We start from the raw sequence: 62241 nt of genomic DNA on the forward strand, positions 1-62241 counted from the left end.
TAAACAGAGAGTGGAATCACAAACAAGCAAGTTCTTTTTTTTTTTTTTGGCTTAGATTTGGGGTTTTAAGCGGACCCTCCCAGAGCCCATCCACTCGCTCTGGCTTGTAACTCTCTCTCTCCGCTCCTGGACAACAGAGCCCTTTTATATAATGTCAAAGCCCCGCCCACCAGATCATACCATTCTCTGCCAGGGATACAATATGTCCTTCACAGTAAACTCTCCCATGAACACTATTACTGACTCCCACTCTCAATACACATCACTTCTGTCTGACCACCTCTACCACGCACCGCAACTGTGTCCCCTGTTCCCATCACCCACGGTACGTTACAGAAAACTTTGCCACCAAATGGACCCAGCGATGCTGACCACCCTCGCCACCCAGGGGGCCGTGCTCGGGGAGCATGAGCTGACACTCCGGCGGATTGTGACCGCCCTGGACCAGCTGCTTGAGCACCTACCCAAACAGCAGCCTGCTCCCCCGGTGATGACTGATCCAGCTCCTGCTGCTGCCCCTGCAGCTCCTGTCCAGCCAATGCAGCTGGCTGTCCCAGGGAAATACAACTGCTCCCCCGACCACTGCAAGGGCTTTGTACTACAGTGCCAGCTGTACTTCGCCCACCTGCCCACATCCTTCCCCACCAAGGCGGCTCGGATCGCCTTCATAGTAACCCTCACTGTGTTCCGTTGAGGACTGGACCAGGACCTGCAAGCTGAGCTTGCCTGCCAAGACGAGGCTCTCACGCTGGAGCAACTCATCAAGCTGGCAGTCAGGCTGAACAACTTGATGAAGACGAGGGGAGCCCGGTCCACTCCTGCTGTGTCTTGTCCGCCTGCCAGAATCTGCCCTTCACCCAGCCCCGTGTGTGATACGCAGCCCATGCCGCTGGGCAGAACACGCCTTTCCCCCAATGAGAGACAGAGAAGATTACAGCAGTGCCTCTGCCTCTACTGCGGTCAGTCGTGGCACTTCCGGGTTGCATGTCCGACTCGTCCTGGCTCCTCCGTCACTTCCTCTGCCGACCCTGTGAGCATCACCCTGTGCCCGCTCGTCATTCTGGCTCAGTGCCATGTTCGAGCTCGGATCCAGCTCGGCGATAAACACGTATTAATTTCTGCACTGCTGGACTCTGGTTCTGCAGGGAATTTCATAAACAGGGCGACAGTGATGAAACACCACATCCATCTCTCACTGTGTGTGCCCCCTCTCCATGTCCGGGCTGTCAACAACCAGCCCATTGGTTCCGGTCCGGTGTCTCAAAAGATGAGTCCCATCACCATGTCCATCGGTCTGCTTCATTTAGAAACCCTGCCTTTTCTCGTCATTGACTCTCCGGGAGCGGACATCATTCTCGGCCTCCCTTGGCTTATTCATCACAAACCGGTCATCTCCTTGATGGATAGGGACATACTATCCTGGGGGCAGAGCTATTTCTCCCAGTGCCTGTCTCACCCCTGTAGGGCAACACACGTAGAGAGTCCCCTTCTATCCGCTCCGACACAGACCTCCTTTTGGGCACCTCTCCTCCCAGAAGGCGTATTTACCCTCTCTCTCTCCCGGAGACACAGGCCATGGAGGAGTACATCAAGGAGGCTCTGGACCTGGGAATCATCCGTCCATCCACGTCACCTGCCGCTACCAGCTTCTTTTTCGTTTCCAAGAAGGATGGCAGTCTTCGGCCCTGCATTGACTACATTGGCTCAATGCAGTAACCATGAAGTACCGGTACCCGCAGCCCTTAGTGCCGGCCGCCCTTGAGCAACTGAGAGGAGCCCACTACTTCACCAAGCTGGACCTGCGCAGCGCCTATAACCTTATCTGGATTCGATAGGGGGTTGAATGGAAGACGGCGTCCATTACACACTCCATAAGGAGTACCTCGTCATGCCATTCGGTCTCACTAATGCCCCTTCTGTTTTCCAGGTGTTCATAAATGAGGCACTGAGATCATTCCTGCATTGGTTTGTCATCGTGTATATCAATGACATCCTGATCTACTGCTCCTCCCTCTCCGAGCACATTTCCCAGGTGCGCCAGGTGCTCCAGTGTCTGCTGTGCAACGGGCTCTACATCAAGGCGGAGAAGTGCGAGTTCTACTGCCAGCATGTGGGCTTCCTCGGCTACGTCATCGATGCCCACGGCATGCACATGGACCAGGAGAAAGTGAGCGGTGTCACCGACTGGCCGCAGCCCCGCACTGTGAAGGAGCTGCAGCGCTTCCTGGGCTTTGCCAATTTGTATAGGCGGTTTTTCCACCATTGCAGCACTGTTGCCTCTCCACTGACCTCTCTGTTAAAGGGATCACCCCAGACTTTCACCTGGACAGACTCCGCCACTGCCACATTTGCCTGCCTGAAGACCCTGTTCATGACAGCCCCCATCCTCAGGCACCCAGACCCTTCTCTGCCATTCATCGTGGAGGTAGATGTAGTCTGGAGTGGGGGCTGTGCTCTCTCAGTGCCATGGACAGCCACCGAAGCTTCAACCCTGTGCTTTCTTCTCCCACAAGCTGTCACCGGTGGAGTGCAATTATGACATTGGCAACTATGAGCTCCTCACCGTGAAGCTGGCTTTCGAGGAGTGGAGACACTGGCTGGAGGGCGCCACGCATCCCTTCCTGGTTCTGACTGACCACTGGAACCTGGAGTACATCACTGGGCGTTCTTCTTCACCTAGTTCTACTTCACGCACACCTACAGCCCGGGATCAAAGAATGTCTAGGCAGAGTGCCTCTCTCACAAGTTCGACTCCTCTCCTGCCCTGCAGTCCGCAGAATCCATCCTGTCTCCCTCCTGCATTCTGGCTCCCATTCAGTGGAACATCTGGGACCAGATCCAGCACGGACTCGACTCCTATCCAGCTCCTTCCGCCTGTCCAGCAAGCCGGACCTACATTCCGTTAGCAGTGCGCCCAACTGCTGTGCTGGATCCAGGCCACTCCTGCCTCTGGTCACCCAGGTGTCAGCCACATTGTTGCCTTGGTTCTAGGGAAATTCTGGTGGCCTGGTTTAGTGCGTGATGTCACCAGGTTCGTTGGTGCCTGCTCCACCTGCGCGCAGTCCAAATCCTCCAGACACCTCCCCAACGGTCTGCTCCAGCCGCTTCCTGTACCTCACCGTCCCTGTTCCCAGATTGCCGTGAATTTCATCATGGATCTCCCCAAATCCCAGGGCTGCACCGCTATCCTGGTGGCCATTGACCAGTTCTCCTAGGGTTGCCGGCTCATTCCTCTGAAGGGAGTCCCCACTGCACTAGGGACGGCGGAGATGCTGTTTAACCAGTAGCACAGATCCTTACGCTTGCCCATTTTTCCTGCTTCTAACACATCAACTTTGAGGACAAAATGTTCACTTGCTGCCTAATATATCCCACCCACTGACAGGTGCCATGATAACGTGTCACAGTCTCCCCTGCTCCTACCTTAGTTCACCACCAGAGGTCTCCCTCTCCCGAATACTAATCTAGTGCTTCTCCTTTCCTCTATCCAGCACAACCAGTTTCTCCACATTCATTCCTTCCAGGTGTACCTGTTCTGTCTTCCTCTTTTACCATTGGCTAATCACTCCTTCACCTAGTTCAAACCCTCTCCCCTACATAGTATTTAAACCCCTCTGTTTCCCAGCATAATCGCGAAGTCTTGCATTCTCTCCTGGATCAATTCTGAGCATTGTTTCTTGATTGCCTTACCGTGTATATTGAAATCTTGCTTCCCTGTTTACCCCTTTTTGGATCTCCCCACTAGCCTGTTCGCTAGATCGATTGACCTGGATTGTCCCTATTTACTCTCTATCGTTTGCCCTTATCGGATTATCTGCTTCAACTCTAAGCCTGCACTTGGATCCTTTCCTTTGGTCCTTGAGGACATTACATAATGAGATTATCAGTGTTATTCACTTCACCTGTCAGTGGTCATAATGTTATGGCTGATCGGTGTATATATATATATATGAATATAAGTTAAAAGCATCGGTGCACTGCAGTGTCTTCACTCCCATGAGGTGCTGGCCCAAATAAGGCAAAAATAGATAATACAAATTGATTTTATAGCCGCACTCTCACTTATTAGGTATTTAGACAGGACTCTTGTATTACAAAAGTTTCATTTTATTGAATAAGAACACCTTTCGACACTACAGTATCTTCATCTGGGCTATAAATACCTAATAAGTGAGAGTGTGGCTACGAAATCAAATTTTCATTATGTATATAATTATAAAATTTGATGTTGTCCTTATGCATGCCATCTTCAAAACTTTTGTTTTATATAAAGTGTAAACATGGGCATGATTTTGGGAGCTCTCATATATTTCTCATATACAATTGTACTGTTTATATTATAAAGTGAATAATAAAGTTAATATGTAAATTAAAATCACAATAATTATGCATATTATTTATTAATACTGTATCTTTTATAAACAGCTGTCATTAAAGTAAAGCTGTTGTGATGTTCACACACGCATTGTTTTTTTAATGTGTTTGTCTTTTAATGTACAGTGATACAGTAATGGATATTGCTGTAGCTCACTAATTAACTTCTCGTCATCCACGCTGTTTGTCATGGGGCGCATGCGTATACGGTGCGTGTTTCTTCGTGGGTTGGCGTCACTTCTGATTGGTCAGAGAGTTTCCCGTTGCGGCGCAGTGATGTAAAGCAGCCCGTTTATATCTCAGCAGGCTGATTGCTTAAAGCAATGTGGGGCTCCTACTGAAACACAGGCAGTGCAGTGTGAAGCACCAGCACACTTTATATTCCCGTCTGAGCAGGACGAGCGAGAAGGATGCGACTCTTATCATTGTATGAACCTGTTCATTAGGGAGAGTGGAGCTGACCTCTGTCCGGCCCGGCGGCAGGATGAACTCGCAAGGGGCATCAGACACGACTGAGGGGCACAACTACTCTCGGTCGATGATAACACAGGATGTCCAATAATCGATAGTACAATTACACACAAATGCTTATTTTAGGCCAATGCGGGGCACCTGCACAACAATACAGTCACTGCCCCGCTTCCCAACATGGACACTTCATAACCGGCTCGAAGAAACACGTTATGACAACACTACAGCGACATGCACAATACCCACCGATCTACTACAACACAAAACAGCTGCTATTACCGAAATAACACTTCCCCAACACCATGCATTTCCAATCGCGGAACAGTACTGCCCACTGCACTGCACGACTTACCGGCGCCCTGCCGCTCGGACGCAGTACGCATGCGCGGGGCGGTCCCGTGTCTTCTGTTTCTCCCGGGACTCAGACTCGCCGGCCCGCAGTGATGCTGTGTGATGATGCTGATGCTGTTGAACTGCTCGTCTTGCACACACATTATTAACCTTACATACATTTGTTTCATGCAGGTGCACGGTGAAACTGTGTGTGTGTGTGTGTGTGTGTGTGTGTGTGTGTGTGGGGGGGGGGGGGGTATACTACTTTGAAAGCAAACCTAAATGGTCAAATTAGCCCCGCCTTTCTACTGTATGAAGACCAATTAGTAAAGTGTGTGTGAGTGACGTGTGAATGGTGCTATGGCATTGCAGAATGAAGCATATAGCCGGTTTAATATTCATATTAATGACCTACTAGAAGTGAGTAAAAGTAATGAGTCGTCTGTGGGAAATGTAGTGTTGTAAAAAGTACATTATTTTGTTCATAAGTGTAGTGGAGTAAAAGTAAAAGTAGCCACAAATAATACGTTCTTACAAGTACAGGAACGAAGAATTTATACTTCATTACTTTACACCCCTGGGTGGAAGAGACAATGTTCTCCAGTCAATAGAGAACACAGTGTGATTACCCAGCTTTTAAACTGACACTGTCAAAATGTTTTGAGCTTTGATTTTCAGACTAACTGGAGGAATGTAGACCATGACGCGCAAAGTGGCAGACAACAAGGTCAGATTGCTGATAAAGTGTTTTCAACAGCAGGGGGAAGGGAGGGGATTTATAAAAATAAGACCATTTATAACAACTGAAAAGTATAATTCTGTCTTATGTAGAGAATCTTATTTTCTGTGAATATACTTGCATATATGCGTGTATATATGCACATATTTATATAGGGAACAGAAGTGGCTTAACACTAAAGAATGGAGACAACTTGGTTTACATTGCACAGCCTGCTCTTCAAGTCCAGTCTTGTTTGCAAGAAGCATTTTTGCTAAAGCATCTAATTTCACACTGGCTAGATGAAAAGCTATGAAGAACACTGTCTCTATGGAACACAATCAAAGAAACCTCAAATACCTTGTCTGAGGTATAGCAAGCGGGGTTATATGAGGAAATGACTCCTAACATTTTAGAAGTAAAGAATCAGCTCTCCATGTATTATTATAACTTTGGTTGAGAACAGCTTTCACTTTGTAAATTACAAACTTGTACTCTATCCCATTTTGTTTGATAAGTAGTGGAAAGTGCCTTCTGTCAATCAATGAAAACACTTTTGCTGTCTACAGGTAGGCCAAAGATTTGATTTGGTCTCGCCCATGGTTTCTCAAATGCACACGAGAAAACGTTTCAATCTTACACAGTGCACATCCAGGCAGACTGTGGAGACATGTCTTATACAAATTCCCCCCAAGGTTTTTTAAAAGCTATTTAATCAGGACATATGGAATTGTTTAAAAGTTGATAAAGGGCTATATTTTCCTGCGCATACCATTACTACACTTTGCTAAAGCATTACTTTAAAACTACACATAAACATTGAAATAGTAGAGTCTTTGTATGGTAGTTAGGAATAGGAAGGTGAAAACATGAATCAGATTACCACTTAAGTAAACATAGCAAGATCAGTATGTAATAAAGATAACTGTATATAAACAGTTTTATATTCCATTGTACTGAAAACATATGTATATTCTTTTCTGATTTTTAGTGTGACTGAGAATAAAACCTCTGTCTGTACAGATATCTCAGTCACTTATCTACTAAATATTCCAGTTTGTTACAAAAGTTATTTTGCAAATGGTTAATCAATGTAAACGACCACCCTTGTGCCAGAATCTGCCACATAAAAGAGTAAACCTGTGCTTAGTAATCAGATCTAATGTCGACTGAGGACTTCGGAATAGGCGACAGAAAACAGAAACAAGATCTTGAAATCAATTCACTGATAAGCACGTCAAAGTATCTAGGACGAGAGTAATGCGATCCAGCCATGCTGTCCTTTCTGAAATGTGTACTGTGCTGACTTTCCACAGACTTTCCCCATGAAGTAAATTCAAAGGGAACTTTTAAGAATGTGCCTGTTGATGTTCTTGGATCACAGAGGTCTGTGGTCTTATGGGCAATGCTTAATATTAATTCATGTATTTGTTCATGAATCTGCTGTTGTCTTTTGCAACACAGCCTATTGATGTCTAACTGTTTATTTAAATAGTGTAGTGAAATTGGATGCCCCTTTAAGAAAATATCCTTATTAGAAAATGTTAAGGAGACTGTACAGGCCACACAACTAACATTTCTTAATACCAGTTTAACCGTAAGTGGGGTATTTCTCCACTTCTGGAGAATGAACGATGCAAAAATGTTTGTTGATCAGTCTGTCCAATAAAAGCTGAAGGTTCAGGTTGATAAGCAGATATAGATATAGACTGTAAATATAAACATTCCTGTAAAATTTAATTTGACAAATGTAATACAACTGATCATTTATCTATAATCTTGTTTAATATCCATTTGTATTACATTCAATTTTTGTATTCCAGAGGAGTTCCACCTCTGTTATGAACTTTTTATGATTTATTTAGAGGTAACTAAATCTCAGAATTTGTGAATTTTACAAAGGGCGCCCATCCACTCAGACAGGTCAATTTTATTGATCTAAAAAGCAATTTTATGTATGTGTATAAACATATGTGAGCGTGTGTGTGAATTACTTACCATTGTTTGATATAAGAGGGCAGGAGTGGCAAGGGCACTCACTACAGTCAGAAACTATTAGAGCAAAGACAAACTTTCTCCCTCATTTCAAATCAGTTATATGTTTCTTCAGTGTTTTGATTCCTTAGAGCCCAAGTAACTGAGTTAGTATTTAATGAATCACGTTTTCTCATAACCAATATCACTCAGACACAAAGGAAGCTCATATTCTCTGCATCTTTCCAATACTTCTCATACAACTTGTATATGATCCATCATGTTATATCCACTTCTGAATCCTGCCTTTTCTTGTTCTCTTGGTTGGGCGAAGTCGTGCGTCTTGAAGGCGATGTTTTTAGATCTTTGTAAATACTTCGAGCAAGATGGAAGTAGACTAATGAGCCTATAGTTCTTCAGCTTCTCTTTGTCTTGTGAAGGAGAATGACAGTTGTGTTCCACCATCTATTTTTAGTTTAATCTTGAGACACTTTATAAAAACAAAAATCTGCCAGATTCTTCTCCATTTCTTCTCCAGCCAGGTCAATCTGAATTGATATGTGTTTGTGAGCTGTGATATAGGTGCTGTCAAATTCGGTGATGTGGTTCTTCAGATGTTTTAACATACTTGCATTTTATTGAGCAATAATTACAAATACAACCAAAAAAAAAAAAAACAGAACAGTCACTACCTCAGTGTTAATGATTTCTTATCTAAACAGTCACTGACTCTCCCACCTACGAAGCTTAACGTCACTGTTTAAAAATAATAATTTGTGTGCATTTACTGGTGAACAGGATGTTTCACTCCACCCAGTAATGAAAGCATCGCAAGTGAGTCTTATCGCATCAGTAAAGGGATGCTGTGTGATGACGTGTACAACATGCCCCGCCCCTTTAAGTACTTAAAGCAACTTCACTACACTTTGCAAACTGCAAGAGAAATCCGCAATGTGTGTATAAGAGAGGGAGTAAAGAGAACAGGTTGCTTGAAACTTTGCCATTTCTTTTGACCTTGTTTTGAAAGTCTTTGCCTGCGCCTGTGGAGCCAAGTTACATATCCCCAGAATGGATGTTATCAGGGGGAACTTTTTCACGATTCTGCACACAATCCTATGTAAGTACATCTGAGGAGTTTGTGTGGTTGTTTAAGTAATAACGTGGTTATAAAGACAGATCTTTGGTTGATATGCCTGTTGCATTGGCGAAGCATGTGTCTGTCTCTCTACATACGAAACGCTAGCGGTGAAGGTATTTCATGTATGTTCTTGCTCAGGTACTGAACGCAAGTCTGCGCTTGAATTGTGTTGTTTGTGCCGGTTGGTGTAAGGTCTGACCCTCACAATGTTTGGAAAAAGTGTGTGTGTATTGATCTGAAGTGCGAAGCTATAGTTTGTAGATAGTAATATATGTTTGCTGTCAATCCGTACATGTATATTGAAATACAAAACTTCTAGATGCATCCATGTGAAACTTGTTTGAACTTGCAGAACTAAGCTCGTTACATTATTACTGGTATTTGGTTAATGCTGAAGAAGAATGGACAAATAAATAAGCTTATGAGAGCTAATTGTTTTTAATCTGCGACATAAAAATGTAATCAACTATTATCCCTGCAGTTTTAAAATTGAACCAGGGGGTTGATTACTTATTTTATTTTGCTGCCACAGTATTGCATGACATATATACATACATACATGCATTATAGTTGTATATATATTTAATGCTGTAAAAATAAATAAATAGGAAAGACATGCAATTGATAGATGAGGCGGTGTCCCATATCAAGAACACCTTTTCAGCCTTGCTCTCCAGGTCTTTCTTGGCATCACTTCTGTTGGTGGGAATGTACCTTGTTACATCCATCTAGTATTCAACACATGATGATCACGCTGAAGGTGAAGTAGAAGATAATGGCAAAGCTAATGTTGATGATGAAAATGATTATTCCCACAGACTAACCGAATGTGTGTATTGAGATGGAACCGCATATTCTCCTTCCCCCCACCAAATGTCAGTGACTCTTAACAAACTTAAAACATGCCCACAACGTTAAGCTTTATGTCTTCTTGCTGGCTAAGTCCTGTGGCGATAGCAGTTTCCTGTCCATATGTTTCCTGTGTAACCTAGACCATTCCAAAAAAGATCCTATCTTAAGAACATAAGAACATAAGAAAGTTTACAAACGAGAGGAGGCCATTCGACCCATCGTGCTCATTTGGTGTCCATTAACAAATAAGTGATCCAAGGATACTATCCAGTCTATTTTTCTTGAATTTAGGGTAACCTGACTAAATACAACTGACTCAGCTGTTCCATGCATGCTGAAACTAACACGATTAAGAGGTGCAGGTATGAGAAACAGATATTTGATTCATAAAATACACAAATGGTATAAGATATGACAGCCGACCCTGATGTAAACACTTCCACCCTGATGCTTCTCTTTTTAATAGTGAGTTTGATAATTATAGAGGTAAAGGATAACTTGCGATGGAAATTTGCAGCACATACTAAATAACAAGGTTGAAAACATGACACCTTCATTTTAATAGCTATTTAGCACACCTCTCTTCTGGCAGAAGTGTGTGCATGAAATCATACCTTAACAATCTTGTCTGGATTTGTTCTCACTCCCTGAAAATATTTATGTGTAGTTTCAAATACCAAATTATTGTGTAACTGATGCGAATAAAACTGGCCTATAAAATATGTGGGTTTTGGTCTCGATTCATACTCATTACAGAATACACAATAATCTATTTGTGGTTCAAAAGTTACAGACACTGCATTGCTCAGGCTGTCAATATGAAGGTCCTGTGAACATTAGTGGTAGGCTACACTATTATAGCGACAACATAGACATGTTAATGAACAATTGTTCTAAAACCTTTGCTTGCATTTCATCTGTATTATATTTGGAGCACTTTATTTGAAGATTATTTATTTTATAGTATGCATGTTGTTGCTGAATCTTTAAATCAAGTGTAAATGTAAGTGTACATTAATGATGGGCATTTTCTTAGAATCTTTTGCTTTGCCTTACAACAAATTACCCATTTAGCAGATCACACAAAGACCTTGACTAGAGGTGTGCCCAAACTGCAGCTATAGCCATACATTTATTTACGCATGGCTTTTGTTTCCCTGTATTCCCATTAAATGTTGTTTGAATCAGAATTTCAACAAATAAGCTGTGAGCATATACTTTTCAACAGGAAGTATTGTTTCTGTAGTTGGGGGCAGTTTGGAATATAAACTAGCTTTATTGATTTATTAAGTAAGCGATATGTATGTGTGAAATTGCAAATCACCAAGGCAAAGTGCAGGGTACTACCAATTACAGAGGCACAAGTTAACAAGGAGTTGCAAAAGTAACAATAGTCTTACTGTTTCTACAGCTGATTAGCCATACCTTAGTAATTTGGCACAAGACTGAATTGTCTCAGGAAAGGTATAACTTCATGCAATTTTCAACAAAGGTTTATAAACTTCAAACAATAACGTAAATAAATAGATCAGGCGACAGAACCTTGATCAGACTGCAACAATATAACACTTAAAAAGTCATTGGAAATGATTTAATTATTAAACATATATTAGATTATTTAGTTAAATAGTCCTATTAACCGATATACATTCCATACAGCTAGAGTGAGAACTGCAGTTTATAATTTGTGCGACGGCCTCACACTGACAACAATCGAGCTGTGGTTCCTTTTCACCACACACACACAAAAAAGTAATTGACTGGTCAACACCAAAGTCACATGCAACTGCAAACTAAAATGGCCAAATAAAGATATAGTCTAGCACGGATTGTGAAGGTGGTTTTTGCAGCTTAACATCTACAAAGCAGCCAGCAGAGTGGAACTGCATTGTGACGGAGAATTGACAGGAGCCAGCGGGGAAGGCTTCTCTCTCCCAATGGATGTTGTCATATTCATTCACTTCATGTAAAGGTCTTCTTTGTTAGTCGCTGTGCCAACCCCTTGTGGAATCCAGGTCTCTATGGAAACGATGTGGAAACTCACTGACTAGGCATGAGTCAGGTTTTAATCAGAGGGGCCTGGCAGCAGCATGCTCACAGATGTTTTACAGTGCATCCAGCAGATTAACAGTGGGATGAGTCGAAACAACCAGATATCCTTTTTGGAAAGAAGTCACTGACATGAAGATGGAGGGGGAAATACTTAAACAGGGCGATGCACAATGGGAAAGACAAGAAATGTCAAAAAACCTAAAAACAATTGTAGATGGAAAGCCATGTTCTTTGCAAGACATAAACATAATTGTAAACGGTATGCAAAATTATGCAGGGAAGCATGCTGCTTTTCAGAAGGAGAGGATTACATTAACTCATTCTACACAAGGACATGGATACAAATATCAATGTGCATGTAGCACTCTTTGATTGCTAAAAGGCATTCGATTCTGACCGCTAATTGAAAGATTGAAAATGAGGTCATCATTTTTGTCATTTTTGTTAATCACTGTAATGCCCTCAGATCACGCTGAGGCTCTCAGATCATAGCATTCTGACAACGTAACCCTTCATTGTAGGGAAACATTGTAACAGCCATCTCTTCTTAACTGTCCTTTGTAGCCATTAATTCCAGTTTATTTGGTTGGTGTTCTAGAGTTTTCAGAAGTGTGAAAACACTACACTGGTAAGATAACTTTTCTCACCATTTATTTGTACATGTCTGTTTTGCACCATTTCATCTTCTGTGATTAGTATATTCTACACACATGTATTACTTATCCAATTTGAAGCCAGCATTGCACTTCTCCTATGGGATTATATTGTTCCTCGATTACTTGAAAGTGAAAGAGAAAAGTAAAGAACAGAAACTTTGAGAGGTTAATGATAAGTTCCCACCCTGATTTGCAAAGGTCAAAGGTCAGTGGCAAAGCAGCAAATCATTGTCCAAGGGAACTATTACAGCCTGTGCTCTGACCTAATTGTCCAAAGGTCACACACTGCTCACCAGTAGACTACTTCCATATACCTCCTTATTTTCCCTATTGCAGCCTTACAGACAATTTGCACAGGGAGAGAATCATCCCTGTTATGTCTCGATGACCTGCTAAGTAATTGAACAGTTGTCAGTGTGTTTTTTCACAATGACCCCTGAAGCTAACAAACATGATCAAACACAGTAGACTTTACATATTCCCTGAGCTGACATGATGCCAGTTTGATTCCAGATGGAGTGATTCCCCTTGCCTCCGTGGCACTCTTGTCTTGTGACAGCAGATTAACGCAGTTCATGTTTGAAGCACACTCCCTTAACACTCGACAAGATGGGCTAATGTTCCTACCGGGTTACTCTTTTCCCTTCAGCCATGTGTTTTGTATATGTACCACCCATACACAGGAATAAACACACAAACACAACAGTGCTAAATTATTGGCATTGTCCTAAAAGAAGTTATCAGATCAGACCTTGTTTATTTCCTTCAAACACTCCGCAGGATGGAAGTTGAGACAAACACCTGGGTACACATTCTCCAGCCCATGCTCAGGAAGTAAAGGAACAAGCAGACATGCAGCCTGGAATACAATACATTGCATTTAATGGCTGTCCTAAGGTTCACTGCAATACTGCGATGTGAGCCTGATTTTGTCTTTAGCTGTTGTGCGATTGATCTGCTATTCGTTTTTGTTTTTTCAGGTGTAAGTAATTGTGTGACTAAAGTACTTGAAATGACAAGTTTGGATCCGTATGTGGGTGCATTTATGGCCATACAGCAACTGCAACTCAACCGAGTGCTGATGCAAAAGGTGCCTTTTTCTTTGTGTTTAAGACTCACAATGATGTCTCGTCTCTCAGACAGAGAAGGCCGCAGTAGTGAAAAACATCTGCCATCAAGCGGGCGTGGACAGTTGGGTCAGACTGTTTTGCTTTTGTTTTAGTTACTACAAAAATTTACTACAAAACCATAACAACTATAAACCTATTTTTAGAGGGTGTAAAGGGAATGCCGAGAAGTCTTTTACTGCCGCCACTGTCCTAATTTACGTTCAAGGGTTTTCCAGTTATAATGATCAGTTTTACATAACAAATACAATAATACAATTAATAGATAATGCAGATGTAAACTTTTCATCTCAGTTTTAAGTTGTGTGCTGTTCAGAGATTGTGGCAAATATCTCATAGGTCTTAGCTCAATAGCTTGTACAGCATACTTGTAGATATATTTACAGCTCTATGCTAAGGGAATTACTTTATCAGTGTTTTGCATTTTATGTACAAATAATCATGTCTGGAAGTAATATCAACAAAGGATTTCTAGCGAGATGATTAGCAGGTACATTATTTGGACTGCAATGAGATGGGGTAAGGGGGGTGGGCTGAAAACCAGTTGCGATAGCAGCCTACAAGCTGATTGTTACAGGATGAAACAAGAATGTTATTTAGAGAATGGGCCATTCATTTCTTGTAATAAAGTGTGAGTACAAATAAAAGGCAACCACAGTAACATTACTTAAGTGTCTAGTCGGTGTGTTGTCTGTATAAAATGATGAACCTTTACTGTAATTGATTTGACAATATGTTGACATCTGTGCCTCCAAATACTTAAATACATATATTACATTGTGAAATTTGTGACTAGTATTACAGATTCCTATCCAATTCTACCCTTTTTGGTTCAATTTTATATATTTTAGTGCTAAAACTTAAAACATTCTTTCCATGCCTCACATTTGTAGTGCCTAATGAATTCAGCTTTTCAAAAATTATTTACATATATATTTAAAGTAAAAGAACATAATTAAGTATACCCCTAACAGAGTTCTCATAAATGTATGAGCTCAGTGATGAAGAGTGAAAATATGTACTTGTTTTGTTCGGCTTCATGGATACTAATATCAAAACAGTTTGAAAGCAGGAGGATCTGCAGTGACGCTCCCAGTGAAAGGACTGTCTGAGCTCTGAACTGCTCATAAATTCAGCCTATCCCATTGCCAGCTTTGGCCAGGAAGTTGGCTGACCACTGCGTATGGGGTGCTGGGAAAGTTGGCTGAAAAAACCAAAGTGTGCCACACTCCTGTGACTGCTCGGGCACCTGGAGGTTCAGATTGTCAGCTTCTTCATCTGTGTCAAATCCTCCCGACTGCTGCGAGATCACATTACACTGCCATTACGCTTCCCGTGCTATAATGTACACCCCAGTGAAACATTGTCATGTTTATATGCCAGTCCTCCCTATAAAAGGGATCCTGAACAATAAGGATTTAAGTTGTCAGGATGGTTGCCTGGGGAGGTATTTCAGTGTTACACCAGCTATTGTTTTATTTTCTTGCGTTGCTTTGTTGGTGACAAAGAGTTTCCCATGCAGACATTTACAATCAGTTTCAAGGAATGAATCAGGACCTACTTATTACCCTATAATAACTTGCACAAAAAGTGATATTGTAATTGGTAAAAAACACGTAAAATCACTCGACGTGTGAATATGGCACAGCTAAACTGGTCAGAGTCCATGATTTTCTTTTCTGGGGAAATATTTAATACACAATTTGTAAAACTGTTATTTCTATCTTGGAATTAAGGACAAAGTCAACTGTGGCAGCATCTTCCAGACCTAAGAAAAAGCAGGAAACAACATGAAGCAAGAGACAACATGTCTTAACTACGGAAAACAGATATGGCTTGAGGGGCTCATATTTGATCCACTCTGCTGAAATGTTCCTAGCAGAAATATCTGCCTTTGAAAACAATCAGCATTTTCTCACCATTTTTATTTTGGTACATTGAGTTTACAGATAAAACGTTGAATCTAAATACATTGTGTTGTTTTTCCTTGTTATCTGCAGGTTGCAGCATTCACTATTCACAAACTTATAATGTTGGACTGACAGGCGCTAAGGTATTTCGTGGACGCACAGAGGAACAGTTTGGGTACACAGTGCAACAACTCTCAACCTCTAGTGACAAATGGTATGAATTTTCATTTTACCAAAAACAGTTTCTTGTTGAAATTATTCGTCAAGGTTTGTTTCCATTTGTGCATGCTGTCCAGTGTTTACCTTGAACTGATTTTGGTAATTAATCCTTAGCCATAGAGGTGCACTCCATTAACATTAATTTGATTGTTGACCAGTCTGTTTATGGAACTGTTAAGGCAAGGTATAAAGCTAGGGTTGTGTTGAACCCTAGAGTTAAGGCCTAGGCTCTGGAGAACACGAAGGTTCACATTTGTGTAACTATAGCTAGGGTTAGAATTAAAGTGTTAAGGGTTAGGATTAAGGCTGTATGGAGGGTTTGAATTAAGTCTATAATTAGGATAAATACTAGTGTTTGGAATAGAGTTAGGGCTGGTATTAAGGTCAGGTGTGGGGCTAGGGGTAAGAATAGAGTTAGGGTTAAGGTTAATTTCACAATAGCACAATTCTTTTACTTAATGCTGTTCGGTGGATGGCATTTTTAAACATAACACATCACTTTTCAAATGGATTCACACAGAACATAGAATCAGTGGAAATAAAAAAATAGAAGAACAGACTGAAGCTTTGTGGTTGATGTGAATTCCCTATGTCATTGAAATCATTTTTGTATTTATTCAGCTGAGGTTAAGCACTGTACAGTACATAACAGTTACAAGAAGAAAAAAAAACACGGGTATCCTTCTTTGCATTAACATCCCACAATGCACGTCTGTCCCACAGCCCTGGATTGACTCCTTTGGCCCCTTAGGCAGTGTGACAGCAGTTTAGTCACTACTGTGCCTCCACTCTTACTGGGATTAGCCATAGAAACTCCTTACGTTGGAGGCTAAATCCAGCAGTGTTCTTGAGAAAAGTGACCCCTTCCTGGATGCTCTTCTTGAAAAGACTTCCGTTACTTGATCATATATTCTGTTCCCAAGAGATGTTTGAAAATACACAGTTTGTGTTTTCTTTCCCCCAAAGGGAATAACTTCTGGTCTTTCTTTTTCATATCGGATAACATCATAAACTGCTGTTTAAATTGAAAAACAAACAGATAAATCTATCCCAGATCTAGAGAAGGTCTGATTACAAAAATGAAAGAAGGAAAATATTCAAATAATCTGCTGGTACAGAATGTTTGGGAAGACAGGCCTTGAGTAACAGGAACGAATGAAATTGATGTGAAAAATATGAACATTGTAACTTTTGCAAATGACTGTAAATTCAGCTTAAGATTTGTACTTGGTAGGTTTGCTGCAATTCAGTGTGTTCACACAAGCACGAGAAATCTAGTACTTTTCAGAAAACATATTCTTCACGGTATGAATTTCATTTGGGCGAATTGCACTTAGTAATCAGTACTTATTTTTTAAAGATGGATAGTTTGTTTCAATGTGCCTGAACACACTGCTTTTTTGAGTGAAGCTGATTATAGATAACATACACCTCAATTCTAAAATTCTAAAGAATAGGCCCCCAGATAATAGTTATTGTACATATTAAATGCTTTTTTGTCTGCGGGTCATTTTTAAATAAATACATAAAACAGAAACAGAAAAAAGCATGATATGTAGTGCTTTTCATAAAGAAAGCATTCTCCTAAAGTGTTTGGCATTGGTTTCATTGTAAGATTCCCCCTATGCAATCTTAAATGGGAGTGAAGTAGAAGAGGGGTCAAAGTCCTTTGTTGTTCAATTAGTCATTTCCTGTTGTACTAGGTTTTACTGACAGGCACAGAGGTCTCTAATCCAGCTCTGTCTAGTTGAGAACTTGGGGCTTCTTTGTTAATGACACATTTCCTGTAACCCATCCTGCCCACTCTGTTTCTTGATTTCCCAAGCCCCCAGAAACAGTAGACCACTGAATCCTACTGTTATGTAACTCACATGTTTAAACATATTTTTTGTCATCTGCATTTTATGTTAAAATACTCTTTGCTTTATCTGCTTTTGTTATTCAATGGTTAGTGTTAATAAAACAAATCTATATCATTTTGTGCAAGCAATGTTTGTATCTTTTATACACAAATAAGTTATAAAGTTAAAAAAAAAGAATACACATAAAAGTGTATCTCTTTCTATAAGGGCCTCATTATTCATTAAGGTTGATGAAATAAGCTGCAGGACCTGGTGAAAAGGAGTCTAGTTTTAGACAGCATACCTAAATATAGCCTATATATAATAGGAAATATATTTTGTGTGGAGAGTCTGATTTTAACAGACACAAATGGAATGTCTTTATTTTCTTCTGACTTCTCTTTCATTTCTCATATGTGTGTCTCTCTCTCCATGTATTGTACACTGTTATCTTCTTCCATAGCCACTGTCTCAGTGCAGCATGCATCCTGTAGACACAAGTTCATATATATATATATATATTCGTTTAATTATTTGCAGGCTGTGCAGGAAATTACACATGGGTCATATTCAGAAAGCAGGGCTGCATTCCAGTATCTGAGTTTTTAATCTGTATAATCATGGAGGAGTGGACTTCATGATTCATTAAATTGCACGTCTCCTGTCTGGACATCTTACTCACCTAAATCTCTCTATGAGTTTCTTGGATTTGTCTACATTTATTCATAATACTAACATACTAACAATACTAACAGTTTCATCATAAAATCCATTGATGCATGTCCTCAGGAATCCCCCATAATTCATAGACTAATTCCTGGTCATTAAGCTTGATAATTGTGGAGCCAAATTATGTCCTGCTTTCATATAAATGTTGTTATTATTAAACTAACCAGAATATCTGTACAATAACAAATACTGCACTATCAGACAACTTATCAATAATATGAAACAACAAGTTGTTTTTAGAACCAGTTGTAGTTTGCTACACTGAACATTTAAAGTTTTAGATGTTCTGCTAAAAAATAAAAGTGGCAAATACAAGATGGACTAATGTCTAGGCATAACTAGATATGAGTATCCGTGCATCACTATTTCATAATTATTGGTTATAACCGTTGGGCAAGAATGATGTATAGAAGAACCATAGTTGGCATGGGTAATGTGTAAAATTTGTCATTTTAAAGCAAAATTAAGAGGTGACGTTTTCAATTTGTACAAAAAATATTGTTTTTTAATCAAAATAACAATTTCTTGATTCTGTCAATGTTTAACAAATACATTCCTTTCATCACTACTCCTATTTTGCTGCCTATAAGCATTTGTTATTGTAGTTGGTATTTTAATCACATTCAACATTGCCAAAGGTTAATGACAGAGAATTTTCATACCAAGTTAATGTAAGATTTTCATTCAACACATAATGTTGGAAGACAACAACATATTAAATATAGTAAAATTTCAGAATGTTCCTTTTTGTGTTTTGCAACTTATCATTTAGCTCATTTACAGTGGCTCTCAAAAGTATTCTCCCCCCTTGGACTTTTCCACATTTCATTAATTTGTAATTAATGTAGAACAATTTGTAGACTGTATTTTTCACTTTGACATTATGGACATTTTCTGTGTTGATCCATGGCAAAAACTCCTGATTAAATCCATTCTGATTTCATGTTGTAACACAATGCAATGTGGATAAGTCCAAGGGGGGTGAAAACTTTTGAGAGCCACTGTAAGACACATTTTGCTTGTAGTTTAACTAACTTCTTAAATGCCTAATTACTTAGGGCCTTGCATATTGCAGACTAAATTGTAACTGTTCTGCAGCTGTGTGTGGTGGGAGGGAAAGCCATTGACTCCTGCGGCTGTTAATGTGAAGTCACACCTATTGGATGGTATGGCTTGTATACATGGATTTGGCCTAACATTGACTAAAGCTCCTGCAGTGTTATAGACCAGGGTTATTTTCATATTTCTTTGCAAACACTTCATGTACTGTTGAAGAGGGGGACATAGAATAAATCTAAACCATGCTAGACTTGTGTGACCCAACAACTTACTCCTGATATCACTGTCATCAGCGTTCTCTGAAGATGGACTAGTATTCACTCTCCTTTCTCAAACTGGGTGTGACATACCTGTTATCATTTTTGTCAATGATGAATTCAGTGGGTGATATCAGCCATTTCCTGATTTGCACAGATGTTATAGTGTGTGTGTTTTGTTAGTTTACTTTAAAACATCAGGTTTCAAGACTGGAGATGAATACTATCAACGCATGACATCAGTGTATATTTAATTGCTATTTTTAGTTTAAAAAAAGGCATGATTTGTGCTGCATTTATAGAGTTAAGTGCAGTGTTGCAGGGTATTTGTTAATTTTGCCATGTGGAATCTTTTTTTCCCCTATGTCTGTATCCCTGGAAAGAAAGGGAATTGTTTTAAATGGGACTGGAAATGACAAGATATGCCCTAAAATTAGAAACAAAATAGCTTTATCCACACCCAGTAACCAGAAGGCCAGCGCCAGATGTGGTTAAAATTACAGGTGTGGTCTTGTTTAGAATTGGCTTCGGGGCCAGAATTTCAAACCAAAATAAAGCTATAAGCAACACAGGTGTTGAGGCTCAACAAACACTCTACAAAACAGTTGAAAAGCACCATTGCCTGGCTTACTTGTTGTCCTTCATGATTGTTACTCACTTCAGCATGTTCTCACTTTTATTGTTTTGGAGCCTGTGAATTGGAGTATTGTATATAGAATTTGTCAGGGTCACTTCTAGCCATGTAAAGACTCAGTGGCATTACAATACAAGATCAAATTAATTACAAACATCTACATTTGAGGTATGCTTGAAGTGTGTTTGCATTTATCTTTCCAGGCTATTGGTTGGATCTCCGTGGACGGCCTACCCAACGAACAGGATGGGTGATATCTATAAATGTCCCATAACTGGATCCAGTGTAACCTGTCAAAGACTAGACTTGCAGGGTAAAGGACTTTTCCAGTAACATGGGAATGAAACATACAAAAATGCTTTTGGAGAAAAGATTGAATACAACAAAACTAACATTAACAGAAACGCGTTTTCTCTGCAAATTATTTTAAATTGACAGGACATATTTGCTTCTTAAATACTTTAATGCTTTTGATTGAATTGTGCCACACTGAGAAATGGCTAAAGTTGCAATGGAAAAAGCTATTAATCTTGTATTTTGACATAATGCTGTTTAACATAATGCTAGTTTAATAATAGAAAGAAGCATTGACCCAAAGGAACCTTTAGGTTAGTCTGCACTCTTCTGCTATTTACTAATGATTTGGGATTGTTAGTTTCTGTATCAACATGTTTATAGGTTTATAGCTTAATTTCAGACCATTTTTGAGATTCACTAAGAAATGTATTAGGCAGAAAAGGACATAAAGGTTTGCTTCTCAGTTGATCTCCTTGATGACTGTTTTTCAGGACAGGCAACTATCTCAACAGTAACACAGATCAGAGCTAACATGAGCCTGGGTCTGACTCTTGCTCGAAAGCCAAAAATGGGTGGGTTTTTGGTAAGTAAACTGATTTAAAAGAAACAAACAAAAAACTAACTGTTAAACCAGTGTGTGAGTTTAGCAAATGTAGTTTTGAAGTAAATACAATGCAAGGAATAATATTACAGCAAAGCTATTAAAAGTAGCTAGTGCTGTTGATTTAAAGTGATGATTTTACAGCTTTAGTTTTTTACTCTGTTTACTTAGTTACACCACACACTGCCTTATCTCTCACACCTTTCATTTTTCTTGTGGTTTACAGACATGTGGTCCTCTGTGGGCCCAGCAGTGTGGAAGCCAGTACTTTGTCCCAGGAATATGTGCAGAAGTGGGCTCCACCTTCAGCCCAGCTCCGAGCTTCTCTCCTGCAATCCAGCGTAAGATTGTTCTCTTCATTTACTGCAGACTTTTTAGAAGGGGGTTGGGGGGGTATGCATATGTTTTTAGATTCATTCTTGTGTTCTGAGATCTTGACAAGCCTCCAGATTTCAAAAATATATATTTTGTAACCAAACTCTACCTACCCTCCCATTAAAGCAGGACTGAAATAGGCTAGAAGTCATTGTTGATTGTCATTTGCAAACTAAAACAGGAATGCCTTTTTTTCTTTGTTTTTTATTGCCTTGGCAAGCATACAAGGTGAAATGTCATTGAGAGGATGGAATTCAACCTGTGAATTTAACAATTTCTATATTTTCCAGTGTTTGGTTTGTCTTTTCATTATATACTAAACGATTATTTATACAGCTTAGTCCCTTTAGTATTATTATTAAATAAGTGTTACTGAGCCCTTACAGGAAAACTATGCTTATTTAAACACAGTACTGGCTTTACCTGTTTTGCAGAATGCGGAGGTCCCATGGATATTGCAATTGTTTTAGATGGGTCTTACAGTATTTGGCCATGGCCCCCTATCTCAAATTTTTTGCAGAAATTAATACAGAATTTAAATATTGGTCCCAATAATGCCCAGGTGAGTATTTTGTTTTAAATTACACACACAACTCATCTATAACATCTATGTAACATCTATAAATAGCCATCAGATAGTTGAATTTGAGTGAACCATACACACACACACACACACACACACACACGCACACATACATATCTTCACTTGCTTCAATCTACAGCTTCTCTTTTGTCACAGCTGCTAGGTTTGTTATTTCATTATCCTATCTTCATCTAGGTCTTTTTTTAACTCAATAGTTTCCTTTGTCCGTATGTGATCTGTTCTTCTTGCAATGTGTCTGGCCCATTGCCATTTTAACTAGGGCTGTCAGACGATTACAGTATTTGTTTGGTTAATCAATGGGCATTAGTTGATTAATCGGTAGATTAATCGGGCACTTATTAAATAAGTGTAACAGTCTTTAAGTGGTTGTGCCACACAGTAATACTTAATAATAATAATAAATACCATGCATTGATATTACAATATAACAACGCTGAACGGGAATGGTAAACAAAAAAATAATTATAATCGGCAAACTAAATTACAATCGCTACAGCAAACAGATGTTTTGCTCACAAATGATACTATAAGCTCACACTGCCCTTGTAAGAAAAGCATTGCTTGCAAATTAAACAGAAAATCTTTCCTTGGTTGTCCTTGATGTGATATCTTGCATGATTCACCTTTATAATGTCACACTAGAAGTGCTGAGCTGCTCAGTTTTACAGATTTAATTTGAATTATTACTCTGTGTTCCTGAATACACTGTGCATACCTGTTCATGACTTTTCCTAAATATATGTATTAAATATGCCTACGGATTTTAGCTGCATAAACGTAAATTAAGTTCAAGTTGCAATCTCTACCTCACCTGTCTACAGTCTTTCATGTGATAGAAAAACACACACATTGTATAGCATTTTAAGTGTCTTCCTACAACTGATTGAGTGGACACAGTGATTATGCCGCACATAAACACTTGTTTCATTTATTTGTTTTGACTGTGCAGTGTACGCATTAAGAAAATAAAGGGCTTTGATGTTATTTATACCAATCATTTTAATGTTTTATTTTCATATTTACATTTTAATACACTACTCCATTTGTGCTACTTTTATTGATAGTTTGCCTTTCATTATTATACCACAGCGTTTAAAGAGCTATCTGTTTAAATGATCGGTTTTGGCTCTTGTAGGGATCAAAATGTTGGCATTTCTAGTGTGCACTGTATAATCGCCAATCATTATAATAAAAAAAAACATCTGCTCGATTAAATAGAGAAAATATTGATCATCGATCAATTAATTCGTTGATTAATAGACCCGATTTATCGAGGTAGCCTTAATTTTAACATTTTCACTCTTTCGGTGAAATCACATTTTTTTTTTTCCCAGATCCATTAATTTCTCTTATTTGTATTCCCAACATACATATTTCCATGCTTTATTGTGTCATCCGCAGTTTCTGTAACATTTTTGCTTTTAGTGACCTGGTGTCAGAGCATTTATGTGTGTGTGTGTGTGTGTGTGTGTGTGTCTCTCTCTCTCTCTCTCTCTCTCTCTCTCTCTCTCTCTCTATGTATATATTTTACAGCAGCTGTGTTCTCTGAGGAGTTTTTCAATTTCTCTGTTTCCTTTCAGGTGAGCATCATACAGTATGCTAATGACGCAGATTTTGAATTCAAAATGAATACTTACAGGACGAAAGAAGAAATGATTAAGGCTGCATCAGAAATAACACAGAAAGGTGGAGACCAAACAAACACATTCAAAGCAATCGAATTTGCCAGGTAAGTAGTATATTGCACTCTGCATTCCTGTTCAGTCAGGATGTATTGGGAATTTAATCTGTGTAACTCTAGATGTACCATGACAGTCGTGTGCAGGACTGTAACTGACAAACAAACAGGGACAGGTATCTTGTAGTGGGATAAATGCTCACTGTTAACCCTAAATCTTTTTAATTTCATTTGAACACCATGTGTGCCAAAAAATTAAAATGAGGCCGTATCAATGAAATGTTACATCAAGTGTACACATACTTATAGTTCTATATTACAAATATTTGATGACACACACAAGGGCTCTATTCTTTCAGTATAATAACTCTGAATGTATAGGGTTATGAAAAGAATAATATGTCTAGGAACATACCACAACACTATATACAATACAATACTTTAAGGTCATGTAACAGCCTGTACCCCAAACCTAGGCAAGACCAAGACCCACATAATTTTACACCCGAATCAGTAAAGTCAGAAGAAAAGCAACCCTAATCTTAACAAAAGTCTAATTCACTGGGAACTCTAACCCTAGCCCAAACCAAAGATTATCCCTAACACTTAACTTCCTTTAAATGAAAAATGTAGCTAAATTATTCAAAAATTTCTCTCCACAACCTAAATGTAATCGTTAAACTATGTTAAGTGAATTAGGTGTGACTTAAGATTGAAACACTGTTATGGGCTTTACAGAGTCATTTGTATGTGTTTTTTCTAATCTAAATACATCAGGTTTTCAAATTTGTATGGTGTCTTTGTCAGGTCTCAGGCTTTCCTAGCTGAAAATGGGGCGCGGCCAGGGGCAGCCAAGGTGATGGTGGTTGTGACAGATGGAGAGTCCCACGATCGATCCTTCCTAAAAGAATACATTGGTAGATGTGAGAGAGACAAAATCACCCGTTTTGCAATTGCTGTAAGTGAGGAGATATATTAAAAATATATTATTTTTTTAATGCTTCTTTTAGAGTAGAACATAAATCTCATCTAGAGTTCAGAAAATAAATTATGACTCTCAAATTGCAGGACACTTACTACATTAAAGATCTACAGAGCAGTACACAGAACATGCTTAGAAACTTGGAAATGACTCTGCAAATAAGTGTCCGAGGCAGAATGGTGATGAAACCATTTTAAGTAATTGAAAAGTGACATGGACACACAAAAGCATATGTAGATGTTTTAAAAGCAATAGGAAAAGAGGTGTCCGAAGAAAAGCAGGCAAGAGATTGTCAAGACCCTTTGTGCCGCCTACAGTAAAGTGTTGAAGTGTTATGAAAGTTTGAGATGGTTTTGCTGATGCACAAACCAAACGGGACATAATTGAATTGGTCAAAATTGTTAAATTCTTCTGTGTCATGCAATTCCCATCAGGAACTGGGTCACTGAATACATTTAAAAGAGCAAATTGTTGGCCAGTACTAGGGTGGTACAGATCACCGAAGGCACTGTATATTCCAGTATTTACTGTTATTTCTGTGTTTGCCCATTTCCAGAGCAGTGGTGTAGTGTAGAGGAAAGGATTGAGGAAAACCACTCCTCACACCACAGAGATACTTGTTGTTTGTTAAGAACAGCTTTGCATTCCTCTCAGACAGTGGTTATCTGTGAGAGTGAGACTGTTCAGTGTTGAAATCTGCATTATCTGCGTTCCACAGCAATATGTGATGATCTGTCGGTTATGGTGCATGTTATGACTTAGGTGCTTTTGTGGTGCTTTGAGAAGTAACTATGAAGTCCGCACAATAGAAGTCCAGCAGGGACTTCAGTGTGTTTTTGACAACATCAGAAGTCTGTCCTAAAAGTGAACAGATTTTATTAAACATGGTCCCTCAGATCACAGCAGCCATGAAAACCGAGGAAAGAGTGTCAGGGTATCACTACCTGAGGCCTGCTGCAGTGTCCTAGACCCAAACCTCACTGAGAACATATTGCCTACCCCTTGACTTACCCTCCAAAAGGGTCCCACACTGGTCCCATCACTTTCCCAGATTCTGTGCGTCATATATGTTTTTTTTTTTTTTTTGCTTTATGTTTACATATGAGTTAATTGTTTTAATCGTTCAAAATGCCTGTATTGGTATCGGTGTTGTTTTTCTTTGTTCTAGGTCCTGGGATATTATATAAGAAATGAAATTGACACGAAAAACCTCATTGCTGAGATCAAATCAATTGCCAGTACACCAACAGAGAGGTACTTTTTCAACGTATCTGCTGAAGCAGCTCTTGCGGAAATTGCAGGATCTCTTGGAGAACGGATCTTTGACATTGAAGGTAAGTCAAAAATGAGTCAAGGATGCATGCCAGCTCCCTTCTCCTGTCAGCTGTTGGTTGCTGTTTCTGAAGACAATGCTATACCGCTACATTAAAGAGAGAACTGGGTTTGACACTAACTACTGCTTTGTCAGGATTTCACTTTCTCCAGGAGAATTGAAAATGCTTTTAAAATTGACTGCATAAACTTGAAGTATGTGTTATAATGCTGTTATAATGTTATAAACCATACCTCTGTTTTTAGGAACTGGAAAGGGTGGGGGCAACTTTCAGATGGAAATGTCTCAGGTCGGGTTCAGCGCTCACTATTCCAGTAAGGAGGTATGATGCTTTAGTTCATGTCTACAAAGTTATAATGATTGATTTATTATGTTTTACTGCAAATCCACAGTGAGGAGATGGCAGCCAGAGCATTGCTATTCTCCTGTACATAGAACAGTGCTTTCTACCCTTGTTTTTATAGTGGAACATACCATGTATAGGCATATGTATAAATATGTAGAAAAGGCATGATAAAGCTAGTTATGTTAGAAGACATAAATAGATTAAAATGTTTAGTTAACAGATTTTCGAATTCTTCCTAAAAGAAAAAAGCCAATGATTGAAGTTGGTTCGAAATAGCATAAACACATTACTACTCCACCACCATGTTATTAGTTATTTTGTTTTTCTAGTTTCCATGTTTTACTTCAAATTACCAAAATATGCTCATTTTCAACTATTCCAAGCAAGATTAAGCAAAGTCTTTAGAATACATCTTGTTTTTTATTTTCTACAGGGATGTAGACCAAACTGTTTCCACCAAATTAATGAATCAAGATCACATCACATCATATCAGTATTCATATAATGCTGTATTTTCATGAGTTGCCCATGAGTTAATGCAGATTTCAACCCTGAAAATTAAAAAAATAATATAAATGTTTTGTGTAGTTAAAGTGAAGGACACACAGTGAGTGTCACATTGTCAGCGTTTCACACTGTTTCTCCCTCACAGGATGTTGTGATGTTAGGTGCTGTGGGAGCCTATGACTGGACTGGAACTGTGGTTCATCGCACTGCCCAGAGAGCTGACATTTTCCCCAGGCAAACATTTGAGAAGATCCTTGAAGACAGAAACCACAGCTCATTACTCGGTGAGCTGCTTCATAACTCAATCCCTTGCTCTTAATCTCCATCTTCCACCACAGATTGAATCACCTCCTAGATTTTTAATTGTTACAGAAATATATGAATGATTGCCTGAGTTCATTGGTCAGTCTAAGACCCTAAATGTTAACAGTGCAGTTTAGTTTCTGGTTATATAGCCTCATATGTCTATTTCTTTCTCCAGGGTATTCTGTAACGATAATGACTGGGGAGAATTCAGAATATTATGTTGCTGGAGCTCCTCGTTCCAATCATACCGGTCAAGTGATAGTTTATACCATTAACAGCCAACAGCAGCCTAAAATTATAGACTCACAAAGAGGAGAACAGGTAAGGCATCTCCCTATTACTTCTTCTTCTACTCCTCCCCCTTCCCCTGCATATTATCGGTGAAAGTGTTTTAGTTGTTTCATGAACTTGAGTTTGTTTTAAATCCTAGATTGGTTCCTATTTTGGCAGTGTGTTGTGCTCTGTGGATGTCAACAAGGACTCCAGAACAGATGTGCTTCTGGTTGGAGCTCCCATGTTCATGAGCGAATTGAAAAAAGAAGAGGGGAGAGTATATCTGTTTTCAGTTACCAAGGTATAGCAAGGCGTTTCACAGTTTTACCATCCAAGGCAGTGTTGGCCTTACTCATTATGTAGACATAAAGTTATTTAAAAATATACATTTTTGTACTCACTACCGAGACAGGATTTCAGAACCCAATGAAATGCTGTAATTGTAGTACACAATAAAAAGATACGCAACATAGAGTAACAGTGCTAACAGTCAATCTGGTTTTCATTCAGGGCATTTTAAGTCGGCAAGGTTTCCTTCAAGGCCCGTCGGACTTGGAGAATGCACGCTTCGGCATGGCTATCACTGGTGACTCTGACCTGAATTTAGACGGATTGAATGATGTGATAGTTGGAGCACCATTAGAAGATGACCACAGAGGTGTTATTTACGTCTACAACGGAGAAATTACAACCATACGGAAACAGCACTCGCAGGTGAGGACGGACTCGTTCAACATCATGAAATGTTATCCGCTTAGGATTTTAGATTTAGGATGCTAATGTCCATTTAGGTTATGGAATTACACATTTTAATATTGTGAAATAATAATAATAATAATAATAATAATAATAATAATAATAATAATAATAATAATTACTCTTCTTTGTCGAATTACTTTTGCAGAGAATATTAGGATCAGACTTTGATAATAAGCTGCAGTATTTTGGAAGGTCTCTGGATGCCTATGGGGATTTAAATGGCGACACTATACCTGATGTGTCTGTGGGAGCCTATGGGCACGTGCTCCAGCTCTGGTGAGTCAATTCGGTGGACACTGCCTTCGTGCTATGTGTTTCGGTGTCTAAATCGAGTAATCCCTTATGCAGCTGTGTTGTGGTTCCTTATGCGTGCATTTAGATGAAAATGTATATCACTGTGCTAACTTATATATACAAGATTCTCACTTTACTTCACTTAACGTGCATTTAGGTGAAAGGTTATTATATAAGATACCAGGACATTGTAGTATAACTGAGATGTAGCTTGCTTCCAAAGGTGCTTATTGTGCAACCTGTTTCCACAATCTTGGGAAGGCCAATATTTGTTTAAAATTACAGAATTTACTTTTTTCTTAGGTCTCGAAGACTAGCGACTGTGAATGTCAATACGACTTTCACCCCTGACAAAATCAACATCCTCAAGCAGACCTGCGATGTGAATGGCAGAAAGCTCTTCTGTTTCCAGACCAGCGTATGCTTCGCGGCTTCATTTAGGCCAAAGTCAACCAATGCTGTGTGTAAGGAGAGCTCTATCACTGTCTTCTGTAAACTCACATGTGGAAACAGTTCATTTTCCTCAAAATATGTAATTGTCAAAAAAGTTCTGATGAGCTAATTGAAGGGATTAGGGAATCCAATCTTGGATCGGGATCCGAGATTGGATTCCCTAATCCCTTCAATTAGTTCATCCCGTACAATTTTAAGTCCCAAAATAACGGAATTGGAAACATGAAATACCCGGGATCAAGGGACTGTGGTTAATGAAAAATGTGACGGGGAAATAATTATTGTAAGCTATTTATCCAAAAAAAGTTCATACAGAGGCTCATCATCTGCTCAAAATCTGAATCTGAAGTACAAGCACCCGCAGACCCCAGCCCAAATTCAGATGATCAGCAGCAGAAGGCAGCCACTGCTGAGAGTGAGGTTTCGCAGCCTCTAACTTTAAAGGAGCAGCAAAATTCCCCTGGAAAGCATGAGTGACATATTCAGCTACTACAGCATCAGCAGCAGTATAATATTGCTGTTATTAGTTTTATCATAATTATTAGTACATTTGAAATTGAGTTCTTTTAATCTCGGGTTTCCGGGATCCTGGGAATTTTTGTTTAAAAAAACCCGAAATCCTAAGAAATCCTAGGATTCCCTAGAAAGAATATTATTGTTCTGAATGAATGTATGTTTAAAGAAACACAATCACAGTTGGTCTCTTTTGTTGGTGGTTTTCCATTTCACACTCAATAAAAGTTAAACTGGAAACAAAAGATACGATGTTACATCTTAATTACTATGCACTCATTCAGTTTTACATTTATGCATATTTTCACACTCAGACTCTTCTTGGTTGACTTCGATTCATTAGCATTCTACATGCATTGTTTTTTTTAAAGCTGTACAGTATAACCTGACACTTGATGCGGATCTTCAGTCCTCGAGGGTGAGCTCCAGAGGTTTGTTTGTGGAAAACAATGAACGGCTTTTGCAGAAAAATATTGAAATTCTCAGCACCACAACTTGTGTACAACATAAAGTTTATGTTCAGGTAAGGGCAAGTTTGTTAAATTAATTGATCTAACTCTGTCAAGTCAATATTTAAAGGAATGTCAGTGTTCCTGGAGCTTGATTGTTCACAGTTGGGAAATAATGGACTCATGAGTAAGAGCAGTACTATATTGGAGTTCCTGTAATGTACTGTACCTACAGCTTAACTTTGCATTGAAAATGTCCTATAAAAAACCCTCCATACATGATCTGAATTTGAACACCACAAAATAGCATGAATTGAATTCAAAAAGCAGTTCTTACTCCTGAGGAAATTATTGACCAACTTTGAAAAATCTGGCCACTTATTATTATTCCAGCCTGTGAATCCATGTACTGTTCAAAGGAAAGAACGGAAAGGTTGAGGGAAGTAAAAAGTATAGCTAACACTACATTTAAGTATTTAAGTTGTAAGCACTTTGCATTATTTTGTTCCTTTCTTTACAAAGCAAACGTACTCATTCGTCTCATTCAGAACCAAAGCTTAGGCCTGTCTGTCAGAATACAAAGCAAATTGAGTGATGTCTTGAGCTTAATTAATGTCAACAGCATCTTGTTCAAACTAATCCTAAAAGTCAATAACATCATCTGTAAAGTGACCATGTCTATATTTACATTTGGAAGCTATCATAAAGGAAGTGTCTTTTTATTGTTAACTGTTTCCCAAACAGGAAGCTCCCGATTTTGTGAACTCTATTGGTCTCCGTGTTGACATTGTTCTTCAGAACCCGAACAACAACCCTGTGCTTGATGTTTATGCCCTCCGTTCTTGGGAGTTCTTTGTGAGTTCTTAAATCCTTCATAAATACCTCCGATACTTGATCTAATGCCTAAATATAAATAAAAAGGAAACATCTGATTAGCTTATATAAACACCCTGAAAGATTTATGCTACATTTACCCATTTCTCAGTGTGTTTGTTCCTCAGTTTGAAAGCCAGTTGTTAGCTATGGCAGGGTGGGGCTTTATGAGTATTCCCCTATATACAGTTGTGTTTACTATTGCTTATTTAATGTGTACTGCATGAAGGAACGAGTCTAGTTCGAGTTTATGTGTACGTGCAGCTGTATGTTTTGAAACAGGAAGCCAGATGAGTTCATTCATAATGATAGTGGTGTAGTTATATCCAGGTGTAATGCTTGACTTTGGTAGATGGACTCTGTAATGGAAAAGTAAACCAAACTGTAGAAACTGATGTCGTCTTTTTCTTGTTTCATTTGGTATTGCTGTTTCAAAGATTCCATTTTCAAAGGACTGTGGTGCTGATGAGGTGTGTTTATCAGACCTTGTACTCAATGTCAAGATGAATGAAAGGGACCAGAGGTGAGGACTAACTGCTGCCTCAGATGAGAGAATTTAACCCTAGGCCATTGTTTACAAAGGTTGAATGCATCAAATTATATCAATATCTCTAAAGTTCCTAGAAAACTTGAAGTTACAGCTCTGGAAATAATTAAGAGAGCACTCCAAGTTCAGAAATCAATGTTAAGTGGTCTTAATTTTTTCCAGAGCTGTATAGTGAACATCCAAAGATGGTCTTGCCCTGTTATCGCTGGACTAGTACACATAGTTAATTTCCCTCATTATTTTATTTTCACCACCCACCACCTTTGTTAAAGCATAGCTATTAAATGCATTAATTGTATTCAGCCAGAGAGTATGCTTTTTACAATTCCTTTGAACAGTGTCCTGGAAGACCCCATAACTGTTGTGGTACAGGCATATAAAAATGAAGGCAGGACTGACATCATTTATTGGAGTATGTTCGTGGAAAGAACATAACAATAGGAGTTTAAATTAATCTATTTACAACATTCAAAACTGTGCAGAAATGTTGTTTTCCATTGTTATGTGTGTTTTCTTCACACTAAGGCAATAATAAATGTTTAAGCTTTGGAAAAACTGATTCTGTCTCAGTGACCTAAGAAATGTGCATCAGTGTCAGTGTTTTCGAATAAAGGCTGGGTATTTAAGACGATCTTCCAGTGGAAACGTGTCACTGCAGAGGTCATCTGTGTTCCTGTCTCCACTACTCAAATATAGTGTGGAGTTTCATAAATAAAATTGTTTTTTGTAGCCAATCGCCAATGCTCGTCAGCTCCAAGAACCGGCGGATCTCCTTTACGGTGAAGGTGCAGAACAAGAGAGAGAATGCATACAATGCCAAGATTATTGCGACCTACTCCAAGAACCTGTACTTCTCATCTGTAAGTGAAAGCACTCTGTCTAACCAGCCTCACAATAATGTTGCCTCCATGACAGGCTCCCTTTACACACTAAAAGCCTTACTTCATTCAGCTAGCTACCTGCTATTTTAGTAAGGAATTTTATTTATTTTATTTCTTATATATATTTTTGATGGCCTGTTGTCAGTTGTCTCTCACTGACTAAAGCTGTTGCATTACAGAAGGGCCCATCTGATGATGTAAAATGCAACTTGGAGACGACAGAAGCTGTGTCTTGTCAAGTCGGATACCCTGCTCTCCTGACGGGACAAGAGGTGAGGGATACATCACTGTCATGCAGTGTTTTACAAAGCTGCCCTTCTGTTATCAACAGAAACAAATCTGCATGTGGTATTTTTTTCCACTTATGCTATGCTAAGTACAGCACAGTACACAGTATCGAATGTTAGGTGTTGACATCTAACAAGATATTTAGTTTTTGTGAAATTATCCAATCCTATTGCAGTGAGGATATCAGCAAGGATCTCCTGATGTAGTTCGTGCTCGTGCACTTAATTATGTTTAGCCCTATGATGATCTTTCCTTAATTACCATTATTATTAGCTGTAGTAGTAGTAGTAGTAGTAGTAGTAGTAGTAGTAGTAGTAGTATATCGATATAATTATTATTAGTACATTATACTAAAACTAAACTGAAATTAATTTATTAGGATGCCTAATTATATCAATCAATTTAAGATTTAATTTGATAAGTTTTATTTCTACAGGCTTCATTTGATATCAACTTTGATTTCAACTTCAATCAGCTGCAGAGACTGACGTATGTGCAGTTTGAAGCTCAGAGGTAGGAACTGATTGCTATTTTTTTTACAGCAATTTTTCCCCATTATTTATATTTACAGTTAAATGCTGAGCTTTTTTGTATTTCACAGTGACAGTAAAGAAGAATATCCTGGTGACAACACGGTTCATATCACCTTTCCAGTTCAGTATGATTCTGAAATCATTTTGACAAGGTATGACAACTTTGTTTGTGTGTGAAATGCACAAGTGGTGTTTTATGTTTTTGAACAGCTCCCAATGTGTGTCACAGAGTGCATTGTGATCCATATTTGAAATGGCACATCACCAGAATAAGTAATCTGTACAACTGTTTGATGTCCTGGCTCTTGGCAGTTATTCAAATGTATCAAAATGCAACAGGAAACAAAATATAATTATTGTGAGAACAATAAATAATGTTCGAATAAATAATGAAAGAACTTACATTCTCTTGCATCTGCTTAAAGCAACAAGACATAAAAACAGTAAAACCTAAATACAAACTAAATAACTAAATTAATAAAACCAGGTCATTGCACTTTCCATGTGTACCTCATACTTTTTAGATATGTATTATTAATCACCTCTAATCACTTCCATAACTCTGTTCCTAACACGGCAGTGGAGTGGACATCAACACTTGCATTTCAAGCCATTTCCTGGCATGCTAGGGAGGACAAATGCAGCTCTTATCAGTTACATTGAGGACCCTCAAGCACCTTGTAAGCCACATGAGTCCTTATAGTGCAGTCAGTCAAGGCAACCCTACCTAAATGAAGCCCATACAACCCTGGCAGCACTCCCAATTGAAGATCACCTCAGGGGGAATCCCAGTCAAAGCCAGCTATGATCCAGCACAGATTAGGCCTAGCAATTTCTGGAGGATGTCTGGCTCAGCCTGCATTTCAAGTGGGAGATTTTACTGGCTGAGACAGTGTGGAGGCCAAGATTTCACAAACGCATATACTAACCACATTACCCAGTTTCAGACTATGACCAGTATAATTACCGTGTCATAATGTTTTCTCCACTCATTTTTTTTTTTTGAATTCTGTTTCAGAGATACAAATATAAATTTTTATGTAATAAACCCGGAGAGCATAGTTCAAAATGAAGTGAGAAGTAATGATGACATTGGCCCTGAATTCAATTTCACACTGAAGGTTAGTACACACTACGTGTTGCTCTACTCAACATTATTATTATTATTTATTTATTAGCAGACACCCTTTTCCAGGGCGACTTAAAAAATATAAGAGCGTTACAAAGTACAATAATACGGTATAAAATTACAGATCAAAACATAATACAATTACAAGTTCAAAATTTCACAAGTGCACAGGAAAAATATACAGTTAATACAAAATAAAAGTCCTACATCCTAGATTGTAATAGCTAATATGTGCAGACAAGCTGTGAAGTCATAGTTAAGAGCTAAGGGGAAATCACACAAACATATTTTCTGTTTGAAAATCAGATATAATGCAAAACGGTTGGTCAGAAATCTGTGTTTGACATCTTTCACAACTTTATAATTTGCATATGAAGCTATAGGTGTAAATATATCAACTTCTTTGGAAACCGCAGAGCATTTGCATCAGGAGCACTAATAAAACTGAGAAAGTAGTGGTGACGAACCTCATTTTAACCCAGCTATTTTGGGTCGGCATAACTTCCAAGCTGAATTTGTACTCATGATCTGATTGTTCTTTAAGGTTTCCACTGTGAACTTCCCTGTCAGCATGGTCTACCTCACGGTTTCCTTTCCTGTGTCAACTAAGGAGAACAATCCCCTGCTCTACTTAACTGGAGTTCATAATGAAATGGTAAGTTTAAATCAGCAAGTATTCTATTTTGTTTCTGTGTGTTAGTCAGTGGCTAAAGAGTCCGTGAAGAACAAACTAAGGGTTAGCTGAATTGCTCATCTTTTCAGTTTTCACTGACATTGTCGGTTGAATCACAGGGATGGCCCAGCGCCATGACAGAAGAACACATAAGCAGTCTGCAGAGCCTATTCTGCTTAGATGCTTCCTTCATGATATATACTGGCTGGTTACTGACAGATGTCACTCATGTTTGCCTTGTTGTGTGACGCAAAATCAAATTCATTCCCTGCAGGGCAGCGACGTGAGCTGTGAGACAAGAAACTTGGTTGATCCGCTGAAAATCTCAGAGAAACCATACATGGCATCTTTCCAAAAGGAGAATTTACGAGGAATAGAAGAGCTGGTGAGCAGCTGTTGTTAATAAGAGGCATCTCCTATGCAGTCATACATACACAAAACCCCATGGGGGGATCTGTATAAATATCTCAAATAACTTACACCAAATTAATTATTGGAAAGGAGATCAAGTAGGTTATTTCTGTTGTAACAACTAAATGCTCTTCAATTTTCTTAAATGCCTAGCTATTTCTTTGACTTCATTAACTGAAAATCAATTTGTCTGTGACTTAAGTGACTTTAACTCTGAGATAATCAAATGCAAAATAATATTAAGAAAGATTAATGTGTTTGTATTTCCCATTCAGGACTGTAAAAGTGCAGCTTGTAATTCGTTTAAATGTTTGATCAAAGATCTCAAACGAACAAGCCACTATTTCTTGAATGTCACAACAAGGATTTGGAACGGCACTTTTGCTGCTGTAAGTATATACAACAAAAAGTACTAAAAAGCTTAAGTAATATTTGTTGAGACAATTCTGCTGCATAGAGATGTTACCATGAATTTATTTATTTAATTTTTCTTCAGCTAAATAACATTTTATGTTCATAGCTTGATTCTTCTATAGAAACGCTGCACAGTATGTTTTTGGAAAAGGTACAATTGTTACAAGTAAATACATTTGGCTTTGTTTGTTTTGAACAGTCTACGTTCCAGTCTCTAAAGCTTACAGTTAGCACTGAAATAGAAACTTCACAGCCAGAACTAGTGATCATCAACCAGAAAAAACTACCGGTATGTCAGTTTAATATTATTGTTTTGATGTATTTATTTATGTATTTCCCTGCTTTTGTAAATGGAAAATACTCTTCACATGTATTGCTACTTTATAACTTCTGTAGATACTATTTAGATGTTTTGGGGCATATTTCTTGTGTCCTAAAAAGAGGGCCGTTTTTAAATCATGTATGTTTTTTTGTGGTGGCTGTAATATTTTATATGGCTGCAGTGACATCTTCAGGTCACAGGAACAATTACAGGCCCACTTCCAGGAGGAATTTACTTTTCTGTGGAATTCAAAGACTTGGTAGATGTTACATTTGGTAGTGTCCTGATGATATTTTTAGTATTCAGCTGTTATGCTTCTGAAAGGAAGCTGGGAAAGCCATGAATGGAAAACCTGAAATGTAATGTCTATCAGAATTGTGAATTGAGACATTTTGTTCTAATCTCTAGGTCCAAATTACTATCAGTAAACCAGGGGAAAAGGGAGAGGTGCCCGTGGGAGTGATAGTGGGCAGTGTAATAGGAGGACTACTCCTGCTGGCAGCACTGGTTTTGCTCTTGTGGAAGGTAAGAAGCTTATTTTTCTCTGAAACTATATTTTTGCACCTAAAGAAATGCATGTAAAGACTATTTCAGTCATGAACTACTACTCTGTACAGTGGTTGTTTTAGGGTAATATAATTAAATAAACACTATGAACAAAAAGAGAAGTATTGTAATGTTCCCTCGTTCTTGGAGCTGGCTTTTCTTTTCCATAGCACAGATTTCTGTTCACAGTCATCAGTAGACTGGCTAAAACTCTAGGCACCAACTATAACCTAAGTGTAACCATGCTACTCAGTTTTAATGTTGAATATTTACATCCCATTTTATCACCTTTGTGTAGAATTGAGCAGCAAAATTATTGTTACTATATACAACTGTTGTAACCTCTATGTAACTCTGTTTAAACTCATCCTAATTAAAAGTCTTCTTTGGTTAAACTCCTTTCCAGCTCGGCTTCTTCAAAAGTAAGTATGATCAGCTGATGAAGAACGCTGAGGACGATGCGGAGGCCGAGGACCTGCAGGAGAATGAGGCCTGAGCAGGGCTTTATACAATGTGTGAAAGCAATGAGAATGCAGCTTTCTCCTTCTTATCTTTTATCATCAGGCATTTTAGCATCTTTTAGCATCTTATCAAAAGGGATTTTTCATTGTGACAATGTCAAGAAGTACAACTGGATTTAAAAATAGACTTCTTATAGTTCTGCCTGAATGCCTATGCACTCAACTGAAGCCAGTGAACTTGTGCCATAAAAGAGTGAACTGTGAAATGTCAGCAGTTTCAAATGACTGGCATGAATTCGGACATGCAAACCTGTAACTGCAACATTTCAAACAGAAAGCAGGAGAAACTCAGATGGGCATGCCAACGGTAAACTAAAGAGATTCTAGTATAATTTGACATACAATAAAAATAGCTTGAAATCTCACTATACAGAGCACACCCACCAACTCATTATGTAAAGTAAGCAAAGCGGAAATGAAATGTATATTTCTTATAAAATTGCCATCATAGAATATTTCAAATGTATATTCTAATGGGCGTTACTGCTATAATATTGCTGTTGAGTGAATCTTCCCTGAGCACTGCTTGTGAATAGCAAAGGGTAGTGCGAGATATAGTGAGAAATATAGTTCTAGGGAAGGGATAGCTATAAGCTTATTTTCATCAGTTACCGTGCTTAATCTACGGTATTGTTACTGCACAGATAATCTTCAGTGTTTTTATTTACTATGTCTTTGTTTCCCATATGCAGGCATATGAAAATGTACTGTAATGTAAATGGCAAATTTTAGAATATTTTTAAGCTTATTTATAAGATTAGAAGAAATTGTCATTTAGAATTACTTGAATGTAACCATATACTTCAGAAAACTTTAAAATCACACTCTTATCGTGTTGGATCTGCACAGATGCATTTGTGTGTATGTGTGCATTTTGTACTGATGTTCATGGAAACATTCACTACAGTAAAACAAGACAGACCTCAACTGAAACTTGTTCTCCTCTTCAGTACAGTATACAACATTAATGCACTTAAAGAAACAGATGAGTATCTATTCAAGAAGCATTAACTATTTAGTTTTATTATGTTAAGCGAATGAAATGAGTAATTATTAGCAAAATTAGAAAGTGTAATCCTGATGTTCAGTCCTGCTGTACATACTTGATCCGAACACATGAGGCTGGGAAGTGACCCTACCAAATATCTTCAGAAAACCCTCAGATGTGATTTTCTTCCTATGAACTGTTTATAACTGTTACGCCAGATCGGCACTCAAGACATCATTTCCAAATGCAGGGATCAGATGACTGATCAACACTTATTATACTGAAGCCTTTGTCTTTGGCTACTGTGTACATTTACTGTAGTATGTGCATTTATGCCATTGCACGTTGAAGCCTCTTCTGCTTCTTACAGCTGAAACAGTTCACTCTGTTCCACGTTCTGTACATAAAATAATAATTTCAAATAACAGGATTGATTATTGTAGCGGGCTGATCCTGATTGTTTTCATGTGCAGTGGTACATGCAAGGGTTTTATGATCATGGAGGACAAGACAGAAAAGCAGGTTTATATATATATGGAAAAAATTAAGAGACCACTTAACATTGATTTCTGAACTTGGAGTGGTCTCAATTTTTTCCAGAGCTGTATACATATATATCCTAATCAGAACATTGATGATATTTCTAGACAGATAAATATGGTTGAAAACATTCTGCTGATCAATATTTGTTTTTTAAATGTACTGAGTAATATTACTATTTCTTAAAGTACTTTGTTTAGCAGAATTGGTTAAATTAACATTGTTTTCAGACTTAGAGATGTGTGTTGCTGTCTGTTCCAAGTGTTTATATTTGCGTACAATGTTTAAATTAAATATGTATTGCACGGAATATGAAAACATGGGATACCAAAAGCAGCACCGAATGCTTTAAACTACTGTACATAGCAGGTTGCAAACAGCTGCATCCGTATGAATTGCATTTAACAATCTTAATACCCGGTGGTCACTTGACACCTGGCCTGGCAGTCTGGATCATTTCCATCACTGGCTATATCCCTGGCACATAGTTGTCTAAATAAATTCAATAATGATAATATCTGAAATGAATAAGGAAACTAACAAGAATTCCTCTTCATTTTTTATTTTCTTACCATACCCATTAAGCTGTGTTGTACATACACTTCCACAATATAATTTTTTTAAGTGTACATAATAAAATCAAATGGTATGTATATAAAGTAGATGTGTACATTTTAATTATGTAGACAGGGATTAGTTTTGTTGTTTGTTTTATTCAAATTCTTTGGTGTAGTCATTGCAGAGCTAATTTAGGACCAGGTATCTGTGATTAGATCTATGGATCTGATGAATTACATGTCAATACTGTACTGATAGAATGTTTACTTCTGTGGACTTTTGCACTGATTTTTTATATATAAAACATGGGTACGATAACACTCCAGTTTGCTTTATTAGCATTATTCATTTCTAATCTATTAAACTTGTTTTATTCACTGCTGGTACATCTTTGTTCTTAAAGTATAGTCCTAGTCACTGTAACACACTTTGATTAAATAAAAATGTGAAGCTTGTCATTGTCTTTTGTTTTCCGTTTTGTAAAAATCAACAGTTTACCCTTAAAGGTAAAGCTGCATTTATCACTTCACAGTGGGAGTTAGGTTGTCATTTATTAGGTTTCATATGCATCAGAAATGTCTTTCCCTTATCCTACAACAGGGGTGTGGAATTACAGGCCTTAGGGGTGTGAGGTCTTAATTACTCAATTGAAGTAATTATTAGGATAAGAAGTGAAATTACTTGTTTATTCCAGGTTTTAATCAATTGTTGATTGGGCCATATCTAAAAAACCTGCAGACCTGCAAGGACTGCTATAGCATATGCTTTTCTTGGAAGTACTCCCAACAGTGTGGTATATCCCGATCAGTGGTCGACAGTTCACACCAAGGGTAAGCTTAGTCACTATATATTAGTTGTTAACTAACCCTAAACAAAAAAAAACATGTAAATACAATGTATACACGAGAACAACATGTCTTGATAAAACTGCCTGTACCCTCTACATAATGCCTCAACTAATCCAACCAAGTCACGGGCTCCAATATGCTCTTTGGGGAGATGGAGGAAGGGGGGAACAGTTCATAATGGTCCACAACTTGAAATCTGGAAAATAATTAATGTTTCAATTTAATCAAACTGAGTCTCTAATCTCTCGCATTAAAAACAAAAAAACAGTTTGAGGGGATGTGGAAAAATACATATGTGCTATACTGGGGAAAAACATACTGGTGTATTTTTTATTTATTTACTGGTAACAGGGGAGTATATTTTTATTTCTTGCACATTCAAATGATTAAAGCTTAGAACCATATATTATGCGTTTCATTCACTTTTTTCATTTTATGTTGCAAGTGGTACAAATCATTTTGAGATTGCGGATAGGATGTCTTTTTCTGTTAACACTTGTCAGTGTGTAATATATAGAAGAAGAGCCACTTCAGAATTTGACTTTCAATATCTTTAAATATTTTAATATAGTTATTTTAGTTCATTCTAAAATTGTATTTCTAAATGTGGTGACTAGATATTTCTGCCTTGTGTATTGCAGTGACAACCACAGATGAATAAAGTGGAATACTACATAACCCAAAAATAGCTTGTCCTTAATTTTCCAATAAATTATATAAAGAATTAAATGAGAGAATTCCCATTTCCTGAAATTCCTGTTGTTCACAGTCCTCAGTTACTTCACTTAATTTCCTGCCCAAAGACACTCTTTGTTCTCCTTCCAAGAGGAACCCTCCGTTTCATAAACCTCCTAAAATGAAAGGACGCTTTAGTTAAAACACGAAAATGAACTGCATTCACATTCTTCATTTCTATCCCATCTTGATGGCACCCAAATTTAGCTGAAGAACTGTACATTCATGAAAAGCTGGCCTTGCTTCGACTTCAAAGTTTGTGGTTTTGGCTAATGAATATAAATCATGAAAACATTTTTTATTTGACATATTCAAAGTAAAATGCAATCATTCATATTCTTTTTCTAAAAATGCACATTGACTTTTGCAACCTTTCCAACTGAAGCTTTTTGTGTTACCATTCTGGCAGGGATCAAATGCTACTCGGAATCCAAACTACTGTCTGATTGGCCTGGCACAATTTTTGCCTGTGAAAGTACTTTCAAACAGCCTGTAACCGTCTTTAACTAAGCATTGTGGTGTTTGGTCGCATGTAGCCCTCAATGTTGGGAATATTTGATGATTGTTGCTCCATTACAGCTAACACAAAACACAAAGTAGTATATGTGTAGTATACTTACCACGTGTATCTTACAACTAAATAAACCAAAATACAAGTTTATGACACTTATATGTATATTAAGCCTTTAGATTTGCGGAGGGGGAGGGTATACATGAAAATTCACTCACTTTTTTCCAAATCGGAACGGTTGCTTTTAATGTATCGATGCAATATCGCACTGCCTCAAGAGACTCGCTCCTGTGCGTTGAAGAGATCCCGATGATGACACTCGCTTCAGTGACTGGCACAATCCTGAGAGACAGGAGATGCAGCAGATTCATCTTCAACCTCTTCTAAAATACCCTACATCCAAAGCACTTATAGGGAATTTAATGCAGGATAGTCAACACAAAGAGAAAAAGACAGATATTGGTAATTTGGAACATCCATTCAATTAGCATTTTTCTAATTATTGGCTTTTTTTTTTTTTTTCTTTAAATAAGAACCGTTAATTTATTTCCCCAGTTATATACCTTGCGATCTGTCAAAGTTGACTTTCAATAATATCCCCTAACTGCATGAACTCACATCTGTAAGATGATTTAAAAAGGCTCAACAATGACCTTACTACAGTTCAGGCATTCGTTTCTGTTCAGTATTAAAATCAGGGGGAATGAGATGGGGAAATGACTGATGCAAGGACAGTGACCCAGCAGAATGTGGTATAAATATCCTGTTTCGTGTTTAATGTATACTATTTCTATGTGAAGCCAAAGAGGTTAGAGGTCTTACAAGTTTATCATAATATCTTACCCCAGCCTATGATGTACACAGATGTGCTTCACAGATGGCCATCTCTTTCTTATTTCCCTGAATATAGTCTTGAGCTGTGCCTCGGCCATTGGGATGTATGCCTCATATTCAAGCTGAACAACCTTCTTTCCCTCAAAACTGTTTCTCGTTGTCCCTGAGTTAGAAAAAGGCATTTTAAATTAAAAGTCTAATCCTCTATAGATCAAAAAGGGCATAGTGTCATGTTAAATGGAGCATCCCTGTAGTCGGTAGTAGACACACAACTTTAAGGCTAGGCAGACACAGTGTGGTCAGCACACCAACCTTCTTGGCAAACCACACTGGTTTAGATTATTGTACACACATACCCATCTTATCTGAAGTCAGTTCCTGTTTAAACTGACTCCCGCCTCAGAACACTGTTAGATTGCAAATTACACATTCCACAGATCAATCGAGTCGTATCTTTAACGATCCTAGCCTTAGGCCTACGTGCTGCTCTGCTACCTACCAATAAACATGGACACTGCTCCACAGGAAGGGCACACTACAGACTCGGAGACTGTATCCGTAGACAGCTTGTCAAACGTCAGCCTGATGAGGTCCCTGGCATCACTGTCACAGCCACTCATATCTGTACAAAAATGTAACTTTACTGGAAAGAAAAGGGGAAAGAAAAGTTTCATATAAAACTAAATTACTGTACACAAAAGTAACTGCATATCAATCCTTTATCATTAGTAGTGATGGTCCATCTTGTACATTATGGATGGCAATGTGTTATAGCATTTCTTGTGCTCTGTGATCATTTGTTGCTTCTTCTTATAATGTGTTCCCCCACCGCAACCCTCAACCCCTTCCCCCAAGAGCTTTGGAAAAATGCTGACACCTACTCAAGCCCTCCCTTGTAATCCACTCAGAGAACGCTCATCAAATAAACATATGCTTGCTTGAAAATGTGAAATTACAAGGTCAATTATAATCATATTATGACCAAAGAGGATTAAAGGACGTGAGACAACCAAGAAAGGAGGTGGACACAAGTGATTTTCAATTCAGTGGAAAAAAGCATTCAGCAGATTATAGCGGCCTATTCAGCCGATCATTGGGAACTTACTGGTCACGTGTGAGCTTGACAGCTAGCCCCCACTGAGAGGAGGAATCACGGCAACCTCGTCACCAGACTGGAGGCTCAGCAGCTGCTCCCCAAGAGCCACGTATTCCTGACGCACCGCAAGCACCACCTGGTCCCGTAGCACTGATAGGCTACGGAGACAGTAGCAGAACAACAAGAATGGTGAAAATCGGTTGCAGCAGCGTTGGTTTTGAAAGTTGACGCAAGGTTTTATTTTCAACAGTGTTGCAAAGTAGAAAAAGTTTGGTTGTCAACTTTAAAATCCCAAGCTGGTAAAACCCATTTTCAGTGTTGTAATCCAATGGTGTTGCAACATTGTCACAACAACAAATGCCCACTGGGGAGGGTGGAAGGGGCAGGACGATATGGCACTGAAGCTGTGTGGGTGTGTGTCATTAAGAGTGTGATGGATCTGTAATTAAAGATTACATAAATAAAAACCAATAGGCAGAACAGAAGGAGTCTGTTCTGTCAATGATTCAATCCAGTAAAAAAAAACATTACCTGGGGTGTCTGTTGACCAGCTCCTGCCACAGTTGCAGGGACGTTATTTCCTGTGGCACAGAGATTGTCTCAGATCTGACGTCTGCTATCTCGGCACTTTTGGCAAAATACAGCACTACAACCTGTTGCAAAACACAAAAACGTATCTGTTATGTGTCTGACAGAAAACAAACATTTTGTCCCAAGTGCAAAAGGTTCAATTAGGTTAAACGTGCAGAATTACTAATTTCTCTAAAATATGTATGTTGATACCAGTACTATAACAGCCTCATCATTTTCGAGGTCTGAATTCAAGCCTTTAAGAGCAGCGTGTGCAGGGCATGTGTAGGGATACACTCTCACCAGCTCTGACGTCATGCACGCAACTCTCCAATCCAAAAGTGCATTATTGAATTATCATGGAAAAGAAAACACCTACCTCGGTATTCATGAATGAAGTTTTATATGATACATTGACACGTTCAACTTGTTACTTTTACTTGTCGTCGCCGGCGCTTCCTTCCTTTGACTGGCTGTCACAGTCAGCTGACTTGCTGTACCCGGAAGTGAGGTGTCGGGGGTTTTGATTGGTTGAGCTGACATGCGGTTGGTTAATGGTCATGCGCAGTTGTGAAAACGTGCTCCCCTACAAGGAATTGTTTTTTAAATGCAAGAACAAGCTGTTCAGATTGGGGTAGTGTGAGAAAACACTATCAGAAATATGGTCCTTGTGAACCTTTATGTATAAGATTATTAGCAAAATATAACCTAAAGTTTATTCCCACAGAATAATAAACAGACGAGACCAAACGGAGGAGTCGGCATTACGGACATGAGATGATAATAGGCTATAGTAACTATTCATATCGGCTACTGGATAAGAAGAACCTCCTGTATGAGAATCAGACTTCAATTGGGTTTAAAAAACAACAGCAACTAAACACATGGGACAATAACAGGACTATGTGAGCGTCTTGTATATTGAGAGACCTGGGAGCAATTGTATTGATCTGTATGTGATGAGAAGCGCTCCAACTTTGAATTGTGGGTTTTAAAAAGAAAGCCTTATATTCCCATTTTTTCCCCTTTAATTTGTTATTCAACAAGTCCCGAGTATTTTGTTTTTAACACTCAACTACTACAAGTTGCCGCACTTCTAAATAAAAGCATATATTAATACGTTACGAAATGGGAAAGGGAGGACACGGACATCTTGCCTTTAACAAGGCGCAAGTTCACCGCACTTGTTCTCAATGCAAACTTCCCAGTTGAGCGCTAATCTTCAAGCCTTTGCAAACTTTTTTTTTAAAAATCCCTCTTTAAAGAGAGACAATTGTACCATCCAATGATTAATCAACCAAAAAATGTAATACAGAATAAAATAAGTGTAGTGACAAGGAAAAGAAAGTGTCATAAAGGACCAAATCATGTCATAGGCAGCCACAATAAAAGTGTTCAAAGGACCAAAGGTCTTATAGGGAGTAAAATATGTCATAGGGGACAGCCAAAATGTATCCATATTATTGCATAGTTAGTTGTTGCACGTTTCAGCCAAATCTTTGTTATACATCATTAATTACATAAAGTATTTTTCCCTGCCAAGTCTGTTGCCCTAGAGAAGCCTTTCACTCTATACTGTAGTGTAATACACTCAGTGTAATCTGTTGTAATACACATTGTACTGTACTATAATATACTTCTTGACAGGCTATATGATAAAGTATTGTAATATATTGTGCTCTAGTAAAAATAACAAGCAACATACTGTGTATGATGTAGAATAACTACAGTTTTGTGTGATATATGAACAAGAAATGCCACACTCAACCAAGGGCCGTGACACTTGTGTCCCGAACACATATAAATGTAAATGTGTAGTAATAGATGTAGTGTGCTATAGTACCCTAAGTACCCTATACAGCCTAATCATACATCATCCCTTTAAAAATAAAATTACGATAATAAATCAAGAAATAATGTCAAATTATGTCAAAACTAGTACCATAGCACGCAGTTCCTCTTCCTGTATTGCAAACCGGTGAAAAAATGCAGGGGTTATAGTCAACATAGCCAGTCTTGAAAAAAATAACTTTTTAGATGGTATTATAGTTGTTTTGATAGTTGTTATTGTTTATTAGGCCTATCGTTCTTTTTATTTTACATTTTAGTCATTAGGTTGTAGGTTATCTTGTTCTCCAGGTACCCCAGTTTTATTGTACAATGTTATAGGATGTTCAGAACTGTATCATGATAAATGTTTTGTACCTTAAAGAAACTGGGTATTTCTTTAATATATCTTTATAGCATAAATACATTGAATAAACAATAATCAATTATATATTTAGGAGTTTACATTGACACGTTTATCTGTACTGTTGAAAACAATACTGGATTTCTACAAACCTTAAAATGAATATTTTTTTGTTTCATTTTCTTTTTAAGAATGCTAGTGTTATTGGTCTGCATTTGACAACACACAGAGTACTTACCTTCCATATATCACAGACTATCCTTTGGGTCATAACAAACTATTAACAGGTTATACATTTGAATTAGAAATCCCTTCACTTTCATTTCCCCCAGCAGGTGTCACTGAAAGACAATAGTAGTCAATGTTAACGTGAAAAGTCTGGTAGCACTTCATGACCTGCAGTGTACTCCACTATTGCACTAAATTCAATGTTGCACACAAGCATTATGTATCATAAATTATGCATCCTAATCTATCTTAATTAATTTAACATAATGTATATTTCATAAGATGGATTTATGGGAAAATGTTATGTCATGCACGACTAGCAGAATTTGTGTTTTAACTGAGTGAAAATGGTCTGTTAATAGCATTTTCTTGACAGTAAATGCATTGAAAGCTTAATCTGCTGCTTAGTGTTTATCATGCATTTTCATAATACTGCAAAATATGTACTGTATATGTTGTGTATTCATGTAAGAAACCGTGTATACAGCCAATTTACTCTTTGATTACTAAGTGTCTTACAGGAAAAATGTATAAATAATATATAGTATAATAACCACATGGAATGAGGTACTGTGCTGCATATATATTTTACTTGTTTAAATAAGTTTTACTTGTTTCTGTTTTTATCCCTTATTATTTGTAAAACACACTCCAATATTTTTGTGTTATGAATGCTGGTGTTTGTTTGCGCATATTTCACAACAGCGTTTGATGTTTAATTATTCCACAGAGATCAAGATTACATGTGGGCAACTGTAATAACACTTTTGTAACAGGAGAAAATACCTGGCAAGTATTTTTTTATGAGTATATGAATTAGGGATACTCTCAATAAGCATTTAATCCAAATTACTGGTTAAACTTGATGAATTCTTATTGTCATACTGACCTTACTATGACTTACTGGAAAGTAGCAGATGATAAACAGTATTCACAGGATCACCGAAGCAGTTGGCAAACTGTTTAAGCACAAAATCCGGAATTACTTACTCTAAAAATAGAACTATTGAATTTAAGGATATTTGTACAGTATATGTATATTTTTGGAAACAACATAATGGACATTGGGATTACTTAATGGTATTAATGCAAAAGCATACTCTTCACAGCGGTCAACATTAACTGCTCTGTTTTAGTTATAAAGAGGTCAGCAAGTCAAATTGTTGTATTCAATTAAACCTCAGTCATTAAAATAGACAGTATATGAATTATACCTTACAATTAAAACTTTGCTTGGTTGTTTACAAAAAGAGTTTGTTCTTGTATTATTGCATATTATATAATGGACTAACATCAGCCTGTGTTACTTACTATGAGATTACAGGATTGTTTTAAAGCTTTGCTTTGCTGAAATGTAATGCACCCCACAATGAAACTGTGTACTTACGATATTAATTCTCATGTTTTTGCTACCCGAACTGTGTTGAATAATGGTTCTGTGGCGTCAGTTGTGTAGTAGTAATAATCATGTCGTCAAGGAGTGCTAACTGACTCTATAAATAAAATTTCAGGACTGCATCTTCCTGACACCCTTGCACATACTCTGAGGGTTCCCTGTGGCTTTGACTAGTCAGGAATATATTGTGTGTAGAGAAAGTCCCCTGAAATATCATAACAAACACAGAAACTGCATGACAAGCAAAAACTCCACAACAAAAGCTCTTTTTAGTATCTAGATATCATCTGGTGGAAGCCGGTTATTAAAAGATGCTGGTGAAATTGTTAATTTATCAAACCCTGGGGAAACTAGGGAATTTCATTTAGTTGTATTTATTTGTTCACAGCTGAGGTGGCTGATATCCTACAGGGAACAGCATAGTCTTCACTTATTGTGCCCTTGCCTGTTAGTCAGTTGTTCCCAGGTAACGCCCTTCTAATAATAAGACTGCTCCATGACCTGCACAGTCTTTGGAGTTCTTAAAATGGAAAACATTTAAAACGGCTTTAACGCATGCATTTTCTGCATTGGTCAATCCCTTCACTCCGCCTGTTCAGTCGCAAACCCAGCAATGAAGGTGGTTATCTTTATGTATTACAGGTTTTTGATTGAAAAAGCAGGTGGGCGTAAGGTGGACAGAAGCACATACATAATGGGCTAATTTCCATGGGGGTCTGTCTTCAAGTGTCTATGTAGATTTAGGAGAAGGTCTGAGGAGTATTCATTTTTTCATGAATCTAAGGGACAAAATATGAAATCCAAGCTCATGAAGTTCATTGGTCTGTTTTTTTTTTCTTCCCCAAATTACAAATATAATAAAAAAATTATAATGTGTTTGGGATAGGTCAGTTATGGTATCTAACTTGTGCCCACTTTTTTCATTAGCACCACCATAACATGCACACTTTCCAATCCGGATAGCCTGGAGAACATATGTCGCCGTCAGTATAGATCTTGTATGTTGCACAACTATGGCTTATTTACATCTAAACCTGCTTGTGTCCCTTTATTTGCAATGAAATCATGAGAATAGTGAGTCCCACAGGGAACAAAACTAAACAATGACTACAACAGTGATTATAGATTCAGGAAAAAAAAAACATGCATAACAATTAAGCTAATGTTTATATAAAATTTAACTTTATGTATTTTTCTGAGGTTACATACAAACCATGTCATTCTAGGTCAGACCCTTTAACAATTATTAAAGGCATTAAGGGATCAAATGATGGGTGAGAAAAATACAAAATCTGACCTGGATAAATAATGCCAGGGTTGAAACTCTCTCATTTCAAATTAAGACAGTGCTGATTACAAATATGATTTAATACAACAATGTTGAGTGGGTTGCACAAGCTTTGTAAATGCAATGATATGCAAAATGAAATACTAGTATCCATAAAGAGAGTAGAGCTTGAATTTGATATAATCATGGATTTCTGAAATACATGTTTCACATTTAACTTTACTGATGCTTTAGTCCTTTGTGCACAGCATTAGATTTTTCAAGTGTTCTGTTGGTTCACTTTTATTTCATTACTGTTTCTGTACCTGACTGCACAATAACACAATATACTAATGAAAACTCCATTGCGTCTGCCAAGTATAACCATTTTGATTCTTGGTTAAAGGGTGTGTACATGACAAAGAATTTTAAAAAGCCTTAACAAATGCCCTATATGTCATCTACATTCAAAACATCCTATGAGATAAATGTGTTCAATGACATGAAAAGCAAAAAAATAAACGGGCTAGTTCAAGCACCTAACATCCATAGACAACTCACCATTAACAAATCACTCCATATACAGCTTGAGTGCTTCGGTGCATGGGTCGCTTCTAAGCTTTATTGTAACACCAACACTTGGAGATTACTTAAGAAACATTAATTGTGTACTTGGGGAGCTATGTTAAAAAAGAGCTCTACATATCTTCAAGTTAGCAACATAGTACTTGTCCCTCTCTTGTACTTGATTATACTTATGCAATTTGGATCGCGAGCATATGTTGAGTAAATACATATTATCTCATAATCCACTGTGCAGATTTGCTTCATAATGCAATTACCAGGCAGACAGGTAAATTTAAGATATGCTAAGGCTGTTCTCTCCTTAATTGGAAATTGTCTAATTGGTTGACCAAGGTCAAATAATCAAAATTTAAACCGTTGCCTCCAAATGTATTCCCTTACGCCCTTCACAAGAATTGATTTGGCAAAGAAAATGCAGATACTCATTCAGTATTAAAAATAAAATAAAAATGAAATCCTATAAATCAACAACCTATCAGTTGCACATTATTCTTAAAAGGTAGTGTTTAATCAATTCACACCCCAATAAACAGAATGTAGTGAATGTTGAGAAGGTGTGTCTCTTTTGATTTGGGGATTTTTGACCACTCCTGCATACAGATCTTCTCCAGGTCACCCAGCATGCACTCATGAACTACTTTCTTCAAACCTTACCACAAATATTCTAAATATATGAGGTCTAGAGGTCGTGGGGCTCAAAGGCACATTTGGACATTTGCTGTGTTATCATGCTGGGAAGTCCATATTTGAGCAAGCCCAATCTCCTTGACATAGAGCTCCATTTTGTAGCTAAAATATGCTCATATAGCTTGCAAGTCAATCATTCCTCAATTCTAACAAGGGCACCAGGATCAGAGAATGCAACACAGATCCACATCCATTCTTCACAGAGATGACATTCTTCTTGACATAAGCTTTGCCTTTTCTGCTCCAAACAACATGTAGCTTTCAGTCTTTTTTTATGTGGTCATTTAAGGAAAGGCTTCTTTCACTGAACTCTGCCCTGTACACCAGATTCAGGGAACTCATGCTAAATGATAGTCCTAGAGATGGTGTAGCTTGAAATCTGTTTAATTATATTTCTATTATTTAGATGCTACTTCTAAAATTGATATTTTAATAAATATCATAGTTGCATTGCTTACAAGTACTTTCCTTTTGTTTAATGGTACTGATCCTCCATGCTGCATTTGAAGCATATGTAGGATTGTAATATTCGTTAACACGGTGAACATATGCATAATTCAGTCTAGTGTTGTTTGGGGCAATTCTTTGCCAGGAAATCATTTTAATGATTGAAGCTGAACTTGTATAATTGGATGTACATGAGACAAATGCAGAACAAACAAGATTTTTTAATGCTTTTGCTGCTGGTTTCCCAAAGCAATGCAACATGACCCTGCCTGTCACGAATCCACTCATTCAAATATAAAAAGGATTCAATGATGGCTGTTACTTACAGCAAGGTTGTTTAGGTGCTATTATACCACGGTGTGGTGACAGGCATCCATGTAGTCATTTTTAATGCCAACGTGTTCTCTAATGGGACACATGGACATGCCAGCTTGAACACTGCCCAGTGCCAGGCTGCTTTCTTAATGGTTTTCTTTCACCTGGCAAGATTCCATTAGTGAATACAGATTTCAGCTGTGCTTGGGGGAAAAAACACCCATGACACGCTGCTAAAGGGCGAACTGGCTGAGCACCTGGTGTAATAGGGGACATACCATACTGTGCCATTCAGCATGCATAGGAGCTGTGGTTGGTGCTGATATGATTTATTCTTTTTCTTTTACAAGATCGGCTGAAATGCTGCAAGTTCATTTTAATCATTGCTAGATTTGTGGGATACCATTATTCTTTTGAGACTGTAGTAAAGCATATGTCAATATATTTTCTGAATTGTTCTATCTTGTGGAATTTATTTTAATAAAATGATATGTGATCTCCTTATAAATAAAAACACTTTTCTAATGTTTTCTCTTTCTCTTATATAAGAGGCATTTCTCGACACATTAAGCATCTGAGGTTACTTCTGTGTGTGAATGTTAACTCTGCACCAGTGTCTCCAGTAATGTGAGCAATTTGTGTTTGCTCCTGGTCTTTATATATTTCATGGTCGCCCATGCACTTAGTATTTGTAGGCCCCTACTCAGAATATTTCAAACCTATTGATGACAGTTTACACACACTGCTTGAAGCACTGTGAGAAGCATTTAATATACATATAATGTGTGTAGGATACATCATAGATTAAAAATAGAAAATACTAAATAAAGAAAACCGGCTAGTGCTTTGAGTGGACAAGTGGCATTTGAATGCTTAAGAAACTGATGCTATTTTACATTTGACTCTACTATGCATCCCCATGAGTTTTTAAACAGAAGAGTTAATATCAGCAAGTTACATTTCTGCTTTTTGGGTTCATTTACATGGACGTTTAAGTTTTATTTCAATTTCACAAAAGTTTACAATGGAAAGAAGACTAAAAAAAAAAGGGTATCTGTCTCCTTTAAAGCGTATTATTTAGGAAAATTGTGACTGTGGTTATTTTATATTGTAGTCAAAACTGTAATTCATCAATACCCAATTAAACACAAGTACATAAAGAATACTTTAAAAGTTATGTTTCCAAAAAAACAAACAAAAAAAAAAAAAAAAAGCAATTGACTGATTATTTAACTACAGCCTATTGTAATGGTAGTTCAACAACACATGCAACATGCTGTGAAAGTAGTTGCTGATAGACCAGCAATACACTGCGGAGTCTCTGTGTAATCTTGGATTGGTAGTGAAATGAAATAGCCTATGACGGTGTGCTTTTGGTTTTTGAATTGGGTTTGTTTGTTTGGGGGGGGTTTGGTTGACTTATGCAATATGCAGTACAGTCTGTCTGCCGGTAGAGAGAACCCGACATTGCATTTTGATGGGAAAGCAATGAAACCCCACACACAGGGAAGCTTGCCGTGGGGAGCCGTGTGGGATCCGCTGAAGAGGTCACCCGTGGACTTCAGTCTGAGCCCTACTGTAATGCAATACCCTGCCTATTTGGAAACGGGGTTGGATAGACTCAAGAAAAACCCAAACAACTGCCTCTGCTAATATTAGCCCGACTGTATCCTGCCATCTATTATTGTCTGTCCAGGCAGAGCTCATTGTCACAGCACTTTTATTAAAAGATTAGCACACTCTTCTGCAGTTGGTGGAAAAAGATCTGCTATCGCCGAGTTATTCGTAGCTGGGGGGTGGGGGGTGGAGTTAGGAGACCCCAAAAATGCGCCCTGCACGACAGTGTCAGACTTTTGTTTGTTTGTTTGTTTTTTCTTTATTTTAAATGAGGTTTGAGAAAGTACTGGAGTAAACAGGTCAACGTTAGGTACTCAGATGGTGCAGAAATGAAGTCTCCCACTCATTCTGTGTCTGTGGGAAAGAAGAAGCGCTCGCCTACATGGTGTCAATAAAAGCCAGGCGGGTCTCAATGATAAACCTGCAGTGCAATGAAACAAAGTAACGTCTCTCGATGTTGCAATGAAAAAAATAAAATTAAAAATAAAACGACTGTCTACAGTAACACAATCTCCCCACACCGTGGAATTATATAACAACTATTGTAGTTGTAAAGATAGACATACTAGGAATGTGCACATTTCTTTAAATGTCTTTAAATGCACATGCATATTTAGTTTTTCTTGTTTACGTTGCATCAGGAATCGCAGTTCATAAAAAATAATGTATGCATGCGTAAATATCCACAAGGTATTTTAATCATATCTAAAAATCATATATATATGCGCACGCACATCGTTTAAGAAATTGGTTAGTTTAACCTTGGCATTTTTACACTTTTATTTCTTGCTGATCACTTACAATTGCCCTTATGATATAGGTGTCTGAAATCACACTCTTACTATAGAGTGATCAGCACAGGTTTGTAACATGTTACACTTTGCTTGGAGGGATTGAACTATCACTGCAATCTGTGCCAAACTGTGCCAGACGCGCACACACACCCCATCCCAGACTGTGCCCAGACCATACCCACTGCGCACAGCCTCCTGTAGTATTGTGGTGAGGAGAGGGAAAGTTTCGGCTGGAGATGTGTCACCTGATTGGGATTGAAAGAACTTTTTTTTTTAATCTCTCTCCCCACCCCCAGCGATGAGAAGCCCGCCCACCACAGACAGTCGGGCCGAGACCCCTTATAGATTTAAAAAGAGAGGCTGCTGCCTGCCTTCACAGACCGACATTCATTCAACACCGCGGCCGTAAGAAGATCACTGTTCCTGCTGCCTGGTTCAATATTTCACTTCACTTTGCCTGCACCATGCTAAGGATGCTCCAGAAACAGCAGCTCCACCCGGGCATGCTTTTGATATCCATCTGGCTCAGTCATTTCATTGCAGATCACAGAGTACAGGGTAAGTGTAACAAATGAAACTATTATTATTATTATTATTATTATTATTATTATTATTATTATTATTATTATATAGGAAAAGTGGTTGATTCATATTAAAAAAGGATTAAAGGAATTTGTCTACAATCATATCCTCTCAGAAGAGTGACAGCTTTCAAACTTTTTTTTTTTTAAGACTTTACAGATCAGTATCAGTACAGTTTTTTAAAGTTTGTTCAAGGCGAGAAAGTGTTCATCCAAATGCATAGGAAATGCTGCAAAACAGGTGCGTTTCTCATAAATATTGCAGGTCGTGTTTATTAAAACTGGCATGTTTCATTTGAAATCCACATACATACTGATTCTCTGGGAGTTGTTGTTTGTTGAGTGGCTTTAGTATGCATGTTACATCTGTATATTTACTGTGTGTATATACAGAGTGAGAGGATGTATACGCAGAAAGAGAGAGGGGGGGGTCAAATACACATATATGCACTTTTTGAAAGCTAGCTGTGTTATTGAAATACTTGAACTCATAACTGCGTCGTCTGTATTGACGAATACTTCTATTTAGCCAGGGGATGTGCTGGAGGAAACTTAAATTGCCAAGAGTAATACAATTAATTAATTAATGTCAGAGACTGAACACGTGATGATCTGTCTTATGCACTCCTCTGTCAGTCAATGTCTTTAGCAGGGCTAAATATAGGCTTCAACTTTTTTAATAACCCACTTTTTGAGGCGGGGGTATTATTAGACTTCAGACGGAGTCTATTGACTCTCATTTTGTTGGTCTATAGAAATCACAAATAGCCTACAGACCTTCCGACCACTGAAGCTGGATGGACCAATTGCTATTGAACTAGTACAAAAGTCACATTGCTTATTCCCTGCTAGCGTAGTTTTATTAAGTCGCATACTTTCCTATGCGGGCTACCAGCGCAACTGCTATCCAAGTAGGTCAATGGGCTCCCTGCAAACACAGAAATAAATACAAACCCTGCGTGTCCCGGGACATCTTCTCCCATGTCTGCCGGGTTACACCAGCTGTGTTGTAATGCTTGTGCATTGTTGAAATAACCCGACTGATTTGCCGCTTTCGTCCATGTGCACAAATACAGCAGCGCACAAACATCACCATAGGAAGCGCAAATACAGTCACCTCTTACATTTTGTAATATTTGCATTTAATAAGGTTCTATATTATCACGCATTTTCCTGTGTTGTAACAACTTGAAATAAATCTATCTATCTATCTATCTATCTATCTATCTATCTATCTATCTATCTATCTATCTATCTATCTGTCTATCTATCTATCTATCTATATAGGTGTGTGTGTTTCTTCTCGCCAGTACATGATTCAGACTGACACATCGTCCGCTTCAGTTTCCTGGTGTGGGTTTTACGCACAGACACGCCAGTAGTGCCTTGAAGAATCTGTCAATAGATCATTGTATTGGGAACAGACTTTTCAAGCGGTGTAACAGGCGCCTCACGTTACAAAATCAGACAAAATACTATCCATCCTAAGCCAATAGAGGCTGCACGTGTTGTGTCTGGGTCACTGGCTTTAGACATTAATTCCACTGGATTCCCCCCCCCCCCTTTTTTTTTTACAGCTGGTAACTGCTGGCTTCAGCAGGGGAAGAACGGAAGGTGCCAGGTCCTCTACATGTCTGGGATGAGCAGAGAGGAGTGCTGCAGGAGTGGCAGGCTGGGGACATCATGGACTGAGGAGGATGTGCCGAACAGCACGCTTTTCAGGTGGATGATCTTCAACGGAGGGGCCCCCAACTGTATACCATGCAAAGGTACCGAAACTGTATTTTAAAACAATGCATGGACGATTTTCTTGCAAGAGCAATGACAGCTTGGCTTGCTTACAATCCAGCAGTAATACTGTATAGATCATCCACTTCGTCAGAAATAGTTGAGCTATGTACTGTATTGCTGTTGCTATTACCATTGCTATTATTTCTTTAGAATCGTGTGACAATGTGGACTGTGGCCCCGGGAAAAGGTGCAAAATGAACAAGAGGAACAAGCCGCGCTGCGTCTGCGCCCCCGACTGCTCCAATATGACCTGGAAAGGACCCGTCTGTGGCTCGGATGGAAAGACATACAGAGACGAGTGCGCTCTGCTGAAGGCCAGGTGTAAGGAGCAACCGGACCTGGAGGTGCAGTACCAGGGCAAATGCAAAAGTAAGTACTTTGGCATAGACCACCCAAAGCCCCTGAGAAAAGGTGCCAGAAATGGTTGTTCAAATTTACGTTTGTCTGCCCAGTTTAACTGCTGCGATGGACGCATTGGAATTCTTTGCTAGTGGTTAATAAAATGCAAATACAATTGTTTAATTTTACGACTGAATATAATAATAATAATAATAATAATAATAATAATAACTTACAGTTTTTGTGAAAATACTTACATGTATGTATGTATGCATGTATGAAAGTATGTATTAATGTATGCATTTATTCTGCAGAGACTTGCCGTGATGTCCTGTGTCCAGGAAGCTCAACGTGCGTAGTGGACCAGACCAATAATGCCTACTGTGTGACATGCAATCGGATTTGCCCTGAAATGACATCGCCTGAACAGTATCTCTGTGGAAACGACGGGATCATTTATGCGAGCGCTTGCCATTTGAGAAGGGCTACCTGCCTTCTTGGCAGATCCATTGGAGTAGCATATGAAGGAAAGTGTATAAGTAAGTGGGCCTATTGTGTTTTGAAGATGAAAAGGTGTTAATGTATTACATATTTTGACATTTTACCTTTGACATTCACAAATCTGCGTTTAGCCTAGTGTGGTATTTCTACATTTCATGTTGAAAGCTGTTGTGGGTTATCACAGAATCGACATACTTCATGTTTATATTAATACTTGTAAATGCTTTCCAGACTCTGTTGACTGGCTGTGTTTTTTTTTAGGTTTTTCTTCAGTAAACAATATGTTAGATTAGGTTGATTCCATGTGCTCACTTCAGGTGCCAAAATCTATATTACTACAGGACATGCAAGGAAGTCATTTTCACCGTGAAGCATAGAGCCAAGTTATGCTATTATATCACATGGATGTGCATGTTGCTGTTTGTAGGAGAAATATATAGGCTATACTATTAATTTAAATAATTTTAGGGAAAGTCATTGATATAAAATACTTATGTTCTTATGGTATTTTTATTGTATCCATATTTGCATGTCTGTTCAGAAAGTCAGTCAATTCTCAATTATCAACATTTTGGGGGATACGAAAGGATGTCTACACTTGTTAATTGGTTGCTTCCCCTCCTCCATTTTCAGAAGCAAAGTCATGTGATGATATCCAGTGCAGCACTGGGAAGAAGTGTCTTTGGGACGCGAGGATGAGCAGAGGGCGCTGTTCCCTGTGTGAGGAAGTTTGTCCAGAAAGCAGGTCGGACGAGGCAGTGTGTGCCAGTGATAACACCACTTATCCCAGCGAGTGTGCCATGAAGCAGGCAGCTTGCTCTTTGGGTGTTCTTCTGGAAGTTAAGCATTCTGGATCTTGCAACTGTAAGTAATACATAAAGTGAAAGACACTTCCATGTTCTATCAGCCACCCCTTGCATATTAAGGAAAAGAAAGGACTGGCAATGGGAATTCTTGCATGTCCTCTTGCGCTGGCTTTATTAATTTTGCATTTTCTGCAAAAGCTAAATAGAAGTGAAGACTCATCTTTGGGAGCCATTGGGCTACTAATTTCCTTCACATAACTAACAAGAATATATTTGAAGACTAACTTTGCAATTAGAACAATCTCGATAAAGAATTATAGAAGAGTATGTGATCATTCTAGTAACCTGCCCCCTAGCGGGTTGCCTTAAGATGGTAAACTTAATTTGATTGCTGTAGTGCTGTTAATGTAAAACAATATACATACGTTTGGCCATATCTTTACATCTTGTAAATGCCACGGTCAGAATGGTAATCTTATGTTAATCATGTATTTATTTTATTGCTTGTGGCTGTAATCAATCATTTAAAAATGCACTGACATGGATTTCTGCTATGACATACACATTTAAGCCTATACAATATATAAAAGCATTTGTGCATAAGTGTACATAAGGTGATTGTAACATTGGTGCCATTTTGATTTTAATTATGACAACTTTGTGGGTAATGGTTCCAGTGTAGTACATCTGCTGTGCTTAGTTACTAGTGTGAATATTGGAATCTGTAGTAGCATCAAAGAAAATCACAATATCCCAAACTGCTACTCAAACAATGTCTTGTGAAATTATTTCTGTTTCCTAAAATGGAATGTGTTTTTCACCCTTTCATTGTCAACTGATTACCTGTTTTTAACCGTGCCTTAAGGTACGTAAAGAAAGTTAAGGGACCAACTTTATAATCACCTAATAAATGTTTATACTGTGTGTGTGTGTGTGTGTGTGTGTGTGTGTGTGTGTGTGTGTGTGTGTGTGTGTGTGTGTGTGTGTACGTGTATATGTATATGTGTATATATATATATATATATAGATACATAGTTCAAGGGATAAATATATAATATGCATACATACATACACACACATATGTATATGGCATTTTACAGTTTGCAGGATAAACAGTGAAAGCTTGTAGAATTATGCTTTATTATTTCTACTTTGCTAATAGAAATTAACATCTTTAAGCTGAAATATTTTGCTGTAAATAGTAGAACTGCTGTCATGTTTAAAGTATCAGACTGTCTATGTGGATTATGAGGGATTGCCAATTTGTATTATTGCTCTGCCTGTATAATTTTTCCATGTACAGTGATATTTCTGTAGAAATACCTCAAATGCGCTATCCCTGTCTGAATAGCAAAAGTCAGGCAGTGGTGCAGGGTTTCGTCCAGCCCAGTAGCAGTTATTGTATGAGTATGCAATGAAGAGTAACATAAAAAAGAGCAAAACCTAGAACACAAGAGCACTTTTTGTCTGCTTTCAGGAATCTGCCAAAAAGGCCTGAGCCATTGAACCTTCACATCTCCCCTCTCTTGCTGCAGTTATGACTTCCTAGATTATGTAAATCTTGTTGCATAATAGCAGATGCCTCAGAGCATCATTGACTGCCAAGTCGCGTAAAAACACGAGGCTATATTGTGGCTTTCAGAGCGCTTTGAAAACATGCACTGAGCTTCTGCGCTGTTGTGATCCTTATTTATACAACAGCTACCGTGTATTCCCCCATATAGCCATTACTGAAGACCAGGAGGAAGAGGAAGACGATGAAGACCAGGACTACATGGCTTATTTCCATTTATCTCCATTACTGGACGGGTAAACCACCATCACTAGTGGAACAGCCCTAGGGCAAGGAATCATGTCCATACTGTACATAAGTGTATGCTTATTTATTTTTTAAGAAAAAAGGAAGTATACATATAGTTGAGTCTGCTAGAAGTTTATTTATACTGTGTTGTGTTTTATAATTTATGCATTTACAATGTCTGGCTGACTATATACCATGTTATTTTGTACTTTCATTTGTTTTTGTACTTGTTTTCTGTTTTGTTTTTTGTGGTTTCCTTTCTTTTTATTTTGAAGAAATATATTTGTCCAAAGAGAAGCAGTGTTATTTATTGTGAGGTATGATGCTACCGTGTAAAGTATAATTCTTCTGCAAGCTGTAAATTGCATTCCTTGCGCTGTATAAATGCTTATTACTGTTGTTTTCTGTATCACCGATGCTTGTTTCACACAAACTCGCATGTTAGCCTGTGTGTTTATTTATTGGAAATCTGTCATTCATTAATGTACATAAATGCTTCAGGTTTTGTTTACAACTCATTATAACTGACCAAAGGGTGTATTTCAATGGTTCTGCAAAAGTACACTATATGGTGCAGCACAGTAATGTAAAAGGAAGAGGCATTTATTTCTCAAAAAAAAAAAAAGCCATTGTTTCCTCAAGTCTTGAAGGGGACTGAGGACTAACACAAACTAATAGGTTTGTTACTTGACCTTAAGTAGCAGTATTTGATATTTTAAAGCTTAAAATATCAAAAGTTTTTGAAAGATACTTGATTTTGTCATAATGTGCCATTACGTTTTTTTAGGTATCTTTGACTTGCATTCAACACCATCAAAGCTTTTTTAACCAGTTTATATTTTCACCATGGACTATGTACTGCGCCATAGTGCTCTTGCAGAGTTCACAGAATAAGATATACAGCGTGAATTAACATTATATCATACTGTATCACTTTGCTTTTCTGACTTTTTTTTCAAAAATGCATTTTTTTATTTTCAAACATGACAAGTTAAATACAAATTCAGTTATAAATATATAGTTTTGTATTTTTTTATGTAAATGTCAAATGTATATAAAAAGTTATAATGGTATTTGTACAGATATGATGAGTGAAACAATAAAAACAATGGAATTTTCCATTATGATGTGTTTTGTTTTAACTTTAAAAGGTGTCTTTACAGAATACCACACACCAAACCCCTAGCTGGTAACATTTTCTAAACAAAACCATGTTTATAAAAGATATACAACTATCCAGTTCCATGTGATAAGAATGTTTTATACCTCTCACATTTCTGCAGTCTTGCCCTCCAGAGTATTCTCTTAAATCAGCAATGAACTTCTCTCCCACCATCTTCAACTGAGTTCAGCCAACAACTGCTGTTAGTGTTGCTGTTGATGCTAATTTCTGGCTTCCTGCAATAGTTTAATCACAATCACATATTTCAACATCTGACCCTTTCCAATCAACTTTTGGTTTAATGGGTCTCTTATTTCAGTGTAATAAAAGCAATGACAAGCTATCTGAGATGATTAAGTAGATATTTTAACCTTGTAGAATAAACATAAATAAAGTACACAAGACCAGTCATATGAGAATTAATGTTAATTCCTACTAAATAAATGGGGTGTTAAAGAAACTGAGATGTCATAAGAACATTTTAAAGACATGTCTGTCTGGAACTGATAGTCTTGCGATATTGGTTTTACTTTTCTAAAAGACACAGATACTTCTGTGGACAAAGATGTATATTTGTAATCACTTCAGTCCAAGACTAACTATGATAGAGAAGTCGTGTAATGTGTGTCTGACACGAAGAACCTCACATTGTCTGAAGTTACATCAAACAACAGGGATACTTTCCTTCTTGTGATTTTACATCATGTTTTGGTTTACCACAAAAGCCACCCTGATTAAATCTAAATTAAATTAGATGCAATTACTATAATGGGTAACATTTGTCTCAAACTTAGTTAAATGACTGAATTGGACATTGTATTTTTATTGGAGATTGGAGAAACTCTTTACCTCTGTATTTACATTAAAATTACATTTCTTCACATATTTTCTTTAAATAGAACTGATATAATCTGGAATGATAATTAACACAGAAACTCAAATAATGTACTCTATATGCCAGGTATAGCAGGTTGGATCCTCAACCACAAAATAGCATTTTTTATCATCCATATTGTAGGTGTCCATCCCATTTGTTACGTTATCCTTACAGTGGTGTACAAACATCTTATTAGAGCCACTGTGTCTTTTTGTTATGTTTGAGTGATATTAAACTCCACTTGTACACCCCAAAGTATATACAAATATCAATCGTTTGTACACATTTTCAGTATTTTATAGAACATCACTGCTTGTCCTGTTAAAATACCTTTAGTCTGTTACACTGCTGTGGAAAAGATATTGCCTTTTCTTATATCATTCTATTTAGGGCTATGACTGGGAGGAAAATTGTGGATTGCGAAAAGAGCTCAGGGAGATTTTAATGTGGAATCAAACCATCACAGATGACACAAGGAAAGAGAAGCATTAGGCAAGTAAATAAACAAGAAAATATCAAACATTTGCTTAAAACTGGATAGTAGTCTAATGGACCAGACACCTTAAACCCAAAAAACCCCAAGAGAATGAAAAGTGATTTTAGGGCATCAAACATTAAATGTGTATCTTACTGACAGATCACATCAGTTAAAAACAGATATAGTTGCTAATACTAGTACAATACAAACCCTGTACACGATAGCGGTTACATTTGAGTGTAGAAGAAAATGGCATTTAAAGAAAGATGAAGCTGCCACTGAGTACAGGTGTTAGTTTTGTGTTTGCAGGTGGGTCACAGTTTTGATTTCATCCCAGCCCCGGAATTAAAACAAAAACATTTTGGGGTATAAATTCATTTTCTGCATTCAATGAGAAAATACTGATATGCACATTTGCATTTTCACATACTATTATATTTCTACTG

The 62241-nt window shown here is 38.0% G+C and overlaps 3 protein-coding genes across 8 annotated transcripts; 2 read left to right on the top strand and 1 right to left on the bottom strand.

The window, feature by feature from the left end:
- Positions 1 to 8793: 8793 nt before the first annotated feature.
- On the top strand, positions 8794 to 39793 carry itga2.2 (integrin, alpha 2 (CD49B, alpha 2 subunit of VLA-2 receptor), tandem duplicate 2). The gene is made up of 30 exons (XM_066712057.1): positions 8794 to 8987; positions 15696 to 15819; positions 20548 to 20657; positions 21133 to 21224; positions 21469 to 21583; positions 22052 to 22179; positions 23802 to 23950; positions 24707 to 24857; positions 26050 to 26215; positions 26460 to 26536; positions 27213 to 27351; positions 27549 to 27694; positions 27804 to 27947; positions 28157 to 28360; positions 28551 to 28681; positions 29003 to 29163; positions 30037 to 30188; positions 30859 to 30969; positions 31425 to 31510; positions 32265 to 32394; positions 32595 to 32687; positions 33140 to 33216; positions 33305 to 33388; positions 34255 to 34357; positions 34910 to 35020; positions 35313 to 35423; positions 35725 to 35838; positions 36063 to 36152; positions 36594 to 36710; positions 37138 to 39793. Exons 1-30 carry the CDS (start codon positions 8939 to 8941, stop codon positions 37225 to 37227), a joined length of 3555 nt encoding a protein of 1184 aa, XP_066568154.1. The 5' UTR covers positions 8794 to 8938; the 3' UTR covers positions 37228 to 39793.
- A 929-nt stretch (positions 39794 to 40722) lies between these two features.
- mocs2 (molybdenum cofactor synthesis 2) lies at positions 40723 to 44417 on the bottom strand. Of its 4 annotated transcripts, none has more exons than XM_066712058.1 (5): positions 43372 to 43500; positions 42766 to 42909; positions 42276 to 42429; positions 41651 to 41774; positions 40723 to 41037 (listed from the first exon to the last, which is right to left on the bottom strand). In XM_066712058.1, the coding sequence occupies exons 2-5, from the start codon at positions 42884 to 42886 to the stop codon at positions 40972 to 40974; spliced, it is 465 nt and encodes a 154-aa protein (XP_066568155.1). In that variant the 5' UTR covers positions 42887 to 42909; positions 43372 to 43500; the 3' UTR covers positions 40723 to 40971. The 4 variants fall into 4 exon arrangements, with proteins under 4 accessions (XP_066568155.1, XP_066568157.1, XP_066568158.1 ...); XM_066712060.1 differs by having other exon boundaries at positions 42766 to 42888; positions 43372 to 43494; XM_066712061.1 differs by lacking the exons at positions 40723 to 41037; positions 41651 to 41774; positions 42276 to 42429 and adding exons at positions 43894 to 44015; positions 44312 to 44417 and having other exon boundaries at positions 42775 to 42909; positions 43372 to 43520.
- A 9387-nt stretch (positions 44418 to 53804) lies between these two features.
- Positions 53805 to 60402, top strand: LOC136755463 (follistatin-A). Of its 3 annotated transcripts, none has more exons than XM_066712065.1 (6): positions 53806 to 54017; positions 55618 to 55809; positions 55982 to 56200; positions 56485 to 56709; positions 57305 to 57535; positions 58955 to 60402. In XM_066712065.1, coding segments are annotated over exons 1-6 (963 nt in total). In that variant the 5' UTR covers positions 53806 to 53923; the 3' UTR covers positions 58957 to 60402. The 3 variants fall into 3 exon arrangements, with proteins under 3 accessions (XP_066568161.1, XP_066568162.1, XP_066568160.1); XM_066712063.1 differs by having other exon boundaries at positions 53813 to 54017; positions 59202 to 60402; XM_066712064.1 differs by lacking the exon at positions 58955 to 60402 and having other exon boundaries at positions 53805 to 54017; positions 57305 to 57543.
- Positions 60403 to 62241: the final 1839 nt, after the last annotated feature.

This window comes from Amia ocellicauda, chromosome 8 (genome assembly GCF_036373705.1).
Source record: "Amia ocellicauda isolate fAmiCal2 chromosome 8, fAmiCal2.hap1, whole genome shotgun sequence".
Taxonomy (NCBI): domain Eukaryota; kingdom Metazoa; phylum Chordata; class Actinopteri; order Amiiformes; family Amiidae; genus Amia; species Amia ocellicauda.

Excerpts from the sequence above, each read along its gene's own strand:
- itga2.2 (XM_066712057.1), top strand. The coding sequence starts at position 8,939 with ATGGATGTTATCAGGGGGAACTTTTTCACGATTCTGCACACAATCCTA. Across the intron at positions 35,424-35,724 it reads TACGAGGAATAGAAGAGCTG|GACTGTAAAAGTGCAGCTTG; the intron begins GTGAGCAGCTGT and ends TTTCCCATTCAG. Across the intron at positions 35,839-36,062 it reads GGAACGGCACTTTTGCTGCT|TCTACGTTCCAGTCTCTAAA; the intron begins GTAAGTATATAC and ends TGTTTTGAACAG.
- mocs2 (XM_066712058.1), bottom strand. The coding sequence starts at position 42,886 with ATGAGTGGCTGTGACAGTGATGCCAGGGACCTCATCAGGCTGACGTTT. Across the intron at positions 41,775-42,275 it reads TGTGTACATCATAGGCTGGG|GATTGTGCCAGTCACTGAAG; the intron begins GTAAGATATTAT and ends CCTGTCTCTCAG. Across the intron at positions 41,038-41,650 it reads CCGTTCCGATTTGGAAAAAA|GAGGTTTATGAAACGGAGGG; the intron begins GTGAGTGAATTT and ends CTTTCATTTTAG.
- LOC136755463 (XM_066712063.1), top strand. The coding sequence starts at position 53,924 with ATGCTAAGGATGCTCCAGAAACAGCAGCTCCACCCGGGCATGCTTTTG. Across the intron at positions 56,710-57,304 it reads ATATGAAGGAAAGTGTATAA|AAGCAAAGTCATGTGATGAT; the intron begins GTAAGTGGGCCT and ends CTCCATTTTCAG. Across the intron at positions 57,536-59,201 it reads GCATTCTGGATCTTGCAACT|CCATTACTGAAGACCAGGAG; the intron begins GTAAGTAATACA and ends TCCCCCATATAG.